Here is a 71,491-nt window from a genome sequence, read left to right as displayed (position 1 = left end):
AGGGGAAGCAGGAGACAAGAAATTCTTTAGAAAGGAAAGACTTTTCAAGCTGAACCTTGAGGTGTGAAATAAGATTTTCCCAGGCAAACAATAGTGGCGGTGTAGCGAATTTATGTAGCGAATTTATGGCTTCAAAACCCAAGCCAATCAAAAGTAGCTGTATTGATAGAGCTCACCAGCTTAAGAGAAACTGCTGGGTCTGTGAAACAGGAAGAATTTAATTCTCTTGTGTCCCCTGCATTGCCAGACAAGTTCTCTACCACTAGCACCACGTGGGAAGTCCAAAACTAATATGGATACTGCTCTTCCTGAAAGCCTAACCTGCTAACAGCAGGGACCATCGTAAGCCCCCAAAGGAGCCGTTTTCCCTGGCAGATCAGCCAGCCACATGGTGACTGATTGATTGCACTGGGCCCCTTTCATAAGGAAGGGGAGAATGTTTTGTTCCCAATGGAATAAATAGTATTCTGAATGTGGATTTGCCTTCTCCAGTCTTGACATATAGCACCATCACCATCTATGAATTTATAGGGTGCTTCATACACTTGGTGGATCCCATATAACCATACTTCTGACCAAGGAACTGATTTCAAGAAGTAAGAATGGACTCAAGCCCATGGACATCACTGTTCTTACCATGTGGCCCCCTGGGGCCTGAGTGATGGAAGAGAAGACTTAGATACAGTGCTAATTGGGATTAACAACCTGAAATGCCGAGGTCTCAGATTACAGGATGTAGACTGTGTTTTGAATCAGTAACTAAAACAGGTGCTGTTTTATCCCGCAGGTGGAACATAAGGTCTAGAAATCAAGGGATAGACTGGGAGTAGCTCCACTAATGTTTACACTTAACCCATTCACAGAATTTTTGCCTGCAGTTCTTGCATCTTTGGGATCTGTGTCTATAGAGGTCTTAGTTCCCAAGAGAGGAATGGTTCCACTGCGAGACTCCGTAATGATTCCATTGAACTGGAAGACAAGAGTGCCACTGCATACTGCATATGCATACTGCAGGCATGACTGACCCCAATTCCTGAGGAAATTTGGTTGCTGTCATTTCACTGGGTCAAAGAGGACTATGTCTAGAACCATCAGTGTTCTTTGGGGTGTCTCTTAGGACTTCCATGTCCAATGATAGAAGTTAATGTAAAAATACAGCCACTAAGAAAGGCAGGCCCACTGAGGATTCAGACTTCTCAGGAATGAAGGTTTGGGTCACAGTATCAAGTAAAGAATGCAAACAGTTAAGATAGTGGCTGAGGACCGATGGTACATGAAATGGGGAAGAAGGAGAAGAAAGTCATAAATACTCACTACAGCCTTGTGACTATTTGTAGAAATGAGAACAGTAAGAGTTATATATATTTCCCCTTATTTATTCACTCATTATCCACTGGTTTTTCCAGTAGTCATGTATGGATGTGAGAGTTGGGCCAAAGAGAAAGCTGAGTGCTGAAGAATTGATGTTTTTGAACTGTGGTGTTGGAGAAGACTCTTGAGATTTCCTTAGACTGCAAGGAGATCCAACCAGTCAATCCTAAAGGAAATCAGTCCTGAATATTCATTGGAAGGACTGATGCTGAAGCTGAAGCTCCAATACTTTGGCCACCTGATGTAAAGAACTGACTCACTGGAACAGACCCTAATGCTGGGAAAGATTGAAGGCAGGAGGAGAAGGGGACAATAGAGGATGAGATGGTTGGATAGCATTGCCAGCTTGATGGACATGCGCCTGAGCAAGCTCCAGGAGTTGGTGATGGACAGGGAGGCCTGGTGTGCTGCAGTCCGTGGGGTTGCAAAGAGCTGGACTGAACCGAACTGATCTACTCACAGTTAGTTTGGGGGTTCCCAGGCAGCTCAGCGGTAAAGAATCCACTTGCCAATTCAGGAGATGCAAAAGACACAGAAACGGCAGCCCACTCAAGTATTCTTGCCTGGAAAATTCTATGGACAGAGGAGCCTGGCAGGCTACAGTACATGCGGTCACAAAGAGTCAGACACGACTGAGCACACCTGCCACACACACAGTGCTGGTTCACTCATATATGGCATGCATGTGTACTGAATACTTTATTTTCTTTCCTCTTCTTTTCCCTTGATTATCTTATTGTTGTATCATCTTTTAGAACTGGTAGTTTGTGTTAAAGTGATCTGTTACGTGTCTGCCTCCCTGTTAGGCAGGATCCTTAAGAGAAGGGACTTTTTATCTGCATCTCAAATACAGACCCAGTCAGCTGGGCTGGTCCCAGGGCCATCTTCTGTGGCTTCTATGATTATCTGCCAACTATTTGGAATTCCCTGCATAGAAACAAAGGGCTAATTCAGCTTGGATTGTTACAGCCTGTTAGTAACAATTATCACTTGGCTCAGCAGGCTTGCCCTCCTGGGAAACTTCACAAGAGAGGAGTTAGGTACTGTTTGAGGAAGCTACTAAGATCCATGGAAAATAGTAGTCATTCCATATATGTTTATTTACTGACTACTTAGTAATAATAGCTATTAAGAACTAGTATTAACTGAGTATCCAGTGCTGGAGATACAGTGAAGACACAGTCCCAACTCTAGTGAAATGAACAAATAGGTCCTTGATTGCAGGACATGGGATATGCCAGAGGTTAGAAGGTGGCTTGAACAGCAAGGAGATCAAACCAGTCCATCATAAAGGAAATGAATCCTGAATATTCACTGGAAGGACTGATCCTGAAGCTGAAGTTCTAATACTTTGGCCATCTAACGTGAAGAGCTGACTCATTGGAAATGACCCTGATGCTGGGAAAGATTGAAGGTGGGAGAAAGGGACGATAGAGGATGAGATGGTTGGATGGCATCATCAGCTTGATGGACATGCACTTGAGCAAGCTCCAGGAGTTGGTGATGGACAGGGAGGCCTGGCATGCTGCAGTCTATGGGGTCGCAAAGAGTTGGACATGACTGAGCGACTGAACGACAACAAAGGGGGTGACTACAGGAACATAGCAGAGCGACACTTAACTTAGCCTGAGAGAGATCTGTGAGGAAGGCTTCTTGGAGGAGGTGGCCTTTGAGCTGAGTCTCCAAACAAGAGTAGGAGTTGACCTTCCCATTGAGGTAAGATTGTATTAGGCACATTTGGAGCAGGAAACAAGATCTTCTGCTAGGGAGCTCATGCTAACTGTAGCAGTGGGGTTTGTTGTAAAGACACACACAGGTAGGAATCGTCCACACAGAGGAATCCTAGGACAATTGGGCCTCCGGGTCTAAGGTCTTTAGCAGTGGTTGTAAGGTGCATCAGAATGATCTGAAGAGCTGGTGAAAACACAGATCACTGGGCCCCGCCTCCAGAGTTTTTGGTTTGGCTGGACTGGGGCTGGGCCAAGAACGTGCATTTCTAACAAGCTGGTCAGAGGAGGCTGATGTTGCTGGTCTGAGGACCACATTTCCTCACCCTCCTGTCTAAGGCAGGTCTGGCAACCTCAGGAGCAGCGTTCGTGGACCTTAGCCTCGTGTAGCCACTATTGTTGTGACTCAACTTTCTCTGTGTTTGATGCCTTCATCTTTCAAGGATTGTTCCCCACAATCTCCTGCTGCTCCGTGCATCTTTTCTTGATCTCATAGCTGGCTTCAGCCCCTCTGCCATTCCGACTCAGTGAATCTCTTTGGCTTCCCTCTTAGGCTCCTACTCAATTCTTTGGCATTTCCCAGGTCAGATGCTTAAAGGAGAGAGGCTTGATTGGTGAGGCTTGTTCCTGAATGGACATAGTTTGGAGTTCTAGGTTGCCAGCCCAGCAAGGGGTTTTGTTTGGCCCAGATCCCCCTGTGAAGCCCCAAGGAACCTCTCCTGCCTGCCCTCCCAGACACCTCTGTTTCTTCTTTCTCTCTTCCTCTTTTTCTGTTCTGCACTCACTGTGTCCCCTGAAGAGTTCTGTTTCCATAGCTCCATTGAAACCTCTTTCCCGAGGACTTTCCATGGCTACTGCTCTCCAAGCCTAAGGCCTCTTTTCAGTCCTTAACATTTACTTTCTTTTGCTTTATTTTCATGAATTTAGTTTTGAATAAAGTATTTATATGGTTTGAAATTCAAAAGGTTCAAAAAAAGCTACAGGGTAAAAAACAAACAAACAAAAACCCCCTGAAGGAGTCATGTCCACTCTGTCCTCTAGCCATTCAAATGTCCTTCTCAGAGGCAACTAATGTTTCTAGTTTGTTTCCTAAATCCTTCCAGAACTATTCTACAAATATATAAACAGGGGACTTCCCTAGTGGTCCCCTGGTTACGAATCTGCCTACCAATGCAGGGGACATGGATTTAGTCCCTGGTCTGGGAAGATTCCACAAGCCGAGAAGCAACTAAGCCTGACAGCCAGAACTACCGAGCCTGCGTGATGCAGCTCCTGAAGCCTCAGCACCCTGGAGCCTGTGCTCCACAACAAGAGAAGCCAGTGCAAGAAGCCCAGCATCACGACAAGAGAGTAGTTAGTGCCTGCTTGTCACAACTAGAGAAGACACTCACACGACAACAAAGACTCAGAGCAGACAAAAAGGGAAAATAAAATAAAATAAATTTTAAAAATAAATAAACAGGTACATGTTTTTTTTTTCTTTTTAAACAAAATGATAGCATACTTTGCACAGTCTTCTTTTTAAAAATCTATTTATTTTTATGGAAGGATAATTGCTTTACAGAATTTTGCTGTTTTCTGTCAAACCTCAACATGAATGCAAACTCTTGCTTTTTCACTTAAATTTATAAATTGAAGATTGCATCATATAATGACATAAAGTGCTTCCTTATTCTTTTATACAACTGCATATCATTCGACCATAGCCATGATTTATGGTTCTCTGTTGATGGATTTTACAATATGTTGCTGTTGGAAACATGTTGCAATCAATTATGCTGTGGGTAATGACTTTGTACAGCAAAATGAAGGATGCGTTTTTTGAAGTGGATAGGATAATTCCAAATATTGGCAGTTGTGATTGTCATAGGATGGATTCCCCAGAAAATGGACTCTGAAGCAGGATTTTGTGAGCAGGTAGCTTATTAGGGAAATGCTCTTGGGATCTTACCCGTGAGGGTCCAGGGAAGCAGGAGTAGGCAGAGGGAGGAGCTGGATTGTGATGCCATGGAGGTGTCACAGTCAGTTCTGCAGAGCTGTGTTGAACTGGGGCAAAGGGAGCCTGGCTTTGGTACTCCATATTTGACAGGACATTAAATATACAGGTTGCCCTGAAAGGGGCAAAGGGAACCTGGCTTTGGTACTCCATAGTTGACGCGACATTAAATATACAGGCTGCCCTGAAAGTACTCTTGCCTGGAGAATCCCAGGGACGGGGGAGCCTGGGGGGCTGCCGTCTATGGGGTCGCACAGAGTCGGACACGGCTGAAGTGACTTAGCAGCCGCAGCAGCAGCCCTGAAAGAAGAGAGAGTGACTTTGGGCAGGCAATTCCCTTAAGCCAAGAGTAACTCCCAGGGGGAGACTCAGTTACAAATCCTCACTAGTTGACACTCCCATCGTCTCTAGGGGGATGCCTGCCTTGGACCTGAAGGGGGCCTTTGGGTGATGAACCATGACATCCACTATGGTCTACCCTGGAGGGAGTTGGCTCCTTTTGGTTTACAGTGTAAATTCACCTCATTGGGAAACAACGTCTCTAGAATTCTAGTTGGTGTCTTCCTGGCAAGGAGAGCTTCATGGAGGAGGCGATTTCTGACTTAGATTTTTAAGGACAAATAAGAATTTGCTGAGTGGACAAGACGAAGGGTTTGGAAAGAGACCTCAGACAGCATTTTCCCAGTGGTTCTCGCTGAGGGTGTGGGTTAAAATCACTTAAGGACTTTTTGCAAGCTGGATCTCAGGTTGCTTTCCCCAGCCCCAAACTGTGTTTTCCAAACTGTGCTCACTCTGGTGCATTTCAAGAAGGGATAAAACATTCTTATTCATTTATTTATTTGGCTGCCTTAGGTCTTAGTTGCCGCATGCAGGATCTAGTTCCCTGACCAGGGCTTGAACCTGGGACTCCTGTATTGGTAGCATGGAACCGTAGATCCTAGACCACCAGGCAAGTCCCCAGAAGAGATAAAACATTCTTAACTGAAAGGGAATAACTGCCTTCTCTTGATTTGCAGCAAAAAAATTGATGTACACAATATTCTCAAATTCAAGTTTTTTCCCATAATTTAAAAAACTTTATTTTGGGCTAATTTTTACCTTACAGAAGAGCTGTGACAATAGTCCAGAGCCTTTCATATCCCTTATCCAGCTTCTCCTAATGTAGACATCCTATGTGAGCAGAGTACAATGATCAAAAGTAAGGGCTTGACACTGGTGCAACACTCTTAACCAAACTGCAGCCTTTATTTCAATCTTACCATTTTAAAAACCTTTATTTTGAACTTATTTTAGGCTTGCAGAAAAGTCATAATTTTTCTTAAAAAAGTTTTTGTGCTTCCTACTACTTGCGTGTTTCCAACAGATAAAAGACCACAAATAAGCAACAAAGGAGTAGTGATGGGAAAACTTGAAACTGGCCAATATTGCTTCTAAACCTGGGTTTTCATCTGTATCTGTACTTGTTTTTTCACTTTGTTTTACAGTGCCTAAACCTAATTAAAGCAACATTTTAAAGCAACACACTTATTAAATTAGCAGTTTTATGTGAGGTCATAGTTTATGTGATAGAATGAAATATTTTAAAATTTAATGCTCTTCAGCAAAAAGCATCAGGACTCCGAGGTGCTTTTTCATCTGAACACTGTCGCACTCAATGCATCCGTCTGTTTCGAGATGCAAGACAAGTACAGGTGCTTGTTGATTTAGGTGGGGAGAGATTCAAGCTCCTGGCTTTCCAGACCGTGCTCTTTCAGCTAGTCACTGCTGAAACTCTGGCAGACTTTAGACCTCTGTTACTATTATGTACTGGGATAAATACTGTGTCTTTCATTGGAATCACCCTTCCATCCCTAATATTTAGTTCCTTTCTAGAGTAGTAATGTAGTTTATTTATATTATTATATTTTAATTATTCATTTTATATGCATGCACATGGTGAAAAGTTCAAGCTGTATGGAAAAGCATAAAATAAAGAATTAAAGTCTTCCTTTATGCCTTCCAGTCAATCTACATCACTGGTTCTCCAAGAGGAGGGCCATCTCCTGGGGGATTTAGGAAAACTGCAGTGTTTAGGATTGTTTCAATGATTAGAAAGTATTACTGGAATTTGGTGGGGGAGGGGACCAAGAATGCTTATAATTCTACAAAAAAAATTGGTTATATCTAACACTAACTTAATCCTGGTGGATGTTCATATAAGTAAATAATACTATTTACAATGATCTAAGTCTAGACTACAGATGTTCTTAATGGTTGTGTGGGTTGTATATTGTCTAACTTAGCAGATACTATTCACGTCATAGAAATAATAGATTTTAATATTTATTAAGGTTTTTTTTTTGATGTGGATCATTTTTAAGGTTTTTATTGAATTTGTTACAATATTGTTCCTGTTTTATATTTTGTTTTTTTTTTACCTCGAGCCATGTGGGATCTTAACTCCTGACCAGAGGTCAAACTGGCATCCCATGCATTGGAAGTCGAAAACTTAATTACTGGACCACCAAGGAAGTTCCTGATTTTAACATTTATTTTGCCATTTTTCTGGCAGACAGCAATGAACTGTCTTGTCCTAACAAAATTAGCAAGGTTATAGTTCTTCCCAAAAGTAAAGTATCTTGAGGAAGGAAATCTTTTTTCTAATATGCATGAAAGTGGCATATTAAATTGTCTATTTTGGATAAAATTTTATTAAAAATCTAGAAAATGAGTTCTTGTATATAATGCTTTGTGACTCAGCTTAAATTATCTCTTTAAAATTAATTAATGCACTTATCTGTGGTTGTACTAGGTCTTCATGACTGCACTTGAGCTTCTCTAGTTGTGATCAGGGACTTCCCTTCGTGGCGGTGCACGGGTCTCACACTGCGGTGGTTTCTCTTGTTGCAGAGCAAGGGTTCTAGGTACACGGGCTTCAGTAGTTGCGGCTTGTAGTTGCAATACGCAGTAGTTACAATACACAGAATTTACAATACACAGTAGTTGCTTCACTGTAGCGGCTTGCAGGCCCTACAGTGGGGCTCAGTAATTGGGCACAAGCTTTAGTTGCTCTTGGCATGCAGAATCTTCCCAGACCAGAGATCAAACCTGTGTCCCCTGCATTGGCAGACAGATCCGTATCCACTGTACCACCAAGGAAATCCTTAAATTGCCTTTTGAGTTTGTCTGAAGACTTTTTTTTTTTTTTCAAGCTGCAGACAGGTTTTTACTTTATTTTACTTATTTATTTTTGACATTAAAAAAATCAAAGAATAGTTGATTTGTGCTAACTTCTGCTGTACAGTGAAGTGACTCAGTTTATACACATATACACATTTTTAAAATATTCTCTTTCATTATGGTTTGTCCCAGGAGATTGGATATAGTTCCCTGTGCTATCCAGTAGGACTTTGTTGTTTATCCATTCTAAATGTAATGGTTTGCATCTACTAACCCCAAGCTCCTGCTCATCCCTCTCGCTCTCCCCCTCCCTCTTGGTAACCACAGTCTGGTTCTTTACAGTCTGTGAGTCTGTTTCTGTTGTGTAGATAAGTTTGTTTTGAGTTTGAGTTTGTTTGAAGTCTTTTTTTAAAAATTTTCTGTACTCAAGATTATTATGTTTTTCTTTTATCTATCATGCTTATATGCTACTTAACGAACCCTTCCCTGTGGCATTGGAAGAGTAGAGATTTTTGCACAGTAATTATGTAATCACCCTTGTTACTGGATTATCTTATTTTTAATTTTTTCAAACATCTGTTGAAGTAACTTTTTTTGTCTACCTTTGATGTATAAATGTGGTGAATTATAGATTTCCTTGCATTTATGTTTATGGATTTCCTTGAATTGAGCCATATTTACATTGAATGTACCTCAGTTGATCATGATATATTTTCCTTTTAATGCACAGTTGAGTTTTATTTGGCAATATTTACTGAAAATATTTGAACTGAGATTGGTTTCTAGTTTCCTTTCTTTTGCATTGCAGTCTTTGTCAGATTTGGTATCAATATTACTCTGACTTTGTAGAAAACATGTTGAAGCTTTTATTTTTCTATCTGGCTCTGAAAAAGTTTAAAAAGCTTCAGAATTTGTTAATGCATTTATTCAACAAGTATTTGTTAAGTTCTGGAACTGGGAATATAGAAATTGTTACAATACACAAAAATTCCTTTCATCCTAGTGGGATGTAAACAAGTAAGTAGCTAAGATATATAATATGTCAGATGGTGGGAAGTGTTATGGAGAAAAATAGCAGAGGGAAAAAAAGCAGGGGAAGGAGACATGCTGGGAAGAGCTTTGAATTTTTAAGTGGGTGTCAGGGAAGCCTCAGTGACATGTGAACAAATGTCTGAAGGAGGTGGGAGGGTGAGCCCTGACAATATCTGGGGATCAGAAGGGGTAAGAGCAAAAACAGAAGCTCTGAGGTGGGAATATGCCCAGTGTGTTGAAAGAACAGTCAGAATGCCAGGATGAGGAGAGGGTGAGCTGGGGGAGTAGTCTGCATTACTCTCCAAGAGGTCAAGAGGAGAACTTGCAGAAACTGACACATTACTATATGAATTAATCTTTTTTTTTTTTTAAGCCATGCCACAAGGCATGCAGGATTTTAGTTCTCTGACTAGGGATTGAATCTGCCCTCTCTGCAGTGGAAGTATGGAGTTCCAATCATTGAGCCGCCAGGGAAGTCCCTGTAAGAACTAATCTTTACAGTGAATGAATTGAGGCATCATAGGAGTGTATTCGGAGAAGGCAATGGCACCCCACTCCAGTACTATTTTGCCTGGAAAATCCCATGGACGGAGGAGCCTGGTGGGCTGCAGTCCATGAGGTCGCTAAGAGTCGGATACGACCAAGCGACTTCCCTTTCACTTTTCACTTTCATGCATTGGAGAAGGAAATGGCAACCCACTCCAGTGTTCTTGCCTGGAGAATCGCAGGGACGGGGGAGCCTGGTGGGCTGCTGTCTATGCGGTCGCACAGAGTCGAGACGACTGAAGCAACTTAGCAGCAGCAGCAGCAGCAGGAGTATATTACAGGTGGTTTATTTCTAGTGACAGATGATGATGGTTTGAACCACAGTGGGAGCAATGGTGATGGTAAGTGGTGGTCAGATTCAGGATGAATCTTTTTTATTTTGCCTCTATTTTTTTCATTTAAATAAATATATATATTTTAAAATTTTGCAATGTTGTGTTGGTTTCTGCCATATAACAATGCAAATCAGCCATAATTACACATACATCTCCTCCCTCACTAGCTTCCCTCCCTCCCCCCATCCCATCCTTCCTGGTCATCACAGAACGCCAGATTGCTCCCTGTGCTGCACGGCAGCTTCTCATTCTCACCAGCCACAGAGGAATCCGGAAGGTGCAGTCACGGGAGTCTGTTGGATATTGATTGTGGAGTAAGGAAAAAGGGAGCAAAGCTGACTCTAGTTTTTGACCTGAGTGACTGGAAGGATTAGTTTGCCATTTACTGAGATTTGGAAGACAGAGGCAAGGGTAGGTTTGGGGGGAAGATCAGAGATTCAGTTCTCAACATGGTAGGTTTGAGATGCCTTTTAGGCCTATAAGTTGATAAACAAATTTGAAGTTCAGAGAGGAGGTTCGGGCTAGAAGAATATACTGGTGAATCATGTGTGGATGGCTTTAAAGGTATGAAAGCAGATGAGATTATCAAGGGAGTGATTTTTAGATATGAAACAGGGGAGGTCCATAGACGAACCTGGGGTATCTCCAAGTCAGTCAACAAAGGAGACTGAGGAAGAGGGACCAGTGAGTGAGGAGGAAAACCAGATGAGTTCAAGAGGAGGGCATGACCGTGATGGAGGCAGTGGAGAACCGAGGATCCACCTGGCTGGGCGGGGCGACCTTGGAGAGAGGTGTTCTGGGGAAGAGGTGGAACTCAAGAGGGAGTGGGAGGAGAGGGCCTGGAACCAGGGAGTCCAAAGAAATGTTGCCATAAAGGACAGCAGAGAAATAGGGTGACTCTGGAGAGGGAAACGGAGTCCCTGGAATGTTTTAAGATGGAGAAATTGTAACCTGTGTTTGTATGCTGATGGAAATGATCCAATAGAGGGAGGAATTGTTGGAGTGTTGTCCTTGTGTAAGTGAGAAGGGATGGAATCTAGTGTGTGAATATGTGTGTGTGTGTGTGAGCGTGTGTGTGTGTAACACACCCCCGGGAGGGGGTTACTTAGAAGCACAGACTTTGGAAACTGGAAGTGAGGTTGAGGACGTGGGTACAGGTGCAAATAGGTGGGTATGCAGCAGCGGGGGCTTGTGGATGTACTTTTGAGATTGATTTTGTTTTTCTAGTAAAGTGGGAAGCCAGGTCATCTGCTGAGACTAAGGACGCAAAAGATGTTGGGGGTTTGAGGGGAAAGCAGGTGTGAGAGCACCGTTTAGGAGGAGGAGTAGGGAGAATCTAGCACATATGGCTAATTGGTAGGCAGAATTTAAAGGCCACTTGAGCTTAGTCATTATTAATTGATTTAACAAGCTTGTGAGTATGTGTTAATAGGTATAGGTACAGAAATAGGTTAAAAATGAGATGCAACCAAGGGTTGATAGTTTAAGGAAATTTGCCTGGGGAATCACATCCATCTGGCATCTTGGGAGTCTATATGGATAAGCTTATTGGTCTCTTCCAATCTTTTCATGTGGTTATTGGTCTATTTAGATATCCTGAGGTCAGTTCTTTGTAAACATATTTTGTTAGAAAATGGACATTTTGGAGTCAGTCATTTAAAAGTTTTTGTTCTTGTCCCCCCCCCCCCACCCTCCCCCCAAGAACTTTGGACAGGCCCAGAGCATTTAAAAATGAACTAAGTTTGGTGATCCAGTTGTCGTCTGGAAACACTTTAAAAGCTTCTCAGTTTGGCAATGAGCCGCTCTGCCTTGACTCTTGCTCTCTCTGTTCCGCTGTGTGGAAGTGATGGGCGAGGGAAAAGGTAGGGCAGGTGGAACAGTGGGGTTTGCTCAGCTGGCTTACCCCGCCCATGGCCGCCTGCGGTCCTCTGGTCCTTTCCCTGGGTGGTGCTCGTCTCCAGGCTGCTCAAAATCCCCAGTCTCTTAACTGATCCCTTAGTGGCCATTTAGCTTTTGTATGCAGGGCTAGTTGCAGAAGACATTTTTTTTTTAATTATTAAAAAATATTTTGCAAACGTTTGCATTTAATGTATGCATTTTTTTAAAAAATTGACATAGATAGACTACCCTTGTGTAAAATAGATAGCTAGTGGGGAGCCGTTGTACACAGGAGGCTCAATTCTGTGCTCTGGGATGACCTAGATGAGTGGGATGGGGGTGGGGTGGGAGGGAGGCTCCAGAGGGTACACACACGGCTGACTCACACTGTTGTACAACAGAAGCCAGCACAGCACTGTAAAACAACTGTACCCCAGAAGGCATGTTTTAACGCTGAGAGTTAAAATAACATGTGAGCTGAAACACCTTGGTTGTTTTTTTAAGGAGGTATGAGTATCCGACTTAACCATCTTTTCTTGGGCCTCAACCTCTGAGTCAATTGATCACATAGCCCCTTATCATGCTCTCTTTTCCAAAAAAAAATGAGTGAAGCCTGACATGGTTCTTAGGTAAATTCCTTTAAACTACCCAAATTCCTAATTAAACTCAACATTTCACCCGCTCTATACTTGTATAGATGCAGGAGAGAAACATACAATCATACATAAGCTGTGTATGAATTTGCATGAAATTTTCTTTGTTAAGGAGAATTATTCTGCTTCCTTTCGATCAGTGATTCCTAACTTTTTTTGGCACCATGGACTGTTTTTATGGAAGAACATTTTTCCACAGACCGAGGATGGGGAGTTGGGGGAAGGTTTTGGGATGATTCAAGCACATTACGTTTATTATGCACTTTATTTCTGCTATTATTAAATCAGTTCCACCTCAGACCATCAGGCAGTAGATCCACGAAGCTGGGGACCCCTGATTTAGTTGTCTCCTAAGTGGAAGAATTCAAGGGCTTGAAGCTTGTGATTTGTAGAGAAAAGAAACAAAACAAACCAGAGATACCTTCAGAACATAGAAGAGCTGAGGTCCTATTGAAGATGAGATTTAAACTGGGGCTCAATTAACTCTCTCTGTAGTTACAGCCCCCAATCCAGCGCTTCTCAAACTGTATTCCTGGGGAATTCTGATCCTTCACTAAACCATTTATGGGGTGAGGGTTCTGTGGTTAATTTAGCAAAAGTTGAATACTTTATCCCTTTCTTGGAGATTCACCTCACACTTCATTTACATAATCATTCAACAAATATTTAATGAGTCTTCTATGCACCAAGCTTAATGCTAGGCTCTGGGAGAAAGAATAACAACAGAAACAAATCCAGCTGCTGCTTTCATGGGACTTAATACACTACAGGAAGAGGGACATGAATCAAATAGCCAAACAAATAATGTCTAATTAAAGACCTGGGTAAGTTCTATAAAAGAAAAGAGCATTATTACAGGAAATCTACACCAGGGATCTGAAGAAGGGACCCAAGCAGATATCTGAAATCTGATAAGAGTTAGCATTAAATAGGTCAAAGGTCAAATGTTGATGCTTTAGAATGTTCTGCTGCTGCTGCTAAGTCGCTTCAGTCGTGTCCGACTCTGTGCCACCCCATAGACAGCAGCCCACCAGGCTCCCCCGTCCCTGCGATTCTCCAGGCAAGAACACTGGAGTGGGTTGCCATTTCCTTCTCCAATGCATGAAAGTAAAAAGTGAAAGTGAAGTCGCTCAGTGGTGTCTGACTCTTAGCGACCCCATGGGCTGCAGCCCACCAGGCTCCTCCACCCATGGGATTTTTCAGGCAAGAGTACTGGAGTGGGTTGCCATTGCCTTCTCTGTTAGAACATTCACTAGAAATAAAATGTGAGCCACATATGGAATGAAAAATTCTCCAGCAATCACTGAAAAAGTAAAAAGAAAAGGATGAAATTAATTTTATTATTACATTTTACCCAACTCAATGTATCTATAATATTGTCATTTCAACATTTACTCAACATAAAAAATTATGGGGGGACTTTCCTGATGGTCCAATGTTTAGGAATCTGCTTTGTCAGTGCAGGGGGCGTGCGTTCGATCCCTGGTCCGGGAAGGTGCCACAGGCTGCGGAGAAACCACTGAGCCAGAGAGCCAAGACTAGAGGGTCCTTGTGCTGCAGCGAGGTCCCTACATGTTGCAACTAAGACCTGAGGCAGGCAAATAAAACAAATATTAAAAAAAGAGAAAGCTTTCAATAGAAAATTATAGGGACTTCCTTGGTGGTCCAGTAGTTAAGATTTCGAGCTTCCACTGCAGGGGGCTCATGTTCAATCTCTGGCCAAGGAACTAAGATCCTACATGAGTTGCAGTGAGGTCACACACACACACAAAAGAATGAAATTTTAAAATATGTATATATATTTTTGTTCAAGTCTTCACAATCTGGTATGCATTTTACACTTACATCTCAGTTTAGACTTGCCACATTTCAAGTGCTCAAGAGCCCGTGGGTATTGGATTGGACAGACCAGACAGAGGAGCTAAGACAAGGCCAGGATCGCCAGAAGGCAGGGAGAGAAGAGGAGGGTGGTAAAGACAGAGTGGTGTCCCTCAGTGGGCTAATCCATGGAGGGTGTTGGAGGCCATTTGAAGGGTCTTAATCTCAAACCTGAAGCTACTGAAGAGTTAAAGTATAGTAAAAGTTCTGAGAAGTCCTGCAGTGAACAAGCCTGTTTTAACTTGTTTAACTCAGTGTTGCCATACTTATTCCCTGGGGCACCTGTTAACATCACAGACCCACATAGGGAAATGCTCCTCTAGCTTATTCCTTTTGGAGGAAGTGTTGCTTCTGAGAAATACAAGCTTCAGGAGTTGGAGACTTCAGGCCTTTGAATTTACCAAGAGTCAGGTTACTTTAACGCCTGTGTGCTGCCCAGAGCTAAGAACCAAGTAAGCAGAGGATGTTACCTCCTTGGTGGAGATTTGGCACTCTCTTTCCAAACTTTGTGGTCAACATCACTCAGGGGGATCCAAGTGCCAGCCAGGAGTTGGCGCTTAAAGCTTTTTCATTCTTTAAAGTCATCTTAAGTCCCATCTCAGCCTAATAGTCTTTTCTATTTTCTATTTCATTCTCTGACCTTGGAAAGTAGAGTTTGAGTAAGCTGTGCATTGAACTATATTTTCCATTTCTTTTCTTAGTTTCAGATGTATAGCAAAGTGATATTATACATACACACACACAGGATTCTCAGGTGGCTCAGTGGTAAAGAACCTGCCTGTCAGTGGAGGAGATGCAGGAGACATGGGTTTGATCCCTGGGTCGGGAAGATCCCCTGGAGGAGGAAATGGCACCCACTCCAATATTCTTGCTTGGAAAATCCCCAGGGACAGAGGAGCCTGGTGGTCTGCAGGTGGTGGTCTTTCATTTTTATTCTGTTACAAATGCTTTCTAATTTTCCTTGGTATGGCTTCTTAAATATAAGCACCCTTTAAAAGTGGACATTTAATTTCCAAATACATGGAGTTTTAAAAATATCTTTGATATTAATTTCTCACTTAAATGCTTTCTTCTCTGCAGTCACCCTCTGTGTTTTATTCAGTCTAACTTTACTGAGATCTTCAATGGCTAAGTCAAAGTTTTCTCTTGGTAAATGTCACATTTCACTTGAAAATATGTGGGTTATTTTCAAATATCTTTTGATACTGGTTACTAACACAATTCCACAGTGATACGAGAACAGACTCTGTATGATTTCAATACTTTTAGACCATGAAATTTTTGCACCTTACTTTATTTGTATTCCTGAATATGTTCCAGTGTCTTTTGGTTTATAGTCTATGGGAACTTGAATAAAATTTGTATCCTGCTGTTGTGTGAAAACTGTTTAAATCTTTATGCTGAATTGGTTCATAGTGCTTTTCAGGTCTACTATATCTTTCTACTTTTCAGACTGTTCATTCTGTTAATTTTTGAGAGCTTGATACTGAAACTCCAACTAAAAATCTTAATTTATCTATTTAAAATAATTGTAATATATAGTGGAACTATTAAAAAAACATATTTTTTAATAGTAATCAGAATTACTGCAATCAGAGTATCAGAATATCTGCAGGGCAAAAGAACCAGGCTTGGAAAGTATACTCAGGCAGACTGCATTGCCCAAGTCCCACTGCAGGCTGGTCTGGGGATGATGCCACCATCCCACCCTCTCCTCCCACCCTGACCCAAAGCAGAACTGGCTCCTGCTGCCCTGTTGGCAGAGTGGAGTGGCTGTGTGCTTCTAGACTCACTGGCTTTCACCTTAGAGTTTGATTGGCTGAGTTTAAACCGGGAACTCTAGCTGCAAGGGAGGCTGGCAAGGTGTGTGTTTGCTTTTCAGCTTCTGAAGTGGAAAGTGGACTCCTCTTATGAAAGGGAGGTTCATTCCTCTAACCTAGGAAGGTGTCTTCAGATGATAGACTGCCTAGAAAAATGCTCAGAACCTTTGCTAGGGTAACCTGAGACCCCGATACAAAGTTTCTGCTGAAACTCCCCAGGCAGGGTCTTCCTCCACACAGGAGGTTCCCAAGCCCTCCTTGAGATTCTTCTAGAAAATATTTTGCATATTTTATACATATGTTATGCTTTGCATAAGAGAGTTGATGTTATACTTCACTCTAATGCTGTGATTATAGCTTGATTATGTCCTTTGAAAGTTCTCACATGATGTTTTAATATAGAGACACAGGAGGGCACTCTAACCAACCAGTAATAAAATCTAAATGGTTTCATAGCCTTGGCAGTTAAAAAGAAGAGTATTGATCTTGTTCAATCTTTTTTCCAGGTAGGATAACCAGCTTTGCAAGAGTACCTAGCTCTCCTAGGGAATACTTGTGACAGGGGTCCCCAAGACACACCCTCCACATTGTCCACTTAAAGTTCTAGGGGCTATGATTTGAGTAACTCAGAATAGAGAAGGGGATTTTTGACTCACAGGTTGCCTACTGACTCAACCAGACAAGAGATGGAGACTTGGCTCCCAAACGTTCCTATTTAGAGGCCAACTGGCTAAATCAAACTAAGAGCAGAAGAGAAAGATCTGGTTATCAGAGATTTGCTTCAGAGCTACAGCCTGTTCCTCTGACTCAGTTTTCCCATCTGTAGAATGGAGATGACACCTGACTTATGTCTGTATAGTTTGCCAGTGGAGAAGGAGAGCGTTAAGAATGGGGGGGGGGGTAATTTCTGGGGGTACCATGTACTCATGACCAGTGAGTTTCACACTGAAAAAATAGAGCTGGCCTGCCTCTTGTTAATGAATTCTAGTGCAGGACGGACGAAGCGCGCTTCGGCGCTGGCAACTGGAGTGACAAAAGAAACGAGGATAGGTCGGAACAGGACCGGCTGCTCCAGCCTGGTTTCCCCACACAGATCTCCCAGGCTGGGGCGCAGACACCGGCGAGGAAAGGGCGCGGGGCTGCTCCGGCGGTTTTCCTCTCCGCCGGCAGGAGCGGGACTGGTTCCAGGCCCCCGCGGGGTTACTTGCGGTCAAAGGTGCAGTCTGGCTGGAAGAAGGCGGATGGCGGTGCGCAGCCGGCCGCGGCGCTTTCTCTCTCCTGCCTCCTCGGCGCTCCCGAGGGCTGTGGAGGCGTAGCCGCTCCGGAATCTTCCTGGCCGCCGGCTGCCGAGGGCCCCGGGCTCAGCCCCCGACCCCTGCTCCAGATGCAGGCTCCGGGAGGGGGTGGGGGGCGCGGGGAGGCGGTCGCCGCCTTCTGTCCCGGGGTTCCGGGCGCGGAGCTGGAGCCGGCACCCGCCGGAGGAGCAAGGATGCACGCAATGAAGGGAAGAAGAGGAGGGCAAAAAGGGGACGGAGAGGAAGAAGCTGCCTCATTCCCCTCGATAGGGGTGGCGCGCCTCCGCCCCGACAACTGGCACTGGTTGAGAGGCTGAGATCCCCAAGCCTGGCTCATTGTTTCCTTAGGGGAGTGTCGCCTGGTGTCCCTCTAGTCCTCCAGCCCCAGGTATGAGAGCGCCTGCCACGCGGCAGGCCCCGCGCGCAGCGCTGTGTGTATTATCCTGTTTGTGTGTGTTGCTCAGTGTGTCCAACTCTTTGCGACCCCATGCGCTGTAGCCCACCAGGCTCCTCCGTCCATGGGATTCTCCAGGCAAGAATACTGGAGTGGTTTGCCATGCCCTTTTCCAGGGGATCTTTCCTAACCCAGGGATCGAACCCCGGTCTCCCACATTGCGGGCTCAGATGGTATTATCCTGGATCTTTTAATTTCCTCAACATCCCTAAGCGACAGGAACTGTTACCACCGGTGTACTGGGGAGGAAGGAACGGCTTTGGGGGAGTTGCGTGGCTTGCTCTGAGTTCTGTAGCTAGTGGCGAACGAGCACTCCGAGAAGGGTCAGAGCGATCCTGACACCCAGGCTACAGTCCGCAGCCTCTTAGCTCTGCCGGGTTATTGTCGGATCACGCCGTCTGCACCTGTCACGGGCCTCGCTCGCAGCAGGAAAGGGAGTAAAGAAGGACCACAGGGTGACCACGTGTCTTTTCTCCATTCGGACCGTTGGCCCGGGGCGAGGAGAGAGCGTTGCGCGCGCGCGGATGGCTTTGCGTCTTGGAGAAGGCAACCTTCCTTCTCCAGGGATCGCGATCGCAGAGGGAGCAGGGCTATGGGGCAACGACTCCCCTGGGGCTGCAGGGGGTGGCAGAGGATCTTGGGTCCGGGAGTGGACACTGGGAAAAATAGGGTGGTGAGAGCGCGGCTGCCTCCGGAGCCGGCTGGGGAGGAAACAAGCCTGCGCTTGCGGAGCGTCCACGCGGTGGGTGTGCGGCGCTTTCATTCAAACTTTGGGGAGTCTGGTTCTGGCGTCAGCGAAGGTGTGACCAATCAGAGTCCGGGGACGGGAATAAATTATGCAAATCACCATCTGGCGATGGATCAGATGACTCCCAATACTTTTAAAAAGTACCTCGCCGGGAGCTCGCTGGGTGACAGTGGCGAGCCCTGGCTTCCTGGGCTGGCGCACGAGAGAGGGCAGATCTGGTTCTGGTTCAAGCCCCTTCACATTCCCCCCACCATCTGGCGGCTGAGTTTAGCCGAGTTTTCATCTTACCCCTTCTCCACCTTCAGCTGTCTAAGGCCACCGCGCTCTCTGCTGGAGAGAGGGCTGTCCACTTGGGGTCTTACAGGCTTGGCCCGCTGGAAACTTCGAGAGGTGTTTTTGTCTTCTTTTTCTTTTTTTTAGTCTTTTTAAAAGTCCCATTTTGGAGAAGGGGGTGCGGGGAGGGGGCGGTGAGGATGAGAAACACCGTTCTTCAGTTCTGCCTGTGGAGTGCCTATTGTTGCTTTGCCACGGGAGACCCCGCACCCCGTGGTCCGGAGGGACGGCTGCAAGGTAACGTGCACTTATTTTTATTACCACCCCCACAATTTCTTTTCTGGCCCAGGTGCCTTCTGTCTTGCCCACCCTTCTTCCTCGATGCTGCAGCATCCTCCTTGCTTTCCGCCTGCGCTGTCCATTCGCTCCTCCTAATTAGTCTTGCAGTTCACTTGTTCCTCGGTGCTTCTGACCAGGGCATCCCAGAGCCGGCCGGCTGCCGGCTGCTGGGTGCGCTCGCCCGCGCTCGGTCCGGCTCCACCCCTTTGCCGTTAATATGCACCCTTATCGATGCTGTCCAGTCAGCAGAGTTGGCTGCCAGCAGCTCTTTAACTTTGCCCTCCTCTTTGAACCTGCGGGTTTTCGGGGCAAGAAGGTTGTTAGAAAGAACTCTGTCATCTGGTGCTCTTCTTTTTAATCTCGGCTAGATGCTTTGAAAGTTAAGGTGTCCGGGTAGCTGGTTCTGGTTTAAGGAGCGCTTTTGGGGAGGATTTGGTGGGTAATTTGTGCAGAGAACCCCAGGCTGCCAGCCTCCTCCTTCTCCCCAACAGTCTTTCCAGCCTCTGCTCTTCCTCTTGCTACCTCTCTTCCTTCCAGCTGCCAGCCTTTCTTTTTCAGTCTCTTCTATTGGAGGAAGCATGCCCTGGTGGAGCAAGGGTAGGGTCACCCTGCAGGAGTACCAGGTCACTTGGTTAAGCAGAGGAGAGTGGGGAACCCCTGAACCATATCCTATTAGCTCATCTTCTACTATCCTGTTGTTCAGCTCAGTTCAGTTCAGTCGCTTAGTCGTGTCTAACTCTTTGCGACCCCATGAACTGCAGATTGGGTCAAATGATATTGGTCCAAGTTGCTAGTGTATGAGCAGGAGGGTTAATCAGAATGAATGGAAAAATTACTTAACATGTTCCCAACTCTAGTATAGTTGAACCAGAGTAAGTTGCGTCTCTAGTTCCTCTCCTGTAAAATGCTAACATTCCTTTCAACTTCTATGTTCTGTGATTCTAAGTATTTGGGGTTTTTTCCCTTCATTCAAAGAAATCTTTATTTGCCAGGAACGCTTCTGTGAGTGGGGCTTCCCAGGTGGCACAGTGGTAAAGAATCTCCCTGCCAACGCAGGAGCCACAGGCAACATGGGTTCCATCCTGGGTCAGGAAGATCCCCTGGAGGAGGAAATGACAATCCACTCCAATATTCTTGCCTGGAAAACCCCATGGACAGAGGAGCCTGGTGGGCTACAGTCCATGGGATCCCAAAGAGTTGGACATAACTGGGCAACTGAGCACGCAGGCTTTTAGGAGGATACAGCAGTGAACCAAACAGGTGTAAACCCGTACCCCCAGGGATCTTGCATTTCAGTGGTGAGAAGAAGTCAGCTACTTAAAACATAGAAATAATGCTCAGTATTATGGAGCAAAATAAAGGAGAGAAGGAAGGTACAGATGGCTGGAGGGAGAAGGTGGTGTAGCGTTAGTCTGTAACCAGACTTCCCACACTGAGGAGCTGACTTCTGAGCGAGGAACTGGAGGAGAGGAGAGGATGAGCTTGGGGACATCTGGATGAAGGATGACTATGAAATCCCAGAGGCTGAAGTGACGTGGGCTGGAATTAGTAGAAATGAGCTAGAGAACTGTGTGGTCAGAGACAGCCAAGTGCTAAAGTGAACCTTTTATGTTCACCTTATGTGGGTTTATCCACAAGTCAGTGCTGGGAAGCCAGCAGACCCTCTCCGCCTTTTCCCTAGACTTTCCATCTGGTCTCTATGAGTGGCTATCTGGGTGGAAACTGGGAGATTTTGAACAAATTATGTCCACGGTTCAAATTTCTGCCAGTTGGGGCTTTTGTGCATTACTTTAATGACAGAGTTCTGCTCATGTGTATTTAGTTGCATTTTCTGGAACCTTATCCTTTTTACATCACCACCAACCCCTCTACCACTCTAGTCTCTCTTTCCATGACTCCATTTGTTTGTTTGTTTTTCTTTCTTTTTAACTCTGGGATAATTAAGCTCCTGATATGGTCATTTGGTCCATTTTCCCTTGGTTTCTGGGTGACTGGACAGTTTGATTGTCTAATTTCCTAGCCTGTTATCAGGGGTGGTATCCTGGATGATTAGAACAGGGCGGCTGCCGCTGCTGCTAAGTGGCTTCAGTCGTGTCCGACTCTGTGTGACCCTATAGACGGCAGCCCACCAGGCTCCTCTGTCCCTGGGATTCTCCAGGCAAGAATACTGGAGTGGGTTGCTCCTCCAAGGGATCTTCCTAACCCCGGGATCAAACCCTTATTTTCTACAATGGCTGGTGAGCTCTTTACCATTAGTGCCCAGTGGGAAGCCCTGATGATGACAATACCTAGTGTTAAAAGGTCTTGGGACCATCAGTAACATATGCTGTGTTTTGAAGTAGGGCCATCTTCTAGATAGTGCTGTGTGTGTGTGTGTGTGCACGGTGGAACTGAAAGGAGAGGTTTTGCTGCTCTTACGAGCTTCTCTATGGCCTCAATAATTTATTTAATAAGGTAAAAAAGTGTCTGGCACCTGTCTGGTACTGCAAGAAGCACTGAGAGTGCATGAGGTGTTTGGGGTAAGTGCCAGAATTGACATGGGAGCAGCAGGAAAGCCCAGTGTTTAAAAGGCCAAAGTTCCTTACCTCCATTTACAAAATCTTTCAAAACTGAAAAATTTGACTGGCAACTTGTTTAGCAGCAAGACCTGGCCTTACCTAACCTGAATTCTTACACATTTGGCATCCAAAACTGACCTGAACCAAGATGGTCTTTAAAATCTTTTTCTTTTTTCTTTTTTTGCCCTTTACTATGAGTAGTCATATATTTCCTTACAGAAATGTTATTGGTGTGTTTGATGAATGAGGAATGCTCCAAACCCTATATATATATATATATATATATATATATATATATATATATATATAGTCTTGCTATATATATACATCATAATACCTGTTTAAAATCTGAACATTTCTGAATTCTAAAATGCAAGTCTGTGTGAAAGTGTAGTTGCCCAGTAGTGTCTGACTCTTTGAGATCCTATGGACTGTAGCCCACCAGGCTCCTCTGTCCATGGGATTTTCCAGGCAAGAATACTGGAGTGGGTTGCCATTTCCTTCTCCAGCAATGCAAGTGGTCCCAAGCATTTCAAGAGAAGGATTGAGGACCCGTTCTCTGAAATTAGTAACTTGAGGGAAGGAAAGAGAGCTCATTTGGATTAGAAAGAAGGAAGAAATGTAAGGGAGACTTATTTACTTCAGATTCACAGTCACTGATGTGTGTGTTTGTGTGTGTTAGTCACTTAGTTGAATCTGACTCTTTATGACCCCATGGACTGTAGCCCACCAGGCTCCTCGTCCATGGGATTCCCCAGGCAAGAATACTGGAGTGGGTTGCCATGCCCTCCTCCAGAGGCTTTTCTCAACCCAGGGATGGAACCCTGGTCTCCTGCATTGTGGAGACTCTCTGGACCACAGTAGGAAGCCCTACAGTAGTTGATACTAGTGACTAGTTAACACTCTTAAATATTGGTGAGGTGTGCCTTTTATAACATCTTTGCAACTCTTCTGTCAGATGAGATGGAAACATTCAGCAGATGTAAACGCTGAAACCCAGAAGGGTTAAGTAATTAGTTCAAGAGTGATCTAGAACTGGACCCCAGAGCTCTCACCACCCGGGGCCTGCTAGTTACCCGTACGCTCTGTTCTTTCTCCCCAGATGAGTTCGACAAATCCAGGGTGGTACCAACTGCCTCCAAACCCCCTGTGAGATTTAACCTCCGCACCTCGGAGGACCCAGAGCATGAAGGATGCGATCTCTCCCTTGGCCACAGCCAGCCCTTAGAGGACTGTGGCTTCAACGTGACAGCCAAGACCTTTTTCATCATTCACGGATGGACGGTGAGCCCCGGGGGGAAGTAGCTCTCCGGCTCTACACGGGATTTGGTCTCCTTTGTTTTGGTCAATTAAAAAGCACACTGGTGCTTCCAGATTCCGCTCTTTCTCCCCCTCTTTTCTTGTGGGCTGCTTGTATTTCAGACAGCTGTGAAGAATGTAACGGGCACTTCGCTGAGGGGGCAATCTGGACTCCAGCAGGGTGGCATTTAATGCTGGCACGCAGCAGGCTTTCAGAAAGTGGCTCTCCTGAGGGCAGTAGCCCAGCTCCACTGGCTCTTAAGGGGCCCTCTAATTACACTTAATTACATTGGTCAACCGCTGCCTCATGGGGGCCATCCCTTTGCGAGAGCCCAGCTGAACTGAAGCAACTTGACTGGCTCAGACAGTCTGTGAGGAGCCAGCTGGCCTGGCTGACTGGCCCTGGTTGGCACAGTGCCCTCCTGTTTGCCTAGAGATGGTTCCATTTAAAGGCACTGGAGTCTTTCTATGCCCTCACTGAGCCATTCACATCGAAAAGCCCATAACAAACTTCAACAAAAAGAGGGCTTTAATGCTCGGCCTCAGAAGCTTTGGACCAGCGAGGGATTTATCCATTCATCTAATGACAGTCTGTAGGAAAATGGCACTGTTAAGTGAGCAGGTTTCTGCCAGGGCTAATTGGGAGGGAATGTTCCTCCCCTTAATGATGAGAAATTCATATCCGTTACATGCTTGCTGGGTCTTTAGGTCTATCACCAACTGTTGGTGTCAGGCCTGGCTAGGGGCTGTTATGTAGGCACCTATGTACTAAATGCAATCGAAGGGATCGTTAAGGGCCTGTCTGTTCATCCTCACCTCACAGCCTATGATTAGAATCACGCATTTAGATCTTTTAAAGGCCCCCCTGTCAAAATGCAAATACAGACTGCCTGCAACTGACAAACGCATTCCAGAAAGTTCTTTTGTAATCTGTTTGGAACTTGGAACAGCAGTTTCCCATAGAAGCAAGATTGTAAATGGCCTTTGGGTTCCCAGGCCAAGCACAGGAAATCTATTTATCTAATAATGCACTCATGGATAGGTTTACAACTGGACCTAGTCACCATTTACACTTTGTTTCTGTGGGGAAATGTGCTCTGAGTTCTAATTTGGGATTCCAGCAACAGATCTTCCCTCCTCTGGGGTCAAGAGGGATGGCAGAGATGGGTTGTGGGAAGGGGTCATTTGTTAACTTGGCATTTGCCTAAGAGACAGGATCTCCTTGCATCTCTGAGAAAGTAACTGATTCTCCAGGGCAACTCTTCTCAGCTGCTTTTGAATGCTGGACCAGGTCACTTACTTGCCTGACTGCGACAGGGCTAACCTCAGGTCGGCACGGCTGCCAGCATGTATCTCATAGCAGCCCTCTTGGTCAGTGGGGCAGCAACACAGGACAGCAGCTTGGACATTTTCGATGGGGAAAACTGGAGACGTCATCAAGGGCAATGGAAGACAGTCGCTCACCTAGCAATCCTGACTGTGGCTGGCCCCGCTCATGGGCAAGCGTTGGTGCCTGGGGGACCAATGAGACTGTTCCATGGCTGGGGAGAGGGTCATGAAACTGAATTCCATGTTCGTTTGCATTTTTCAAATCCAGAAAAAGAATTTTTTAAAAAAACTCCTGTTTTCTCTGCAGATGAGCGGCATGTTTGAAAACTGGCTGTACAAACTGGTGTCAGCCCTGCAGACGAGAGAGAAAGGATCCAACGTTGTGGTGGTGGACTGGCTCCCGCTGGCTCACCAGCTTTACGTAGATGCGGTCAATAACACAAGGCATGTGGGACTCAGCATCGCCAAGATGCTCGACTGGCTGCAGGTAACAATGGGACTGAAGGGAATCATCTCCTTTTCTGAGAAGGATCTTGAGTCTGAACCCTTTTAGGAAACACAGATCAGACTATTACAGTGAGCCAAGACTATCTTTGAGATTCAAATTTTTACTGAGTTAAGTATCGCTTGAAATATTTTGGAAGCTGGAACTTTTAGAAAGCTTTCTAATTATTGACTCATTTCTGTATTTTTCCTATTGCTTTACTTGAAGGAAGAAAATTTGCCTTCTGGGTCGTTACTTGCTGATGCCTTTCAGAAGCTTGTAATCTTTAAAACATTTTTTGATTAGTTAATTTCGGCTGTGCTGGGTCTTCATGGCTGCACGCGCTTTGTCTAGTTGCGGCGAGCCGGGGCTGCTCTCCAGGGGCGCTGCTCAGGCCTCTCATTGCCGTGGCTTCTCCTGTGGAGGCTTCCCTTGTGGTTCAGTGGTAATGAATCTGCCTGCAAGGCCGCAGACGTGGATTAGATCCCTGGGTGGGGAAGATCCCTTGGAGGAAGAAATGACTACCCACTCCAATTTTATCGCCTGGGAAATCCCATGGACAGAGGAGCTTGTTGGGTTTCAGTTGTTGGCGCGTATGGGCTCAGTAGTTGCGGTTCCCAGGCTCTAGAGCACAGGCTCAATTGTTGTGGCACATGGGCTTCGTGGCTCCATGGCATGTGGGATCTTCCCAGATCAGGGATGGAACCTGTGTCTCCTGCCTTGGCAGGTGGTTTCTTTAGCATTGAGCCACCAGGGAAGCCCAGAAGCTTGTAATCTTAACTACCTACTGAGGTCTGCTCTTATTCTGAGGGGTGACTGGGCTGAGGGTGGGAGGGTTGGTCCAAACAAATGCAGTCTAATACCTTGCATAAAATATATGCGGGAAACAGACCTTGAGGTCTTACATTTGCTTTTATAGGTTAATGATTTGCTTGGGCTCAGTGGACTTAATGGGAGGCAGGAGTATTCTGGTAGAGTAACTCAATCGTCTGGGCAATTTCAACCTGGCCTTCCTTTAGAAGCCCATAAATCTGATGAATTGCGGCAAAATTCTGGTCAGAATTCTCAAAGAGTCTTCAATCCTCTGCCTAGGTTGTTTAGTCGAGCTTGGTTCCTGAGCCATGGGTCAAATCCCTCCTCACCCCCATCACCGAGTACCTTCCCTGTCAAGGTCTGATGCTTCGGCTCTGGGATCCCAGCAGGCTGGTGACGAGGAGGTGGGCAGCTCCTGGGCCTAAGAGAATGGGCAGGGAGCGCCCTGCTGCAGACTGTGTCTGGCACTTAGTCTCCGGTGCATCTGGCGGGTTTTGACCTCCACACTGTCACCCCTCCCCTCCTTAGACACAGCTGGAAACATGTAGAGAAAGGACCCTCATCGCTCAGTTGGTAAAGAATCTGCCTGCAGTGCAGAAGACCCCAGTTCGATTCCTGGGTTGGGAAGATCTGATGGAGAAGCAATAGGCTACCCACTCCAGTATTCTTGGGCTTCCCTTGTGGCTCAGCTGTTAAAGAATCCGCCTGCCATGGGTTTGATCCCTGGGTTGGGAAGATCCCCTAGAGAAGGGAAAGGATACCCACTCCAGTATTCTGGCCTGGAGAATTCCGTGGACTGTATAGTCCATTGGGTCGCAAAGAGTCTGACACGACTGAGAGACTTTCACTTTCAGGTATGCAGCCGCTAGTCACCACCTGCACCCCGTCCCTGGTGTGTGATGACTGAAGTGCCCCCAAGTCCTCTCCAGCTCCCCTTACCTGGCTGTGTCCCATCTGCGTTGCCCTGCCGGCACTACCAGCCACCTCTGGGCTCCCTGTCCCCTCCCCGACGTGACTGACTGGTTGAATTGCTGGCGACCTATGGGCTCAGGACCACCTTCCTCACCCCTACCCTTCTGTGACTTTCTGCAGGGGAAGGAGGACTTTTCTCTCGGGAATGTTCACTTGATCGGCTACAGCCTCGGAGCTCATGTGGCCGGGTACGCGGGCAACTTCGTGGAAGGCACGGTGGGCAGAATCACGGGTAAGTGCGGCCCCCTCACTCGGGGCTGCTCCCGGGGCTCCCTCCCAGAGCCCTTGGAAAACTGAACTTGTGCGGGATTCCAATATATGAAGCAGATAGAAGGGATGTTCTGGTCAAAGCTGGGTATGTGTGGGTAGTGTTAACTTTGTTATTTGAGCCTTCCGCTTCTCTGGAGGAAGCTCTGGTTCCCCGAGCACCAGGGAGCATGCTTGGAAAACCACTGGTTTAGTGCAAAAGGTGAGGAAGCACTCAGACAGCTAAAGAGACTCAAGGGCATCCCTGGGGTGAAGCCTGGCCTGCAAGTTCCGGCGCTCACTTTTAGTCTCTGCTGTGATGCGCCAGGAGCTCAAGGGAAAGGAATGAGTAGTGAGTTGTGGTTTGAATTCTGCCTCTGATTTCTATTTCATTCACCAACAGCATCTTTCCAGTGTTTGACTGGCATTATTTATTAGTGATAGTGACCTCTTTAGAATGTGTGGTTAAACTTTGTCCTTAAAGAGACCTTTCTGATAGTGGTACCCAGGTTGGCAATTGAAAGTTGAATTTTCCATCTTAGTGAGTTTTTTTTTTTCTAAGTGAAAGTGAGTTTATTTAGAGAGATACACATTCCATAGGCAGAATTGGTGACCTTCTGCTGTGAGAGTTTGATTTAAATATTTACATCATCTAGTGATTGGGAAAAGTGGGAAGGACTCTCCCATTTGGGGGCCCCTGAAACACATAACGCAGAGCTTCCTCTAGGAGAAAATCAGAGACAAATCTGTTGCCCTGAATTTTTGTCCTCCTGCCTGCATTCTTTTTTTGTTTTCCCTCCCTGCTTTCACCACACCTCCAACACATTAAGGGCCCAACTGGTCACCCAGAAGGAAATAGTTAATCATTTCCTTCCTGGCAATGTGTATTCATTTTGAAACAGGACTCAGGTAGAAGGGAGTCCTTAGCTAAAGAATGATTTAGTAAAGGTAGAGTTTCAATAAGCCAGCAGGGTAGATTTGAAATTATATAGAGGGACTTCCCTAGTGGTCCAGTGGCTAAGACTCTGTGTTCCCCTTGCAGGGGGCACGGGTTTGATCCCTGGTCAGGGAACTAGATCCTGCACGCAGTCACATTTGCGAGGTATAGTAGCCCTCCTCAAATCATCGTCCCCGGGCTTAAGTCTAACGAGCACATACATGCATACGCACGCGCGCGTGCGCACACACACACACACACACACACACACTCCTTTAGATCCAACTGTTTGATCCAGCATAACTTGAGAGCTTCACTTTTGATTATCAAGTCAGCGGGGCCTGAACTGTTCAATGGGCAGTGTGGCCACACATGACTGCTCAGTAACGCAGGACTGGAGCAATGCTCATGGGCCTTGAGCGCCTCTGGGTTCTATTGTCTGCGCGCCTCCTCCTCGCCCCCAGGAGAGGCCTGGTGTTGCGGAGCCGGGCTGGCTGTGCGCAAAGGCAGCACACACAGCCCCCGCCAGGGCGCCGGGGCCAGTGTCCTTGGCAACGGAGACAGACGGCAGATCTTCCCTCTCCCTGTCTCTGAATCTGAAGTGGGATGGGGCTTGTCGGAGCATTCCGGTTCCTTCCCCTGCCTGTCTGGGTGGGAGCTGCTGAGATGCGGGCTTCTCGGGCAGAATGCTGATCAGTGTTCTGGGCCGTCCGCGGGGAGTGTGGGGGCCAGCTTGTCCGGAGCGCGGCCCCTTCTCTGCAGCCTCTCTCTGAGGAGCGGGGCACCGGGGCGAACATGACAAGGAGTGGCCTCTGTCCAGTTGCCAGGCAGCACCTCAGGGGGCATTTGGCTGACCTGACGCATGTTGCCGTGCATGTCTGATGGGGGAGGCCTGTGCCCCCTCCTCACCCCTCAGACTTTCCATGGGCCTGGGAACTGGGCGGTCCTGACAGGCAAGAGGACCAGAGACGGCAGCTTGTGTGGAGTCCAGAGGCCAGGGAGGCCGCTGTGCAGAGGCAAGTAGGAGTCCTTCGCCTGGGCCTGCAGGGGATACCTGAACCCCAGTCTTGCTTGGATAGGAGAACTGTGGACTTGGGGTCTGTTGGAGTTTCACCCTCTTAGGCTTCTGAGGGAATTCCGTGATCCACTAGGGAAGAGGTCATACATTTCTAATTGTACTCACATCTTGTTACTTATAAAGAAAGAAGCAAGCAGATTTGTTCATTCATTCAAGAGATATGAACTAAGTGTCCACCCTGCATGCTGTGGGCTAGATACGACCTAATGTCAAGTACTCAGGGTAACCGATATTTTGTGCCATCTGTAAGCCATATAGCATCGAAGCCAAAGAATTCTCCGGGCTTCACTTACAGATGGGGAAACTAGGGCTCTGTGCTTAAATAACGGGCCCAGCACTTAACACCTTGATGGCAGAGCTGGGATTCGGACCCAGGCCATCGGACCTGCCCTGCACAACTGGGCCATGCTGCCGGTCTCCTGCTGGGAGGGAAGCAGTAGTTGTGACAGTTTCCTGCCAGGCGGGAGGCAGAGGTTTTCCTGGGCATTATGTGTGAGCACAAGAGTATGTGTGCACATGCATGCAGGCGTGTGTTCCATTTGCTGGACAGGGCACCTTTGGGGGAGTCTGACTGAATGGAAGGAGGGGTGCTTCTCCATCTTCTCTTTTTTGGACTGGATGCATTCACCCTCCCATTCCTAGTTAAATAAATTGTGCAAATGTCCTGCAGGGTTTGTGGGCCTTGGCTACGTGTCAGGCAGGGTCAGTCTGGGGAGGCGAAGGCTCAGCCTGCCAGCCAGCCGGCCTTTCGAGAAGCCCCATCAGCCAGCGGCATTCCCCTGGCCCAGCTTGGTTTCCATGGTGCTGACTGTCTGGTGGAGACTTTTGTTCACTAATGCAAAAGCCCCCCTCTTATTGGCTGCAAAGCAAAATGTTTCTCTTCTTTCTTTCTGTCTTTTTTTCCTCCAGGGCACATGGTGAGAGGCAGGGAGAGGCCGCCTGTGTCAGTACTGGGTCCGTTCAGTTGCTAAAAAGAGTCATCGAGGCCTTCTCAGGGAGGCCGCTGCTTTTGTGCCGTCTTTCTTTTAGGTCCTGGGCTAGAGAGGAGCCCCCAGGCAGCCTGGGCTCTCTTTCTGCCTCTGTCATTCATACATTTTTCTAAACTTCTCTTGGAAACTATTTAGAGTTTCAGTTATTACCAGTTCCCATGAGTAGTAAGTCCCACAGGTTTGCTATCCACTCTGAACCACAGCTCTGCCTTTCGTTTCTCCTAAAATCGCCCTCCACAAGCCTCACTACGTGCTTCCTGGTTCCAGTGCTCTGGGGTCTGGGGAACAGGGTTCTATCACCCATCTCCTGCTTTCACAGCTCTATTCTCGGTCATTCTCCTCCCTAGCTTGGTGTTATTCTAGATCCAGGCTTCTCAGCCTCAGCACTATTCACACGTGGGGCCAGACAGTGCTGGTGTGGGAGCTGACCTGTGCCTTGTAGGATGTGTATCGGCATCCTTGGCCTCTCCTCACTAGATGCCAGCAGCTTCTTCTCTCCTTTTCCTCAATTGTGACAAAGAAAGATGCCTCCTGACACGGCCAGGGATCCCCTGGGAGCAAAACCCTTCCCAGCTGAGAACCACTGTTCTAGACTAAACAAACCTTCCCCAGTGGCGCACAATCTTCTCTTTGCTTTCTCCAGGTCCTTTTCTCTCTCTCTCTCTCACTCTCGCTCTCTTTCTGTGTATAGGGCAAACAAAGAACTTTCTAGGCTAGGATGAATTCAGCTCCCATAATTACTTGGTAATAGTAGCTAGTATTTACATTGACAAGCACTTACTCTCTTAATATCACACACGAACTATATGAATTAAGACATTAAGATTTCATTTTCTAGATGGTACTGAAGCATGGGAGAAGTTTTTTTCCCAAAATCTGGTCCACAGAACGCTTAGTTTTAAGATCACCTGGGGAATAAACCTCTCTTTCTGGGTTCTACACTAGACCTACCAATCAGAATCTCTTGGAGGTCAGGGAATCTGCATTTTATGCTTTGCTAATTCTATTTTGGAATAGTTTTACATTCATGTGCATGTGTGATAAGTCACCTCAATCATGTCTGATTGCAAGCATATAGACTTGGCCCGCCAGGCTCCTCTGTTGTTGGCACTCTCCAGGCAAGAATACTGGAGTGGGTTGCTGTGCCATCCTCCAGGAGATATTCCCAACCCAGGGATCAAACCCACATCTCTTACATCTCCTGCATTGGCAGGCAGTTCTTTATTACTGCCTGCCAGGAATAAAGGGTTTCCCATCTGGGAAAACCCTTTATAGTCATGTGGTCCCAGATACTATAAAAGATGGTGAAATTGTCTCTATTGTTGCCACTATCTTCATGGTTACCTGCCCTACCCTCTCCCCCAACACACATACACACCGGAAATCTGGGACTTGTGTGTTCTTCCAGAGTTTATCATAGTTACACAGTAGAACCTGAATTTGTAAGAAGCTCCCCGCAGATATTTGTGCTGATTAAAATGTGAGAACAGGGCTCTCTGCAGTGCTGCTTGTTTGTTTGATACAGAAGGGTTGCAGGCAAAGGGTTTTCTGCTTGTGCCTGCAGAAGGGAGGGATTCTGGACGCCTGAAATACGGATGCTCAGTGTGTTTCTGGTGCACCTGACTCATAACTAACAGAAGAGGAAGAGGAAGTCCAGATGCAGATAGCTCAGTCTGGGGAGACTGAGTCTTCCCTCTCGGAGATGTAGGTAGCTCAGTTATTCTGTCAAACTTTTGCTAAGACCAGGGTTGTGGAAGGCTCCTGGTGGCAGAATAAGTGGGAGGAATGACTTGGTTTCAGCCAGCCCGAGTTCTTTCTAGAACTGCTTCGGTTCTGACGGTGTGTGATTCTTTGGATCCACATGTTGGTTGAACCTCGTGACCAGTTTATTGAGTCAGGTAGAGTCTTGATAAGAAAGCCAGGATTCCTATATGGCAGGCACCATACCGTGCAGGATTCCCAGGGTGCGGACGTCTTCATTTTGCGCTCGCAGACTCAGCGCACCTGACACATCCCATCTTGGCTCCCCTTCTGCCGTAGGTTTGGATCCTGCTGGGCCCTTGTTTGAAGGGGCGGACATCCACAAGAGGCTGTCTCCTGACGACGCAGACTTCGTGGATGTCCTGCATACCTACACGCGTTCATTTGGCTTGAGCATCGGCATTCAGATGCCTGTAGGTCATATCGACATCTACCCCAATGGGGGTGACTTCCAGCCGGGCTGTGGACTCAACGATGTCTTGGGGTCGATTGCATATGGAAGTGAGTTCCTTAATTTTTCTTTTGACTCAATTATTGCATCTCTTCCTGGATCAGCCCGAGCTATTATTGTTCCTGACAACATTCATTTCGTCATTCCCTCTTCTCCCTGCAGTGGCCCTTCAACACTGTTTATCCTACAGTTCATCATCCTGCAAGCCTATTCACAGTCTTCCCATGGTCTCTGGTCTGCTGTCTTATGCTTTGAGGTCATAGTTATTATTGTTATTCTTCTTATAACAAAAGGAATACATATTTGTTGGGAAAAAAATCAAGCATTATAGAATTGCCTAAAGCAAGATGTAAAAATACCCCCTCATCTCCCACACCCACTCTTATTTTTATTATCCAGAGGTAGCCAATATAGATATTTTGTGTGTATCCTTCCAGGCTTTTTGCTTTGCAAATTTATTTGTGTGTGTGTGTGTGTGTGTGTGTGTGTGTGTGTGTGTGTGTGCATGTGGTACTTTTCAAAATCACGTTGTCCTGCAGCTTTGCTTTTTCAGACTTAACATACATTATGGACATTCTTAGACATCAGAATACATAGATCTATTTACTTTTTTTCTTTCTAAAGGCTGTATAATATTCTTTAGCATGGATGCACCATAATTTAATTTTTTTGTAACTTTTTAAAGAAGTAAAATCAAGAGGCTTCCTCACTCACTAACAAGTCTGTCTTCCTGAATGCCTAAGCCTATTCCCAGCAGTCTTGGGTGGAACTTAATTTGCAGCTGAAACTGATGGGCTAGGTTTCTCATTTGCTCACTGCCTTGCATCCTGTCTTTTTGGATTTCTGTCTTGGCACCAGTTGACTCTTTGCTCTGATGCTCTGCTCTTTGTATGTCCCACTCTGTCACTCGGTCTTAGGGTGACCTCTCCCAGGGTGTTCTGTAACATTCAAGGAGGCCCTGTGGGGCTTGGGGGTTTATGCAAGGGGAGTGTAGCCCTGCCTCAAGTGATTAGGCATTTTTTAAGTCTGGTAATGTTAATGAGGAAGGAAAGGGGAAGCTTTGCCAAATGTTTCTGAAGGTCCCAGAATTTACTAGAACTATCAGCTTTAGCCTCTGGTTGCAAGAAATAATGATTACTCTGGGTCAGAAAAATTCAAATTATGCTCCTAACTTTGTAACCAGTTGGCTCTGTGACCCTGAGCAAATGACTTCAGCTTTAAGGGCCTCATCATCTGTAATTGAAAGAACTGGACTAGAATGAGGTTGCCAAACATTTTCTTAGAGAGTCAGTTAGTAAATATCTTCAGCTTTGCAAGCCATGCAGTCTCTTGGTTTCAAAACTCTGCCCTGCTCCCGTAGCGTGGAAGCAGCCAGAGACAACAGGCAAATGAACGAGTGTGGCTGTGTTCCAATAAAACTGTACAAAAAATGGGACCAACCTGCAAGGTGTAGTTTGCTGAGCCCTGGACTAGATGATGTTTAGCATCGGATCCATTTCCAGTATTTTGTGACCACACAACTCCATCAGGACTTAGTGATTCCTCCTGCACAAGTGGTATCCATCATCCTGTATAAGGCTTGTCCTATGTATTCCTTTGCTCTTTATTCCTTTGTGTGTATCGGTGCAGTCTTCCTACCTGGAGGGCAAGCAGTTCAGTGGCAGGACTAGCCTTCAGTTCTAAAGAGAGCACAATGTGTGTTAAGAATGACACAAAGAAGCATATGAATAGCAGCATGAAAAGTAGTGATAACTGACGCGTGAGTCCTAACTGATGGAGCAGGCAGATCACCAAGGAGCAGCTCAGTCCTGACAGTCTCCATCTCCCTCTTTCCCAGCGATCGCAGAGGTGCTGAAATGTGAGCACGAGCGGGCAGTACACCTTTTTGTCGACTCTCTGGTGAATCAGGACAAGCCAAGCTTTGCATTCCAGTGCACGGACTCCAACCGCTTCAAAAAGGGAATCTGTCTCAGTTGCCGGAAGAACCGTTGTAATAGCATTGGCTACAATGCCAAGAAAACAAGGAACAAGAGGAACAGCAAAATGTACCTAAAAACCCGGGCAGGCATGCCTTTCAGAGGTAACCTTCATCCCTGCCCTCATTGCCCTGGGAAAGGACCTTTTCCCTCCTTCCAAATACCATGCTGTGTAACAGGCACATTCCTGCACTTTGATCACATCATTGCAAACCAGATTATATTGTGCATGTCCTAGGAAAGTTAAATCTTTAAAAGTAAATAATGGGGGCTCCTTTGGTGTTGTGAATTATCACTCTATGATAGCAATATCAATAACTTAAAAATTCTATCTTGCATTTAGCTTTTCATATTTGTTTTCTCATTTGATTATCAAAATGATCAGAGATAGGCCCAACAGGGAATTGAAATGATATCTTACATTTTTATAACATGTTATACAACTAAAAGGTTTTGAGGGTATTATATTCCATATGAGAAAATTGAGGTTCAAGAGGTTAATACCTTGTTCCTTAATTCAAGGTCACACAGCTCGAAAGTATCTAGGTCAGAGTCCCCCAAAGTTCTCTTAAACCCCAAGCTCAGGGCTCCTTCTTCCTTTTATTAAAATTTTTAATTGGAGAGATAATTGCTTTATCATATTGTGTTAGTAAATCAGCTATATATATATATACTTGAATATCCTAGTCAAGGCAGGATATACTTAGATATCTCCCTCTTAAACCTCCCTCCCGCCCCCTCCATCCCACCTCTCCAGGTCATCAAAGAGGGCTCCTTCTTCTATACTGCAGTGACCTCTTAGGCCATTGGAGAGAATGAGATCAGAGGGAGTTTAGAGGTTGGGCTGGACCTAAAGGATGTCAATCCCTAAAAACTGACTGTGGTGGGTGACTCACACTTTGGGTCAGGGTGTCCTAAGATGACAAGCGAGGCTCACAAATGTCTTTGTTCTGCTATCTCTGCAGTTTATCATTATCAGATGAAAATCCATGTCTTCAGCTACAAGAACTCGGGAGAAATGGAACCCACCTTTTATGTCACCCTTTATGGCACCAATGCCGAATCCCAGGTTCTGCCTTTGGAAATGTAAGCCATGGGTTTTCTTTGCTGGGTGCAGGACAGAGAACAAGTGGGAGAGAGTGCGCAGGGGCATGTGAGCACTTGCAGGGAAGCGAGTCTGCGTGCCGGGGAGGCGCTGGGTGGTTCCTCCCTCCTGCTTCACTCTCTCGCCAGAGCCGTGGGCTCACATTTCTGGGAGGGAAGCTCCTGGGATGAATCAGCAGCGTGAGAATCTGCTGGATCAGCTGGGCAGAAACTGCTGTTTCATTCAGACAACACCTGATTCCCGAGCTTTAGGAGATTTGGAACCTAATACATGTCATCCGTGGCCCGTTTCCCATTATCTGTGGGAGGGGCACATGGTAATCAGTGTAGACCTGTTGAACACTTGTAAGGTGCAAAGCGCCTTGCTGAGTAATGCTGGAATTGCCAAGGAATGCAATCAGAGTACTTGCTCTCAGGGCTGAGGGCTGAGCCAGGGGGACCAGACTTGTGTGCACAAACTCATGCACACAGATGGGGAGAGGCAGGCTTCCCTCGGTGCTGAGTGAGAGGGACAGACAGGAGGAGCTGGGAGTTCCTAGGGGAGATGGATGCCCATGGGCTGAGGGGATGAGACGTCACTGAATGGGGATGTGACTTCTTTGCACTTTTCTTATTTCTGTTCTTTCCTGGTCCTGTTGTTCCCCACCCTCCCACCCTCCACCCCAGGAAGTTGCCTACATGATGAGTTGCTCAGATTCTTGAGCATTGGATAGGAAGCTGGGGTGCCATGGGTGGTGTTAGCTCTCTGTTAGTATGGGGCACAACTGAGCTTCCATGCTGGTCCTGCTGCCAGGACGTGGAGGGTGTGGCAAGGGGGCCTCTTGCACATTTCTCTCCCATCCATGAGGGGCAAGGGCTGTCACTGTGTCACCCCGCATAGCGCCACAGTCTCCAGGTGGTAGGGGACGGAGACCAGCTTTCCTGTCCCCTTGCAGGGTGGAGCAGATCGGGCTGAATGCCACCAACACCTTCCTGGTCTACACCGAGGAGGACTTGGGAGACCTCCTGAAGATCAAACTTACGTGGGAGGGCAAGTCTCAGTCCTGGTACAACCTGTGGAAGGAGCTTCGCAGCTACCTGACTCAGCCTCGCAGTTCCAAGCAGGAGCTGCATATCAGACGCATCCGGGTGAAGTCTGGGGAAACGCAGCGGAGGTAAGTTTCTCATGAGCCTCTTCCTGTCCCAGGTCCATGGTCAGCAGAGGGTGTGTGCCACTGCAGAGTTCTTTTCTTGGCTGAGTGAGTGTGCTAAGGGCGTGTTAAGCCGCTTCAGTCGTGTCTGACCCTTTGCGACCCTATGGGCCGTAGCCTACCAGGCTCCTTTGTGCATGGCATTCTCTGAGCAAGAACACTGGAGTGGGTTGTCATTTCCTCCTGCAGGTGTGCACCTTCCATCTTTTCCTATCCAAAGCACGTGGGCAAAACCACAAACGCTTTGCAAGGAAGACTGAATTCCAGATCAATTTGTGCCGCTTGTGCCCTGGTTACAGGCCCTGGGCTGAGACAGGTGGGCAAGTGGAGGCTGGAACCCAGCCCTTGTTCCATTTGCCAAGCCCTGTGCTGGCCTGGAGGAAGGGGGCTTCTCCTGGACAGGGCGCTTTATAGAGCTCCCTTGTTTTGTTTTAATATTGTTTAATATGCCATAGTTCAAGTACTTTTTTTTTGGCTGCACTATGTGGGTAGCATGTGGGATCTTAGTTCCCCAACTAGGGATCAAACCCGTGCCTCTTGCAGTGGAAGCACAGATTCTTAATCACTGGACCAGAAGTGCTGCCTTGTCAATCTGTTTGCTCTGGGGTCTGTACAACCAGAACTTGCATGAGGTCTGTGGGGGTCCCGGCTTCCCTGACATCCTGTCTTCAGATGATTCTATCCCTCCTTGGGAGGCTCTGATTCCAGGACGTGGGTGGGGCCTTAACATCAAAGAACAGAGATTCCTCTGTGCTATGCCAGCTGGCAGTTTCCCCATGTCTGTTAACCCAAGCCTAACATGAAAAATCCACACCTAAATCAGCCCCTGAAACGTGCCTTGACTTTCTGAGCAGCTTCTGGCTAAGTGGGAGCCAGGAAGCCTGGAAGACATTTGTTAAGAAAGGAGGGTTTCCTTGGCCAGATCCTTCAGCCAGCCTCTGGGAGGTCATTGCCAGCCTTGGGTTGATGGGAAGCAGGTTCCACTCTACTTCTTCTGGCATTTTCTCTACTACAGTTCTTCAAGTGTCTCATTTCTGTCCATCACCTACAGGGCATCTTGGCCATGCAGGGGTGGAGGCTTGGGTCGCTCATCTGAGTGATTCTGGTCTAGAGACCTGGGCACTGGGGCGTGGTGGGGGTGGGTGCCTGCCGAGGGGAACTATTAGCACAAAGGCTATGGCCTAGATAATCGTGTGTATTTCTCCTTCTCTTGATGCTTGAAAGTGCAGCCTGTGCCGATGTGTGGCAGCTGAAAGGTGATCATTTTTTATTTTTGGTACTTTCCTTTTTGGCCACATTGCCCAGCATACGGGATGTTAATTCCCCCACCAAGGATCGAACCTGTGCCCCATGCAGTGGAAACGTGGAGACTTAACCCCTGGACCATCAGGGAAGTCCTGAAAGATGGAAGCAAATTTAATAAACCACCGAGATTTAACAAATGTGAACCATTTTCCATATTGGTTTCAGATATGAGATTTTAAAAAGTAAAACATTACAGATGGAACAGAAGCCCCTCTGCTGCCTGACTCCTGCCCTTTCAAGCCAATTGTACTCATCTTCCAACATTAACACATGTTAGTGTTTCCCTCTTCATGATGTTTATACCTTCACTACCTCTGTTTGTATCTGTGTGCAACCTGTAGAATTGTTTTGGTTCCTTCTGAAGTTTACATGAGTGGACATATTCCTTTCAAAGTTGCTTTTCTCCATTCAACATAGTTTATGAAATTTATCCAACACATATCGATCCCATCTATTCATGTTTAGGCTTTCCAGGTGGCTCAGTGGTAAAGAATCTGCCTGTCAAGGCAGGAGCTGCAGGAGACATGGGTTTGATCCCTGGGTTGGGAAGATCCCCTAGAGAAGGAAAGGGTAACCTATTATGGTATTCTTGCCTAAAAAATCTCGTGGACAGAGGATCCTGGCAAGCTACGGTCCATGGGGTCGCCAAGAGTCAAACATGACTGAAGGACTGAGCATCATTCATGTTTAACTCCTGAATGCAAGCCATCATTGCACAAACAATAGTTTCACTGTTGTCCTGCTGCATATTTACGTTGTTACTTTCTTGCCGCCCTAAGCAGTGCTGAGATAGCCATCCTGGGGTGTTTTCCTTGTGCACATGTGTCAGGGCTTCCTGTGCTGTCTTGTGCTTAGTCACTCAGTCATGTCTGACTCTGCGACCCTGTGGACTGTAGCCCTCCAGGCTCCTCTGTCCATGGGGATTCTTCAGGCAAGAATACTAGAGTGGATAGCCTTTCCCCTCTCCAGGGGATCTTCCCAACCCAGGGATCAAACCCAGCTGTCCCGCATTGCAGGCAGATTCTTAACTGTCTAAGCCACCAGGGAAGCCCCAGAATACTGGAGAGGGTAGCCTATCCCTCCTCCAGGGGATCTTCCCGGCCCAGGAATCGAACCTGGGTCTCCTGCATCGTAGGCAGATTCTTTACAGGCTGAGCTACCCGGGAAGCCCACGGGCTTCTTGGGGGCATGTTAAATCACTGGGTTATAGTATACGTATTTACCAACTGGACTGGATATTAATCCCTTTCCAAAGTGTTTGGACTAATTTTTCATCTCAGCCAATGAGAAAAAGTCCTCTTTTTCCCCCTCCTTTGGTGGATATTCTTGCCATTTCATTGGGTGTGACTTGGTCACCTACTGCTGTTTTCATCTGTATGTAATGGGTGTTTATGGACTGTTTGGGTTTCTTGGTAAAGGTTCAGAAGACTATTCAGAATGTGACTTTTGTCCTACTGGTAAGCATCATGGTCAGATTTACAGGCCATGGGGTCACACTGACCACACATCACCAAGGCTGGTGGGCTGGAAGTTGGGTTGTATGTTATAGTTGAAATAGTTTTAAGACTACTGATTCTTCCTGTGATCTTTGTTGTCTACTTCCTGAATCTTTTCTATTGACTCACAACTGAGTTCCAGTTATGCTTGTCAGTGGGTATTTCTGGACACCATGCTGGAGGGACCTTGAGTTCCTTCACTCAAGGAGTTTATAGTCCACTACAGATATAGGAATCCACAGCTATTCAAGGCAGGATATAATGTGCTAAAACGAGATAATGCCTTCGCTATTAACTCTGTGCCATAAGAAGTAACGACAGTAACAAAAACAACATTTATACAAGGGATGTGCCAATTCATTAAATTGGGAAGTCAACAGAGGGTTAGCTTAGTAAGGTCTCAAGCAGTCAGGGAGGCTTCAGAGAGGTTATGCCTTGGAAGGCAGGTGTCCGTTTGGACAGACAGAGGGAAGAAGATGGAAGGGGTGTGATTAAAGGCTGCATGAGCCGAATCATGGGAGATATCCAAGTGAGACCCTTTCGGTGTGCTTGTCGCAGTGGTCGGGAATTCTGAAGGGTCTAGAGTCAGGATGGGCGATATGAAAACTTCTCTTTTCTTCTTACTCCATCTGCCTTGGATCTAGAAAGTACCGTATGGCTGATGCACAGCCGTGTCCCCACCTCTGGAGCTTTGGCTACATCAGTGGTTTCTTTTTCCTTCTAGATTGACTTTTTGTGCAGAAGATCTTGAGAACACTCTTATATCGCCTGGCCAAGAGCTCTGGTTTCACAAGTGTCGGGATGGCTGGAGAATGAAAAATGAAACCAGGTAAGCAGGATGTTCTCAGAGGTTCATGCAGTGCTTGTTGACAGGTCCCTAGGCGTAGGCTGGATGTGCGTCTGGGCACTTGGGACATAGAAGCCAACAAAAGCCAAGGAAGGTCCCTTCCTTTATGAGGCCAACCTTCTGCTGGAAGGAAATAGATGAATCAGTGCGACAAGAAGTTGGATGCTGTGAATGTCTCTTTGCCTCTTGTTCTGCTTCACGCTGTGGGTGTCACAGCCGTGGTCCTGCTGGAATGAGGTCTTTCAGTGACCAAGTCCCCAAGCTTGGTACCCAGGTTGCCATCTTAGATTGAACTTCTGTGTAGAGACCAGGGCCACGGGAAGTTCCAGGGCTCCTGGTTGCCTTCTGGGCACCTGGGTGGAGTGGGGTGTTGGGGGGAGTAAGGGAAAAGCACAAGGCTTGCTCCCCTTTTAAGATTTTCTGGGACCCAGGTTGGTGTGAGTGGATATAAGTAGGCAACTCTCTCCGTTTCTCTTTTCTGACCGTGAGGCATATGGGAATCTTAGTTTCCCAACCAGGGATCAAGCCTGTGACCCCTGCATTGGAGGCGTGGAGTCCTAATCACTGGGCCACCAGGGAAGTCCAACTTTCTCCCTTCCTGAAAAGCAGGAACGCTCACTGTGCACGTCGCTGAATCAGACAAAGGGGTCCTCTTGCTTCGGTGTCCCTCTTGCCCCGAGCTGGAGTCTCATTATTTCAGAATTGAGGAAGGCTGATTCTGTGGTATGAGGCAGTGGGTCCATTCAGAGGGGGCCTCAGTCATACACCCTCTGAGCCTAAATGCCTGCTGAGCAGGAGGGAGACGCCCCCCGCCCCCCACTCAGGTCCCAACTCCTGGCCCACTCAGTGGTACTAAATTACAACACTGCCCAGCATGTAGACGTGCCCACCCTGCGTTCATGCTTCCATACAGCATCTCATCTACTTTGATCAAGTCCACAATGCTGGTGCTGTTAACCTTGTGGACAGTTGGGGGACCTGAGACTCAGGGAGGTTAGGTCACTCTTTCCAGGTCCCCCAGTTGGTGACAACTGAGTGAGGATTTGAAGCTGTTGGTTCACTCAAAATCCTGTGTTCTTTCTTGAGCATGGAGGTTCCACTTGCTCAGATGAGTCACTTCGCCTCGATCTGGGTATCAGTTATCAAGCAGCTGCACCCATGCTGGGGTCCCCCTGTGATTAGCTGTCTGCCAACCCTGAGGGTTGAGCTACATCCTGGCTGCTCTCTCTTCTGTTCAGGAGCATCAGTGTGACTACAAACTTGGAGCTCACAGGACTTGTGGCATCCTGAAAACTGCTCATTTAATTAAGAGACTCAGTCTAGAGTAGGCTTGTAAGACTTTCTGCTATGATAATAATTTTAATTCTTCATGTCTGTATTTAAATTTATACCTTTCCAAGTGCTTCCACACATTTTAACTTCACCGATTCTTGGAACGGCCATGTAAATTGCACACTCGGGAAGGATTACTATTCTGATTGCTATTCTGACATACTTTTTTTTTTCCCACTCCAGAACTTCCTAACAGTTGAGAATGCCCTAATTCTCTTAAAATATCTCCTTGAGAAAACAAGTTGTCGTTTCCTTTGCCCTCAATAGAATAGAAAACCACAGGATCCCCAGTAATAAATTAACGCCAGGAAGTGGTGACATCTCTGGACTTGTCTTACACCTTCAGTAGTCTCTCTCTGGCTACGAATGCTGTTCATCTGTTCACAAAGAAGGAGACTGAGACTCCATAGTGCGTTAGTGTAGCTGAGACCTAGAACCAAGATCTCTCGACTCTGCCCCTTTCCTATCATACTGCAGGCTCTCCTGTGTTTTTAGAGCAAAGCAGAGAGGACTTGGCCATTCTCCTTGCGGTTGCATGTGTGTGTGTGTGTGTGTGTGCACACACATGTATATGCATGCTGAAGGTGATTATTCTGCTAAATATGCAGGTGTCAGCACTGAGGTGTAGGGAGCGAGGAACCCAGAGTGGGCTCTGATGTGGTGTTTCTCAAATTGGCTCTGTGGCTTCTTGGGGGAGGGGGAGGAAGGAGCACTCAGGTTTGTTCTGAAAGGGAAGAAGGTAAAACAGGCGGAGAAGAGTGGAAGAAAGCTTGGTCTTGTGGTAAGCGGAGGTGCATAGCTGCGAAGCCAGCTAACAACTCCGCACCCACGTGGTTCCTTCCAGTCCAACTGTGGAGCATCTCTGAGGGCCCGCCACCCACCCGACTTCCAAGCACGTGGAGGGATGTTATAGCAGAAGAGCCGCCTGATGGTAGGACCCGGCTTGGCCCTGTCCCTGGAGCCCTGGGAGGAGCCCGCTCGCGGGGCCAGCTCTGTGCCTCCCGGGAAGGCTGGGACTCCTCACTGGAGGGGACCGCACACCGCCCTGTCTGCTGGCCCCACTGCTGCTCTTGGACTGCTCTCTCTCCAGGTCTGTGAGCAGAGGGCCGGTGCCCCAACCTCTGCGCCCACCAGGCTGGTTTCTCAGTGACTGCATGAGCCTGTGTTTCGCCTGATGAGGGTCACGGGCTCTGAGCATGTCTGTGTGGAAGGCTGTCCGCTGCCTGACCTCAACCTGACTTGAGTGAGAGGTCTTTCTGCTGGAAGCTGGCTGGTGTCAGGACCTGGGACCTTGTTCGCTGAGGGAGGGGAGAGTAGGTCTGGGAGCTGCAGAGCCTCTCACTCTTGGGGTTTGATGGGTAACTAGTCATATGCCCCAGTTATATTTTATTCCGTCCTGCTCCCCAGCTTCCTTCCTAAAGCACACATCATTGGCATTCTTATTTTTTCCATTGCTCATTTTTTTTTTTTCATTGCTCATTTTTTAACTGGACAAATATTTGCTAAGCACTGATAGTTAGCAGGTGGCAATAGACACCTTAGTAAATTTCTGCAGAGCCTCTCCTCATTTGAAGCCTAATGGGTTTGGGGTGTCTAGACTTCCTTCCAGTTTAGATGATCCATGACTATGCACGAGGGGCACTGAGGGTTTATAGGATCTAAGAGTTGGGGACCCTGAGGCTTCAAGTGGTTTCTACCTATTTCTTCTTCATGGACATGAATCCTCCTTTAGAGTGACATCTTTGGTCACCAGCAGAGTGTCACCATGTGTCTTGGGGACAGAATGGTGACCAATTGCTGGATATGATTGGCAAAATCTCTTCTGTGTAGGAAGATGGGAAGGGATTACACATGTCTGTTCATATGCAGACCAGCACACAGCAGATGCCAAGATGTGATTAATGCCATCCTTGTTCCTTCTTGAATTATCTGGTCCAAACACCAAGTTCGGCCCTTTCTGTGCCGAACTTCTTCGAAAAGCCCCCACTTCTAGATCTTGATCTTAATGAATATACATGATATCTGAGGAACCCTTTTGTAATTTTCAAAAGATTTAAACATGCATGACTTAATTACAGACTCATAACAGAAGGTGAGCAGGGCAGCTACTATTATCTCTATGTTACAAAACCAAGGCTTAGCGAGGTTCAGCCACGGGCCTAGAATTATATATCAGGTTGATAGTGGAGCCCGGTGAAGACCCAGACTTCCTGGAGCCAAAGCCTGTGGTATGCACATCTCTACAACTTCACCAGTTTTCCTACAGCCATTTCCTACCAACATGCCCCAGACATGACAAGGAAGGTTTTTCAGAGCCATCCATGAAACCCTAAACCCTTTTATTAATAGAGAACTGGGAGGACAACTGTGCCAAGCGGTTGGGATTTTTATGGATGAATATTATTTGGAAGGCGTTGTGATGGCAGGTGGGGTTGGGGGGAGAGCTATTTTCTCTGTACTTAGGTTTTTAAGTGTTAGTGTTAGTTGCTGAGTCGTGTCCGACTCTTTGTGACTCCATGGACTGTAGCCCGCCAGGCTCCTCTGTCCATGGGATTCTCCAGGCAAGAATACTGGAGTGGGTTGCCATGCCCTTCTCCAGGGGATCTCCCAACCCAGGGACTGAACCTGGATCTTCTGCTTTGCAGGCGGATTCTTTGCTCTCTGAGCCACCAGGGTCAAGAAGATCCCTGGAGAAGGGAATAGCTACCCACTCCAGTATTCTTGCCTGGAGAATTCCATGGACAGAGGAGCCTGGCGGGGCCACAGTCCATGGGGTCACAAAGAGCTGGACATGACTGAGGGACTAACACTACGTTTTTAAATGACATTGTTTTCACCTGTATTGTGCCAAAGTTGTATCATTGTTCAATGCCAAACTTCTGAAGACATAAGCAGTCAAAGACCTCAGTTCAAAGTATTTTCTCAATCCAGTTATGTGCTATTCCTGTTGCTTCTGTGACTGCTTTCTAGACAAAGTAAAGTTTGTGTTATGACTGTGCATCCTGGTCACTTTCTGCTCCTGCATTTGTAACGGAAGCCTTGGGAATGGAATCCTCAGTGGGTCCTGTATTTATACATTCGGCTAGAAGCCTTATTTGTATATAATGATGCTTTTTTAAATGCTTAGAATGCTATTTATTTCTCAAGTGTATATAATGTATAAAAACAAATGTATGGTTAGTTTTTACTTTATGATTAACCGTTTTTAAGATTAAAATTTTTAATAGTAAAATAAATAAAAATATACAAAATTCTTCATGGTCTAGCATCTCATTTCTTAAAATTTGAAGTAATTTTGGCTGCTTAAGCCTAGGGTTTAACAAAACAGTTACTTTAATGTAAAATATGTTCTCTGTTTGAATCTAATTGTTGGTAAGAAGTGGACAACAACTCCTTTCACTAAAGAACAAAAGAGAAATTATTTGACTTGCAGTAGAAAGTCCAGGTGGTTCAGTGGTAAAGAATCCAGCTGGCAATGCAGGAGACACAAGAGAGGCAGGTTTGATTCCTGGGTAGGGAAGGTCCCCTGGAGGAAGAAATGTCTACCCACTCCAGTATTCTTGCCTGGAAAATTCCATGGACAGAGAAGCCTGGAGGGCTGCTGTCCATAGGGTCACAAAGAGTCAGAAATGACTGAGCATGCATGCACAGATGCACAAAGTCCTGAAGGTGGATGTTTGGAAGAATGGGGAGGACCTAGGGGAATATCGGTGAGGATACAGGTTTGGTCTCATGAGATCTAGATGACAGTGACTTAAACCAGATAGAAGATGAATCCTATATTATGTTAAAGTCCCCAGGTGGTACTGAGGTTGTGTTCCCTAAAGCCAGGCTCTTAGTTTTTGCTGTGACATTCATAGGATGTTTCCCTCACCACACAGTCCGAAGTGTCCCCCATTAGGTCCACTTCTAATCCCTGGGAAGTCAGAAAGGGAGGACATGTTCCCTTTTAGTAGCATCATTGAGGAGTTGCCCACATTCTTTGGCTAGAAAACAGTCAGATGATCACACCAGAAGCTAGCAAATACTGTCCTCTTTTTTCTAAAGATTTATTTATTTGGCTGTGCCAGGTATTAGTTGCTGCATGTGGGATTTTCAATCTTCATTGTGGTGTGAAGCTTTTTAGTTGTGGCATGAGAACTCTAAGTTGCAGCAGGTGGGATCTAGTTCCCTGACCAAGGATCGAACCTGACTCCCCCGCATTAGGAGCACGGAATCTTAGCCACTGGACCACCAGAGAAGACCCAGGAAAATGATGTCTTTATTCAGGGTGCCTGGGGGCCTAGCTGAAAATGCAATTACTATTTATAAAAATGGAAATGGATATTGCCAACTGTTCATTGGGAATTCATTTTTATCCCCTTTAAGTCATCCTTTAAATTATTCCATCTTGTAGTCAATTTGTAGTCAACTAGACCTGATTTATCACTATGAAACTGATGGAGTACATACATTTGACTTTATTTCTAGTCTTAAATGTTAAAACATTTTAAAATGAGAAGACTCCCCCCTGCAAGGGGTCTTCATGATGGTGGGAGGTGTCTGCTCTTAACTTCCCCCCGAGACATTCTGAAATACTAGTCCTTAATCATGAATGCAGGGGAGGGATTGGCTCAGAGAGTAAGAAATATGTTCTTAGCCTTGTTCAGGGAACAGAAGAAAGGGCTGAAACCTTCTTTCTGGCCAACGAAAGGAATTTTTTGAAATTGCCCAAAGGTAGAGGTGTAGCCTGGGTGCCTCCCTTGTGTCTTGTCTGACTTGGGGGTTCAGTGCTGCCCCTCTGGAAACTGGAGTCAGGGAACTTTCAGGGGGCTTTCTTTGACTCTACAAATGGAAGCTCTGAACTCCTGGGAAAGATGGATGTCAAGTAGGTACTAGAATAGCCCTTGTTACCAATGTGGTTTTCTTAGTTTCCGCCTCTGTTTCCAGAGCTACGCTGGGCCCTTGGCCGTGTTATTTCTAAGTGGGCTGAGATTTTTACCTGGCTAGTTTGCTGTCGCCATCCTAGATCCTAGAATAGTGTCTAGAACATTTAAGGTGTTCAATAGGTATTTATATTAATGACTAAAATTAGGTACAAGAAATCAGCTGTTTAAATAGGCAGTAGGGGAATTGGGAAAAGACCAATCAATCTAGAGTCAGAAATACTGGGTTGCCACTGAGGATTATGTGAACTCTAGGCTAAACACAGTCTTTCTGAACCTCTATTTACTCATCAGAGACAAAGAGATAATAACTTGCAGGGTTGTTGTGATTATTAAATATATACAGTAAAAAGTTTTCTGTGTTTTGCAAACATTTGAATTGGGAAAGGACAAAGACAGAAAGAAAATTCTTTTTTATGTAAATGTGGAAATTTATGTATGATAAAGGGGCTCCATTAATCATTGGTGAGGGAATGGATGGTTCCCAGGATAGATGATGCCTGGGAAAGTAGACTCAACTAAAGGAGAGACATAAGATTAGATCCCTATCTCACATCATTTGCAAAGATTAATTCCATTTGGATGAAATCTATAAGTAGGAGAAGGGATTTCCCTGGTGGTCCAGTGGCCAAGACTCAGCACTCCCAGTGCAGGGGGCCCAGGTTTGATCCCTGGTCAGCAAACTAGATTCCCACATGCCACAGCTAAAGAGCCATCACGTGCAGCTAAGACCCAACACAGCCAAATAAATACATATTTTAAAAAACATAAAAGAAAGCCATGTTAATAGATGCTAAGAAAAATCAATTTGAAATTTGGGTAAAACCTGAGAAAAATTTTTAAGATGTCACAATTGGGACTATAAGAAGTAAACAATTTGAGTAGATCAACAAATATTAAAGAAATTGAAAAGCTAATAAAAGAGTCTCCTTTACCTCACATACTCAAAAAACTCCCTAGTCGTAGAGGTTTTACTGGGAAGTTCTGAGGTCATTTGGGTGGGTCCTAATTCAATATGGCTAGTGTCCTTATAAGACATCAGGGAGGCTTGCATATAGAGAAAAAGCCATGTGAGGACACAGACAGAGGGTAATCATCCGTAAGCCAAGGAGAGAGGCATCAGGAGACACCAAACCTGCCAACACCTTGATCTTAGACTTTCAGGCTCCAGAATTGTGAGAAAATAAATTGTTTAAGCAACGACCTAGAATGTCAATGTCAATGGCCTAGAATGATTTTAGGCATGAAAGAGCAATTTCCAACTTGCTGTTCAAACTGTTCCAATGTTTTTTTATTGTTTTCTCAAGGCAAGTTTCTTAGAAAGGTTGTCAGATTTGCAGGGCAGGGCAGGTCATGCAGAGGCTGAATGCAAGTGTCGCAGTTGCTGGAGAGAAATGAGAGGGCCCTGGAGGGGGTTGGGAATAAGGCCCCCCCTCCCCACCTCCAAGAGTAGATGGGGGGATGAGACAAAGCACACAATCTGGTCAACCCTGCCTTGTCTAAAAGAAGAGAGTCGTTATTAAAAGAACAATATAAATTGTGCTATATTGCACAATGCTATAAGGGTTATAATGGAGAAGGAAACGGCAACCCACTTCAATATTCTTGCCTGGAGAATCCCATGGGCAGAGGAGCCTGGCGGGCTATAGTCCATGGGGTTACAAAGAGTCAGACACAGTTTAGCGACTAAACAACAAGGGTTATAAGGGCTTCCTTGGTGACTGAGTGGTAAAGAATCCACAAGAGACTCGGGTTTGACCCTTGGGTCAGGAAGATCCCCTGGAGGAAGGAAATGGCTACCCACTCCAGTTTTCTTGCCTGGAAAATCCCATGGACAGAGCAGCCTGCTGGGCTACAGTCCTTGGGGTCACACAGAGTCAAGTGTGAATGAGCGTGAATATGAGCATAAAGTTTATACTTCTAGGCAGTCTGTAATTTATGAATAAACTTTCATTTTTAAATTGAATGTTGAGAATGTTCAAGCTGTCCTCCATAGAAACAGTGCTAGAAACTACAGCTATATTGCCAGTGTTGCTAGACCACAGGCCCCACCACTTGGGTTCTGAGTCAGGATTCGGGAAGGAGGGGGAAAACAAGACCAGCTCTTTCAAGGTAGACCCTAGTTCAGTATTGAACTAGATAAGTTTGTTAGGGAGTTGAAAGAGGAGATGACTGTAGCTCAGTCGGCAAAGAATCTCCCTGCAATGCAGGAGACCCGGCTTTGATTTCTGGGTCAGGAAGATCCCCTGGAGGAGGAAATGGCAACCCACTCCAGTATTCTTGCCTGGAGAATCCCATGGACACAGGAGCCTGGCAGGCTACAGTCCATGGGGTCATAAGAGTCGGACAGAACCTAGCGACTAAACCAGTCACCACTGAAGTTTGTCAGTCTCTGACATTTCTTTTTTATGTCTCGTGCTTTCTTCACTGTACATTGTGATAGGAGCATTTTTCTTGTTGCAATAAAGTTTACTGATCACTTTTTATTTTTTCTTTCATTTTGTTGATTTTTTTGAAACTTCGTTTATTTTTAGTTGGAGGATAATTGCTTTACAATATTGTGTTGGCTTCTGCCATGCGTCAACATGAAGCAGCTGTATGTCCTTCCCTCTGGAACCTCCCCCCTGCCCCCCACCCCCTACTCTGTCTCCTCTAGGTTGTCACAGAACACTGGATAGTGATCACATTTTAAATGACAAATTTCCATGTAATAGGTGGACCATCCTCCTTTACCTAGCAGTTTATTGCGGCTGAGGGTTCACATTCCTTTTCTGCCCTCTTTTCCCCTCCAGTGCCTTCTCTCCTGGCTCCTGTTACAAGTTCTCTGGTTGCTCCAAGCGCTTCCCCTCCCATACCCCTCAGACAATCCATTTTCCAAACTGACTTAACTTTCTACTTCTCCAGGCTCTGGTTTATTCAGAATAGCTGTCATCCACAAGGGCTTCATGGGAAGCTTTGAACTGAACTCAGTCCTGCTCATGTATATCAATGGCTAGTAGACCTCTAACCAGTACAGAGCTATTGCCATTGTTTAAAAAAAAAAAAAAAAGATGCTTGTTAGTTCAAATTAATCTTTGCATTGAAGCAGCTGAGAGCATCGAAAGGAAAGTTTCCTGTTAGGGTAGGAAACATTGAGTCAAGGTGGTCACCTTACAGATAAGGCTAGTCCTTAGGATTTTTTTCTCTAACCAACGCCCTAAACTACTGCTGGGTTTCCACAGCTGATTTCATTCCTCCACTCCTGATCCTGTAGATCCTCTGAGCACCAGTATTTCTTTTCTGCCCCCTTCCTTCCCAATGGTTTCCATGGTGGCAGTAGGTGCCTGGAGAGAAGAAAGGTGTCAAAGTTGTCTTTTCTAACTGTAGGTTTATCTAGAAATTGGGAATAGTCTCTCCTTAAAAAGAAGCTTAATAAGAAAATAAAAGGGATGATAGTAAAATAAATATAAACGAAGGTTCAAGTCATTCATTTTCCTAGATATCTGTGCTTAGTGATACTGTGTAACCTTGACTTTCCTTACGTCATATCAGTGTATGTATGTGCTGTGATGGGAAGGGGCTGCTGGAAGACTCTGGAATCGAGGACAGGTCTAAGCAGGCAGGGCTTTGGTCCAGCAAGGAGCAGAGTTATCTGGACCAGCATTAATTATCTCAGCCCAAAGGAATTCACACTTAACTTTGTTTATACTTTCCCAGGAGATGTATGATCCTAGTCAGATGCCACATAGGAACTCAAAAGCGTTGAGGCCAGGAGTAGAGGGTGGGGTAATCTCCCTGGAACAGAGAAGCTAAGAGTGCTCTTAAAAGTAAGCATGTCTTTGCTTCTGCCCTGGTTATTCTCCCGGACAACTTCAGTGGGATTAGTTTCGAGGCCAGCGCCTCAACCAGTCGCTGCGAAGGTGCGTATTCCATCATGACTTCAACTCGTTTTCTTTGTTCGATCAGAGCTATCAGCCTTCCTGGGGGTCCTGTGTCCTTTCTAGACAAGCACATCTGTTCTTTCTGACTAGGTTGCCCCAAACTCTTTACATGGGATTCTTTTTGGCTGATCAAAAGGCAACCCCATTTACACACCACTATAAATAAACTAGATAACTAATAAGGACCTGCTGTATAGCACAGGGAACTCTACTCAATGCCCTGTAATGGCCTCTATAGGAAAAGAATTTAAAAGGTGGATATACGTATATGCACAACTGATTCACTTTGCTGTCCAGTGGAAAATAGCACAACATTGTGAATCAACTATACTCAATAAAAATTAGTTAAGGAAAAGAAACCCTCAAGCAATGTGGCTTCACAAGCCCTGCAGCTCATTTTCTTGGTGACCCAACAGCACTGCTGCTATCTTTCCCTCCCTCAAGGCAAGCTTCTTTGTTATGTGAAGGAGAAATAGTGCCTGAACTAGCATACATAGGGTGGATAAACAACAAGTTCCTACTGTATAGAGCAGAGAACTATATTCAGTATCTGAGATATATACTATAATGGAAAATAAGTATGTATAACTGAGCCACTTTGGTGTTCAACAGAAATTAAACCCAACATTGGAAATCAACTACAAGTCAATACAATTGTTAAAAATCACATTGATTTAAACCAAAGAATTAAAGATTAATTAGAAGAATACAAGGAAAAAAAGTTGCCTGCCAGATCCGCAAAGGATGCTTCAGCCATCCAGCCAGTGGTGCACCCTGAGGAGCCTCACAATGGGAAATACAGGATAAGTAAGGAAACAGGATAATAAATACAGAATATCTAGGATATGAACCTAGATAAGTAAGATTCATATTGAAGGAATGATTTCAATGAGCCCAGATTCTTGCATCTTCTCATGAGCTAAATTCATTAACTTGAAATGTCTGGTGTTACTTTTGTTTTAATTTTAAAAAGTGATTTATTTATTTAGCTTTTGGTTGTCTGGTCTTTGTTGCTGTCTGCCGGCTTTCTCTAGTTGCAGTGCTCAGGCTTCTCATCGTGGTGACTTCTCCTGGCAAAGAGCACGGGCCCCAGAGTGTTCAGGCTTCAGTAGTTGTGGCGCACTGGGTTAGTTGCCCTGAGACATATGGAGTCTTTCTGGACCAGGGATCGGGCTTGTGTCCCCTGCACTGGCAGGGAGATTCTTAACCACTGGACCACCAGGGAAGTCCTAGCTTTCTTTAAATTAACAGTAATCTTTTGATGCTTGTTGCAGAACTCTTGTATATCCTGGCTCCTCTCTTGCCTCTTTGGAGCAGTCCCTCTGAAAAATCTAAGAAGCTGTCTACTGGCTTAAGTCCTCAGTTTTGTCCACCAAATAAGACATAATTCTCAACTTTTAGGTTGTGCATTTTTTAAAGTCAACTTTTAGTACATCTCCTTCCCAGCCTCCTCCTCCCACCCCTCGCCCTCCACCACTTCTTCATTAAACACTTTTACACAGTAAGTTTTAATGGACACACCAGACATGGAACTTGTGTAAATCACATAATTTGATGTTATTCTATGTGAAACCATCATGAAACTGTGACCTCATCACCACAATCAAGGTAATGAAGATGGCAATCCCTTCCAGAATCTTCCTCATGCCCCTTGACAATCCTTCCCCATGCCCTCTCTTCAGTCAATCACTGACTTGCTTTCTTTAGACTATCTTGTAGGTGGAATGTTGGTACAGTAAGCTCTCCTGTTCACCTTCTCTCATGCAGCATCATTATTTTGAGATACATCCATGTTTCTGTATGCATTAGTAGTCTCTTCCTTTTTATTTTTTTAAAAAACAGTTTTATTTAAAAAATAGCTTTAATAGAGCTACGATTTACATATAATAAAGTGTACCCTTTGAAGATCTACAATTAGATGGCTATTAATTGTACTAAGGGAGTTAAAAAGCTGGTTTATAACTCAACATTCAGAAAACTAAGATCATGGCATCTGGTCCCATCATTTCAGAGCAAATAGATGGGGAAACAATGGAAATAGTGACAGACTTTATTTTCTTGGGCTCCAAAATCACCTCAGATGGTGATGGCAGCTGTGAAATTAAAAGATGCTTGCTCCTTGGAAGAAAAGTTATGACAAACCTAGACAGCATATTAAAAAGTAGAGACATTACTTTGCTGACAAAAGTCCATCTAGTCAAAGCTATGATTTTTCCAGTAGTCATGTATGGATGTGAGAGTTGGACCATAAAGAAGGCTGAATGCCAAAGAATTGATGCTTTTGAACTGTGGTGTTTGAGAAGACTCTTGAGAGTCCCTTGAACAGCAAGGAGATCAAATTAGTCAATCCTAAAGGGAAGTCAATCCAAATATTCAGTGGAAGGACTGATGCTGAAGCTGAAGCTCCAATACTTTGGCCACCTGATGTGAAGGACCTACTCATTGGAAAAGACCCTGATGCTGGGAAAGATTGAAGGAGGCAGGAGAAGTGGACAACGGAGGACGCGATGGTTGGATGGCATTTCTGATTCAACTGACATGAATTCGAGCAGACTCTGGGAGATGGTGAAAGACAGGGAAGTCTGGTGTGCTGCAGTCCTTGGGGTTGCAAAGAGTCAGACATGACAGAGTAACTGAACAACAACAATAACAGCAAGGGAGTTATGCTCCCATCACCGTAACCTAATTTTAGAACATTTTCTTCAACCCTCGAAGAAATCTTGTACCCATTACTAGTCACTCCCCTTTTTCCACCCTCTCTGCACAACCCTGGGCATCCAGTAGTCTACTTTCTGTATCTATAGGCTGCCAATGTAAATGTCATAATGCAGATGTAGTATGTGGTCTTTGTGGCTGACTCTTTCACATAATGTCTTGAGGTTCACAGGTTATAGCATGTATCACTACTTCCTTCTAATGGCTAAATAAATGCCATTATTTTTTATCCATTCATCAATTGACAGACAATAGTTTATTTTAATGTTTGGGTCTATTACAAATAATGATGCTGTGAACATTCACAAAGAAGTTTCTGTATGGTTACAATTGACACTTGAACAAGGTGGAGGTTAATCCAAGTATAACTCATTGTCAGCCATCCCTATCCTCAGTTACTCTGAATCCAAGGACTTTACCAACCATGGAATAGTCCCTTCCTTTTTATTGCTGAGTAGTACCTCATTGTGTGGATGTGCCACCATCTGTGTGTATCCAGGCACCTTTTGATGGACTTGGAGCTGTCTCGAAGATAAAGCTGCCATGAACATTTGTGTACTGATATTTGGAAGGATATCTGCTTCCATTTTTCTTGGGTTTATATCTAGAAGTGAAATGACTGGATAATATGACAGATGCATGTTCAGCCTTTTAAGCAACTGCCAAACTGTTTTCCAAAGGAGTTGTAGCATTTTGCATTCCCAGCAGCAATGTATGAGAATTCTGTGTCCTCATCAATACTTATTATGATCAGAATTTTGATTTTCAGTCACTAACAAGAGTGTGGTGGAATCTCATGTTTTAATTTGCATTGGCTTAATGACTAATAATATTGACCATCTTTTCATATGGTCATTTGCTATTCAAATATCACCTATCTTCTTTTGCAAATTATCTGTTAAAATCTTTTCTCCATTTTGGGAGAGGTTGTTTGTTTTCTTATTACTGAGTTGGGTATTCTTTATGTATTTTGGATATAAAATACCAGAATATGATCTACAAATCTTTTCTCCCAGGCTATGGTTTGTCTTTTCATTTTCCTAACAGTGTTTTTGAAGAGCAGATGCTTAAAATTTTGATGAAATATAATTTGTCATTTTTTTAATGAACGTTAGTTTTAGTACCCTCTGTAAGAAATATTAACTAACCCAAGGTTACAAAGATTTCTCTTACGTCTTCTCTGGAAGTTTTATAATTTTAGGTTTTATATTTAGGTCTAGAGATATTTTAAATCATTATTTTGTACATAGTGTGAGTTATTGATCAAAGTTCTTTTTTCCCCACACAGATATTTAAGTTTTCCTTTAGGATTCATTGAAAAACTATCCTTTCTCCACAGAATTTCCTTAGCCCCTTTGTCAAAAATTTATTTTTTTATAACAAACGTGTGGCTTTTTCCCCCCTAGACTGTGTTTCACTGATCTATTGGTCTATTTTGATGTCAGTAACACTTTTCCTTGATTACTGTAGCTTTATGACAAGTCTTGAAACTGGGCATTGATATCATTCCAATTTTGATTCTTTCTGAAACTGTTTTAGTCATCCTAGGTCATTTGCATTTTCATATGAATGTCAATTTCTAAAAAAAATCTGCTGAGATAGGAACTGCATTGTATTTATATTAATAGACCTGTGTGAGGATAATTGATTTCTTAACATTGGATTTTTCAACCCATCTTCATTAGTTCTTCATTTAAATTGTAACCTTTTTATGTTAAATTAGGTATTTTACAGCTTAGTTTTCTGCTGACAAAATTACTTCTTCAGGGAGCTATGGCTTGCCCTTTCCAAATATATAAAACGTATTTTTGGATAGAACCATTTTAAGCAAACACAATTACTTACTTACAATGGCATTTTTATTTTTAAACTTAAAAATGTGAACATTAAAAAATACCACCCAGATGGTCTAGTGGAAGCCCACTAGGCCACCCAGAAGCCCTCTCTGGAACTGAGGCACTCATCCCACTGGCTGCTGAGGAATTTGGCAGTTGAGGATTCTCATTGGTGCCTCTCTCCAGGAATTACCCTCAGTCAACCAAGATACTTACGGTCACAGCCCTTCCCTAGAGGCAGTCTGCAAACTGGCCTCCTTGCCTAAGGACAGGCCCACTCTGGAGGAGCTACACAGTCCCTGGTGGGGTCAGCTGGGCTGTTGAAGACATCGTAGTACAACTCCTCCCCTGCCCAGTAGAAGTCTTGCCCTCAAACTTCCATCTCAGACGGTCTGTCTCCCAGGGAATCCAAGTGAAAACAAATGAGAATTTCCTAATCAGCTTGCAACTAATGCAAGAGCTTAAAGGAGTTGAAACACAGACGCAGGGTCAGCTCATGGGCCCAGAGGGGAGATGTGGTGAAAACAGGAAGCCAATGATCACTGGTCCCATATGACGGTTGGCTTAGGGTCAAAGTCATGTCCCTCAATCAGAGGGGTTTCCTCCTCACAGGTCACCTTGACTTTGGGAGGAGGAGAAAGCAACTGGCAGGCTTCTGCCTCCTCATTGTGGCAGGTACATGGATAACCCGTGGGAGAGAGACAGCCAGAAGACTCTGAAGTTCAAAGTCAGTGGCTGGTCCTGGGCCTCTCAGTAAGTGGATGCACTTGAACTTAAACTTAGGGCTACAGACACTAAAACCTGTGCTTTTTTCTTCCCTTAAAACAGCGCTAGAAGAACTTATCTTCCAGAAGATGCCTATGAGTCTGTTTGTTCTCTGTGTAAATCTGGATATTAACCTATTACGAGGTGGGGACCACCTGCTTTCTTTGAAGGCACATGCATTTCAAGACTTTCTCATAAAAGAACAAACAATGAAGTAACAAGCTCTGTGGTGTGCAGGTGAGGGGGAGATTGGCAGTCACCAAAATTTCCAAACTTGCCCAGCTGACTTGCTGTGGGATACCGGAAATACGCACATACCTAAAGGACATCCTGGAGATGTTTTATCAGCAGAATCACCTTGTGAGATGGGACAGGATGCTCCCCGAGGAGCGGAGTGGCCAGAAGACAGGAGCTGCTATGAAGGACAGGCTGCAAGGGAGCCCTGGACATTTCAGCTCTCACTCAGCGAGGCAGGTCCAGAAGGTTCTGGAAGAATAGAGGACCCAGTGTGAAATCAAACCCTTCACAGTCCCATTTCATTTAATCCTCACTCTGCTGCTATGAGATGAGTTTTTTCCTTTTTTGGCCGCACCATGCAGCATGTGAGATCTTGGTTCCCTGACCAGGAATTGAACCTGGGCCCTCTGCAGTGTAAGTGTGGAGTCTTAACCACTGGATTGCCAGGGAAGTCCCAGAGTTTTGCTTTCCTTCATGATGCTTTTGAACTGTGGTGTTGGGGAAGACTCTTGAGAGTCCCTTGGACTGCAAGGAGATCCAACCAGTCCATCCTAAAGGAAATCAGTCCTGAATGTTCATTGGAAGGACTGAGGTTGAAGCTGAAACTCCAATACTTTGGCCACCTGATGCGAAGAACTGACTCATTTGAAAAGACCCTGATGCTGGGAAAGATTGAAGGTGGGAGGAGAAGGGGACGACAGAGGATGAGATGGTTGGATGGCATCACAGACTCAATGGACAGGAGTGTGAGTGAACTCTGGGAGTTGGTGATGGACAGGGTGGCCTGGTGTGCTGCAGTCTATGGGGTCACAAAGAGTTGGACACGACTGAGTGAATGAACTGAAGTGATTTCAAATACGGAACCGGAGAAAGCAATGGCAACCCACTCCAGTACTCTTGCCTGGAAAACCCCTTGGACGGAGGAGCCTGGTAGGCTGTAGTCCATGGGATCGTGAAGAGTTGGACACGACTGAGCGACTTCACTTTCATGCATTGGAGAAGGAAATGGCAACCCACTCCAGTGTTCTTGCCTGGAGAATCCTAAGGACGGCAGAGCCTGGTGGGCTGCCGTCTATGGGGTTGCAAAGAGTTGGACACAACTGAAGTGACGCAGCAGCAGCAGCAGCAGCAAATACGAAACTCGAGGCTTAGAGAGGCTGAATTGTCACAGGTCAGAACAGTAAGTGGTTGGTTGGGATTTGAGCCCAGGTCTCTTTCCAAATCTGCTGTTTTAATCACTCGACTCTATTGAATATGGAGGTAGGGAAGATAATGAATTGCATTGCATATTGGAAACATTTCTCCAACACTGACTCAGTGGAAACGTTTGGGCCGGGAGGGACAGGTTGACAAGGGGGCAGCATCCAGTGTGACCAAGTCCCGTGTTAGCACCTCTTACCTCCTTATGAGGCATGGGCAGGGGGCAGCTCTAAGCTCACCTGAGCTCCCTTGAGTTGAGAGGTATGTCTTCCCCACGATAAGCAGTCCATCAGAGTATCCCTTACAAGAACAGTCAGTTCGGTCCCTGACGGGCGGCCTCATAAACAACGTTGCCAGGGGATGGCAGTGCTGACGGCCGAATCCCAGGCGCTGCCACTGTTTCCCATGTAGTTGGACCACAGACCACACCTGTGGACACTGTGGGGAAGTCTCACATTCTGTTTCCTGGCTTTATTCATTACCGCCTGCTTGCAGGCTCCGCTCAGGGCTGGCCTGTCTGGGAATGCTGGCCCTCCCCCGTGAGGCTCCTGTTCCCTGCAGGATGCAGGCACCCTCCTGCCTGACCCCCCACCTGCCTGGAGAGCAGTAGCTGAGGGGACCCGGTGACTGCTACCTTCTTGGGTGGCTTCCGCCCAGGAGACGTCTTGTCTCCTCTCAGAATGCCAACAGCCCCAGGAAATCAGAGGAACATTGCATCTGTCCACCGTGATCTGAAGGAAGTTTGGATTACAGGAAGACCATCTGCAAGGAACGGTGCGCTAGGATTTGCACAATATGGTAAATAGCCGACGGCCTATTCCCTCCATTTTATTTACTGTTTATAATTGTCTTTCAGATTTTATTGAGGCTGAAGTTCATGACAAGTGAAGTGAGGTAGCTCTGTCGTATCCAACTCTTTGCAACCCCATGGACTGTAGTTTACCAGGTTTCTCCATCAGTGGGATTTTCCAGGCAAGAGTACTGGAGTGGGTTACCATTTCCTTCCCCAGGGGATCTTCCTGACCCAGGGGTTCCCGCATTGCAGGCAGACGCTTTACCATCTGAGCCACCAAGGAAGCCCTGAAGTCCAGAGAATTTGGTTAAACAGGACTTGAATTGAATGTTCCTAATTTATTATTATTATTTATTTATTTGTTGCCTCACTGTGCAGCTTGCAGGATCTTAGTTCCCGACCAGGGACTGAATCCAGGCCCTCAGTAGTGAAAGCGCTGAGTCTTAACCACTGGACCTTCAGGGAATTTCCTGAACTGAATACATTTTTAAAAAAATGTATTTATTTATTTATTTGGCTGCACCAGTGCTTGGTTGGGTCTTAGTTGCAGCACGTGGGATCTTCAACTTAGGTTGTGGCGTGTGGGATCTAGTTCCTGGGCCCCCCACACTGTGCACCGGGAGTGCAGAGTCTTAGCTACCACCAGGGAAGTCCCTGAATACTTTTTAAAACTGCAATTTTATACAGTCATTCAGGTACTTTCTCGTGAAGTGATTATTACTCTACCAAGAATTCAGTCCACAATGGTACAAATCTTTCTGTTGTTGTTCAGTCACTAAGAAGTCGCCCGCCAAGAGTCGGACCCGAATGAAGACACTTGGCACACAGCATGCAAGTTCAAAGGTTGTGCACAAGTGAGTCTGGGCATGTGGGAATCAAAGAGAGAATGGGGAAAGATAACCAGTGGTGACTGGAGAGTAAGGCAGACTCAGGGAAAGCCTGGCCTGGGGAAGACTCTGGGGCAATGGGTCTGGTCACCATGGAGGCAGGAAGGAAGGTTTGGAACATCTGGCTATGAGTGGAACATCTGAATTCCATCATGATGTCAATTTTGAGGGGGTGAGGGGATGGTACAGGGTTTCTTTTTGAGGTGATGACTACACTATTTTTTTCTGGACTAAGTCATGCATAACAAGTTGATACTCTAATAATGACCTAATTCATGGTCTTCCAAGTCCCTTACTAAAGAGGAAATCCCCAAAAGGAGATATATGTAAACAGATAGCTGATTCACTTTGCTGTACTGCAGAAACTAACACAACTTTTTAAAGCAACTAGACTCCAATAAAAATTAATTAAAAAGGAAGTTAATCAATTAAAGTGGGAAAATGAAGGAAAGAAAAAGCAAGTGGATTAGTCAAAATCTCACAGCTCATTGGCACCTGAGGTTTTTGACTCTAGCAAATGGTCCAAAGGAATGTACCATGCTGCCTTCTCTCCTTGTATCAGCTGCTTTCCACCCAAAATTTTGGGGTGACCACCAGGACTGTTTTTCATTCTAGTTCTTTCAAAAAGTAAAGGGTAATGGTTTTTTGGTACATAAGTGCTCATAGTAGCCTTATTCATTATAGCCCAAAGTGGAAACAATCCAGATGTCAGTCAACTGAAGGATGGTTGAGCAAAAAAGGGAATACCTGTACAATGGAATATCATTCAGCCATAAATAGGAATTAAGGTCTGATACCTCCTACAATTAGGATGAATTTTGAAAACGTTATGCCAAGATAGATAAGTCAGTCCTAAAGCCCACATTTGTATGATTCCATCTAAGTGGAATAGAATAGAATCTATATGAAAATGTCTAGAATTGGCAAATCTACAGAAACAGAAAGTTGATTGTTAGTTATCTTTGGCTGAGGAACTTGGGGTGAGGGGATGTTATAGGTTTTCTTTTTGAGATGATGAAAATGTCCTAAAAATGACTCTGCTGATGGTTTTACAGCTCTGTGAATATACTAAAAACCATCGAATTGTATGCTTTCAACGGGTGAATTGCATGATATGTTAACTATCTCTCAATAAAATGGTTACAAACAGATAAGGAGAGACCACTAGTAAGATGAGAGGTGTTGATGGGAAGCCTCAGTTTTGTTTGCCCCTCTTGGCATAGTCCTGGGACCAGAACTCAGTGCCAGGCAAGGGGTGAAGGAGGGGCCTGGACTGGACACATCAGAGGCTGAAGCCAGTAGGCATTCAGTAACTGAATGAACAAATACTGAAATGCCTGACTCTCTGTTAAAGCCCAGTCAGTGAGAAGGAAGAGAAAAGTATTTAGCTTCAGTCTTAGGACTTGGAGCTGGGAAGGGCTTTTGAGGGTGGCCTGAAGCAATTTGCCATGAGGCTTTCATAGAACCAACACTATTGTCTATTCACACATCTCTCATTCCTCTTCTCGAACCTGGGAACTTGTCTGAGGTCTTGGTGCTGAGGGGTGGGGAGGGGGAGGCGCTCATTTGGTACCTAACATGGAAACTTGGGACAGCAAACCAGTTGCCCTGAGAAATGTCATTTCCCATTGTACTGCGGGCATTACAAGTTAAAGGAGAAGATTTCTCCAGCAGCAAAGCTCACAAAACACTGAAATGAATCATCTTTGGGAAGACGTGGAAAACTTTATGTATGAGGATATGTGGAAATTAGATGCGACCCATTTTGAGACTGGGATGTAGATTTTTTTGGCCTCTGGAAAGCCTGCAGTCAATGGAGGCTGTAATTTTACCTGTTGAGGGATCAAGTTCAAGTGTGCTCTAGTGGAATGAACACAGTTAAATGGGTCATTTCACTCAAGTTTTAAACCAACTTTTGTTATGTTCACTTACTGTGTTATGTCTGCACAAGACACTTGCCTCTGCAAATCTGGTATAAAATTGTGAGCAAGGACTGGTTTTGAAACATATGGTGAAACCATCCTCTGCTTTTGTCGTCAAACTGGACTTAAGCCTCAAGTGCCAATGTCACCTCAGTTTAGTCCCTTCCCCATCTCTTGGTAAGCTGACTGGAGAGAAGCTTCAAGAAGAGCATAGCTCAGGCTAAAACCTTAAGATAAACAAATTCACGCTAAGATATGTGTGACCAAGAATTAATTCATGTGCTGCAGTTTAAGAAAGGAAGTCAGTTACCTTAAGGAACAACGTAATGAACCTATACCTCATTGCAGTCGAATTTTTAAAAATTTTGTTTTATTTTAGGTGGGTGGGCTTTCAGGATGCTTCTTTTCTTTTTGTTAGGAAAAATTGCTCAATTTATTACTATGGAGCTGGAAATTAAAGTAACAATGAGATAATGACTTTATACCAATATGACAGGCAAAAACTGAAAAAGAATGTTATGTTATGTGAGTTACTCAGTCGTGCCCAACGCTTTTCCACCCCATGGACTATACAGTCCATGGAATTCTCCAGGCCAGAATACTGGAGTGGGTAGCCGTTCCCTTCTCCAGGGGATCTTCCCAACCCAGGAATCGAACCCAGGACTCCCAGGTTGCAGGCGGATTCTTTACTAGCTGAGCTGCCAGGGAAGCCCATGAAAAAGAATAATGCTTATTAATTGCTGTGATGTAAGGAAAAAGATGCTGTCACATATTGTTAATAGAAAATCGAAGTGTTACCTTAGAAGGAATTTGACAATATCTTTTTTTCCTTCTGGAAGTTTTCTAAGGACATCATTACTAATTTTTTTAAACTTGTTATTTTATATTGGAGTATAGCCAATTAACAATGTTGTGATAGTTTCAGGTGAACAATGGACTCAGCCATACACATACATGTATCCATTCTCCCCCAGACTCGCCTCCCATCTGGGCTTCCACGTAACATTGAGCAGAGTTCCCACGTGCCATACGGTAGGTCCTTGTTGATTGTCCATTTTAAATATAGCAGTGTGTGCTTGTCCATTCCAAGCTCACTAACCATCCCTTCACCCCACCCTTCCCCCTGGGCAACCGTAAGTTTGCTCTCTGAGTCTCTTTCTGATTTGTAAGTTCATTTGTATCATTTCTTTTTTGACTCTACACATAATGGATGTCTGTGTTATAGGTTAGATTCCACATACATGTAAGTGATATCACATGGTATTTGTCTTTCTCATTCCCACTTACTTCACGTAGTATGATAATCTGTGTTTGCCATCAATGTTGCTGCAAATGGCATTATTTTGTTCTTTTTTATGGCTGAGTAGTATTCCATTGTATGTCTGTGCCACATCTTCTTTATCCATTCCTCTGCTGATGGACGTTTAGGCTGTTTCCATGTCTTGGCTATTGTGGATAGTGCTGCCATGAACAAAAGGGCATCTTTGTTATTAAAAGGCTCCCTGGTGATGCCGATGCAGGTGGTCTGCCCCACACTTTGAGAAACACTGCTTTGGAGGAGGCATCTCAAAATTTATTGTGTAGAGGTCACCGGGGACCTTGTTGAACGGCAGCTCTGGTTCAGCATTTCTAGCCAGCTCTCAGTGATGTCAGGGATACTGATCTGCAGAACACAGTGAGTCACAAGGTTCCAGAGCTGTGGTTCTCAGAGGGGGTTCCCTGCACTGGCACCAGGATCACCTGGGAACTTGTTAGAAAGGCCAATTCTCAGGTTCGACCCCAGACCTGCAGAAACTATAGGTGACTGGTCTCAACAAGCCCTCGCTGTGAATCTGCTGCAGGCTGGAGTTGGAGAGACCCTGCGAGTGCTCTCACTGCCCGCCCCCCCTCAAAATCCTGGACCAGCACCCTGTGGAGTAGCTGTAAACTCACAGAGGTGCCTGTGGCCTCGGGGGTGCTGCTGATTCCTAGCGGAGGAAGCCGTGGAGAAGGAGGTGTTGGAATGGGGTGGGGGGCGCCCCCGGGTACTAGCGAGGTCTTGGGTCCAGGATGGTGGCAGAAGGAAAGGCCGGTCCAGAACCGGGCCGCTGGGCAACAGTCAGGGGCTGGGGGGGGGGGGGGTACACGTGCAGCAGGAGTGCATTTGTGGCCCGGGGCCCCTGACTTCTCTAATGTTTCCTCCACAGCTCAGGCACTTGCCTTGCCAGGTCCGCAGATCCTTTGGGTAAAGCGGCACACCTGCCCATTTATACAAAGGTCTTAGGAGCTTCTTGGGCTACTTCTTCCAGGGTCATTTGCATTTAAAAAGTAGCTTTCAGGAGAAAGCAATTTTTCTAAAGTGCCGTTTTAAGCTTTAGGGTGCCTGGATAGGAAGCTGCCTGGTCTTCAAAGCACACCTCTCAGGCTTTTCCTGGTGAAGCTGGCAGGGCCCCTCCTGTGCAGGCCAGGCCGCCTGAGTAAAGGAATGCCCCCGCCCGCACGGCTGCACGGGAATCTCTCACCGCCCCATCCTCTGTGAGAGAGAGGCAGCAATTAGCATAACTGGAACAGATCCCCTTTGTCTCCATTCCAGACTTCGGGATTCAGGCCTCCCCCAGAGACATGCTAATTACGTGGAAGGGACCCTGGGTGCTCATTGGCACCAATCTCTGCTCAACTGTTGCTGCTGCTGGAAAGAAACCAGGTGTGTGTGAAGCCAGAGCCGGGGCTTATTCATGGATTGTGAACTAACCTGCTTCCCACCCAGGAAACTTCCTGCTCCTCCAGCCCCCTAAACCCTCTCAGTATCTTCCTCCCCCAAGTTTCTGTGACTCTGTGACCAGGAGTCACAGAGGGCTGTGACTCCTGGTCACATAAGTATCTTCCATCCTGGCATGAGTATCTTTCATCACCTCACCCAAGAGGGGCTTTCTTTCCTATTTGGACTGCAGTTTCTTCACAGGGGACCTTGTTTTATTGATGAATTCACCTTTAATTGATGAATCAACTAAGCAATCAATCAATGCTGATTAAAGAAAGATTTTTTGTCAAGCACTGTGCAAAGATCAGTAAGTCATCATCTACAAAGAGGGTCATACAATTTAGTTAGGGGTGCAGGGGTATGTGACTGGGCAATCAGTTACATACCATCTGATGCTCTGATGCTCTGAGATTGAGGAGGAGGTACAGACATGTGCCTGGGCAGGAGTGAAGGGAGGAGTGATGGAGGGCTTCCTGGAGGAGGTGACATTTGAACATGTTTAAGGATGAGTAGGGTTAACCATGGGCGTCCCAGGTGGCACTACACTTTGTGACCCCATGGGCTATACACCCCGTGGAATTCTCCAGACCAGAATACTGGAGTGGGTAGCCTTTCCCTTCTCCAGGGGTCCTTCCCAACCCAGGGATTGAACCCAGGTCTCCCACATTGTGGGCACATTCTTTACCAGCTGAACCACAAGGGAAGCCCACTGGTAAAGAAACCACCTGCCAATGCAGAAGACATAGAGAATGGGTCTTTTATGGGTAGGAGGCTTGGCAACTGTCAGGCGAGTGTATACTCCTCGGTTCTGTCTTATCACAACAAAGATTTGGAGTGACGGACATTAAAGCCCTTGGCACGTCACAGCTCTCGGGTCTTGGACAGACTGTGTTATAGCTCTCAGGTCTCGAACGGACTGTGTTATAGCTCTTAGACAAATCAGTGTTACAGCTCTGTGTTACAGCTCTATTTTATTTAGATAATAACAGGAAAATCCATCCTCGAGGCGTGAGGGCATGTCGACCCTAAGATGCAAAGAGAAGAGCGCCCCCAGTGCGCAGGAGAGAGAGAGAGAGAGACCCCCAGTCCTTTGGCTCCTCTTTTTATATGTTTTTTCCCCTCCCTGGGCCTGCCCTATGTAAATTGGGCTAGCCAGGAGTATTGTTTGTCCTACCTGAGGTCCTCACTCTGGTCCTCGTACCTTCCTTTGTTCTATTTTTGCGGGCTTTTCTCTTCCTTATCTTTTAGCCACTGCCATTTTGGACTCCTTTTCCCCATTCTAACTACCTAACAGCAACCTACTCCAATATGCTTGTGTGGAAGATCCCATGGACAGAGGAACCTGGCAGGATACAGTCCACGGGGTCACAAAGAGTCAGACATGACTAAAGCAACTTCAAGGGCATGCACGCAGGGTTTACCATATAGGTCTTACAGAAGAAAAAGCACGTACAAAGTCACCTGATGGGAAAATTTTGGACTTTCCTGGGATCACGAGGTTGAGGTGACTGGGCCGTAGACGGCCTGGGAGAGAGGAAGAGACAAGGTGGGGAAGAAGGTGACTGGGTCCTAAAAAGTTTTTACCTTCCAAGCCAAAGAGTTCGGAGGTTGACTTGAGGGCACTGTGCCACCAGTGAAGGATTGGAATAAGATGATAGTGTGGTCAGAGTTGTGTTTTAAAAAGAGAAGTCCAAAGTGTGGAGGACAGATGGGGGAGATGACACGGAAGTGGGACGGTTAAGGAATGAGACTCGAGTGCAGAGGGTGGGGAGAGGAAGGAGGCAGTGAGGGAGGGTGTGTCTGGGACAATGCAGACCAGGGTCTGGGGTGGGAGCCCATGTACGTGATGGGAAGGAGACAGGGACGATGGAGAGGGCCAGGGCCTGCAGGGGGGCAAGGATCCAAGCTATCTTGAGGACACAGTAAGTTTGAGGCGTCCAGGGGTGGGCCTGCTCATGGGAAGATGAGTATAGGGGTCTGGATGAAGTGGAGGGAATTGATGAGAGACGGTCAGAGGTGGTGTAACCTGGGGACGCGGGAAGATGTTTAGACTCCAGCTGAATTTGATCCCTGGCTTCGATCCCTGGCACGAAGTAAGCTTCGTGCTTACTTGAGCAAGACAGTCTACAAGTGTGTTGGTTTCCACTTCTGTAAGAAAGGAATCTTAGTCCTGTCTTGCACAATTGTAGGAGGACAAGGAAGACAATACATGGGAGGTGCTATGCACAGTATCTGGGACACGCTAGGCACTTGGCAAATGTTTTATATCATCAGGCAGGTGGAAGCTGGAGCTGGATGTGAGTTAGGTGGCCCCAGGGAGAATGAGCAATGGGAAAGAAAGAGGAGAGTCGAAAAGAGAATTCCCGAGGAGCCCAGCAGGCAGCAAGGCAGGAGGGTGGGGTCAGGGAGACTGAGACTACAGGAGGGTGTGGCTGCGAGACCAGAGACCACGGGATTTAGGAGATGAAGGGTAGGCATGCTGGCTTGTCAATCAGGAGGTTACTGGTGATTTTAGAGCAATTTCAGTGGTGCAGGGAATGAGTGAAAGACACTTTCAAAAATCTTTGCTTTGAAGGGTGGGAGATGATAAAAAGAAACAAAAGGGGAGCTGGAGTTAGGAAGACTTCTTTTTAAGACAGATTTTGTATATATCTCTACCCTTTCACTTTCCCTATTTTACTGAAATCATCTCTGCAAGTGGACGCCTACCTCTCTGGCCACCCCAGCATCGCTGTGCGTTCCAGTCTGGGTTAGGGGCACTCCTCTCCTAGCACCCCAGCCCTGTTAAGAGCTGTGACAAAGCACCCACATGGTAAACGGAGTTGTCAGGTTCTTCTGCATCTTCGTCTTGACTGTGAGGAGCACAGGAACTGGGCCCACGTAGCTTGGGTTTCTCAGCCCCTATCCGGATGCCTGGCATAAAGTAGGTGCTCCAAAAATGTGCCCTGACGGTTCAGGCTTGTGTGAATGAGATGCAGGATGAGAGCTCCTGCTTCCAGCCCTGCCTACCTGGGGAGACCCAGGTGGAGTGAATTGCTAATTGTCCTGGTGTTTGGAGCCACAGCATGTCTGGTGATGCTTGTGTGAAGAGGCGCGGTTTCTCTCCTTGTCAACCCGGGACCAGTGCCTTGGGAAGACATGTTGAAGTGCAAGTTTAAGCACATTCATATGAGATATCTGGACCCAGAGTGGCTCACTTGTGTTCCCAGAAACGGTGTCGATGGGTGCCAAGTTCTTTATCCCTACTAGGTCACACAAAGTCTTCAAAGGGAGCAGAGCCATCAGCGAGGATTTTGTAAATGGAGACTGAAAGTGAAAGGCTCTGACCTCTCTCAGATGGTCTTCCTGGGAGGCTCTTGGTCTCTGAGTGTGAACTATACCTTTAAGGGCTGCCGTGATCAGTCTCCTTGCCTGGAGGGTCAAGGCATCATTCCAGCTCCAGCTGACTTGGATTCTGTTGAAGTTTTAAATCCCTTCTTGAGATTAGGTTTTGATAGGAAGAGCCTGCAGGGATGTCATGGATCTGAGAGGGAAGAAGGTCTTCTGTGGAGAGTAAAGGGCTGAGAAATGGGAGGTTATGGCTCTGGGAAACCAATCGCCCATCTCCCTGCCCTCATGTCACTTCCCATGCAGTTAAGGAGTCAAGATGACGACCACAGCCTAACCATCAAAGCACGTTCTTGGTGATGCAAGAACTTCACTTGAAGTCATATGCACTTCACGTGAAGTCATATACATGCACTCCAATGGGAAGCGGCAGTTAGGACCAGACCCATTCAGACCTGTCCTGAAAGTAACCAGAGACCCGTGAAGTGGTCTTAGAATTCCTGGGACCGCTCTTCTGGGGTCTGCTCACTGGATCTGCTCTGGACAGCCCCTGGTTCTGCCCTATGCTATAAGCAACCTCTCGAGGTAATCCAGGCAAGAGCAGACCCAGCCCCTTGGCAGGAAAGGCCACCTCCCTGGTCTACAGCCAAAGCACTGAAGGAACCCTATCTGCCCTTGACACCATGAAGACGTGACCCCACGAAGCCCTGGATGGAATCTCCATTGGTGGACAGAGCAAATATCCTGACACAGTTTTCCTCACCTTCTGGCTCTGATCAGGCAGCAAGTATGTGTTCTGACTTGGTCAAAGCTCAGGCCAAAGAGTGGTTCTTACATGTTAACTCTGAGGAGACTGTTTCTCATGCTTTGCTGCCAAGTGGCCTTGAGAAGATGAAGAAATTACAGCATCTTCAGAGTTTGCTTTTAACTTTCAATGCAATGACCACTCTCTAAAACAGGGAAAAAGCCATGAACAAGGAGTCAGAAGACCTGAGTGGTTCTGCCACTTAAGATCCAAGCATGCTTCACAACCTGGGTGTCAGTTTTCTAATCTCTAAAATGGGAATATTCGTGTTAAGTCACTTCAGTCGTGTCCAACTATTAGCAAACCCCATGGACTGTATAGCTTGCCAGGCTTCTCTGTCCATGGTATTCTCCAGGCAAGAATACTAGAGTGGGTTGTCATGTCCTCCTCCAGGATGTCTCCCCGATTCAGGGATCAAACCAGCTTCTCTTATGTCTGTTGCTTTGATATGCAGATTGTTTACCACTAGTGCCCCTTGGGAAGCCCCAAATGGGAATAGGAATACATATTTTAGATGTTCATGGGCTAGTTTTGAGGAGCAAATGAAACAAAAACATGAGTCTTTGAGGTAAGGGGTAGTAGATTTTTAAAAAAATTTCAGGCCATGTGGGGTCGTCATTGCTGCAGGGACCTTATTTGTGGTGTGTGGGCTTCTCACTGAAGTGGCTCCTCTTGTTGAGGAGCACGGGCTCTAGAGCGTGGACTCAGTAGCTGTGGTACTCAGACTTAGTTGCCCTGTGGCATATGGGATTTTCCCAGACTAGGGATTGAAACTGTGTCCCCTGCAGGCAGATTCCTAACCACTGGATCACCAGGGAAGCTCAGAAATGGTACTGTTGACTGCAAATCAGCTGGACTCCAGATATCTTCTGCAGATACTTCCTCCAGATATCTGCTAAATCAGACCACTTGGGCCTGCATGCTGTGGTCCACATGGGTACATGTGGCTGTGGGGCTCTTTCAGCCCAGTTCGGAGCCCTCTAACAGGCAGCACCATCTGCTGCCTCATCTCTCTTGCTGGTTTTGTCCTATAGAAGAGCCAGTGGGGGCTTCCAAGCAGGAAAGGTTTTCATGGTTTCACCCATGAGCAAACCAAACTTTCCTGGGCTGAACTCCGAGCCCCGCGTTGTTGGAGAGGATCGGAGACTGGCCTTTATCTCTGTGACAGATACAGCCTTTAGAGTCAGTCAGGCATTTTATTGTTTCCCCAGTGATGACATGGTTGGAATTCAGCCCATGTCTTTGTAGTATTCACTGCTGTTGAATTAATAAGGGAAAAAGCGAAGGAACTGCGTGCTGGACAATGAAAGCTGAGTTCTTGGGGCTTTACAAGCTCCCAGCAATTCTCTTTTGGTTGGAAAATAGCTGTGCTAGGAAGGGTTGAAGATCCTTTCTGATCTGGCTGCTGGGCGTGGGGCAGGGGTGGCATATAAGTCCCTGGACATCTCCTTGTTAAAGCTCTCTTATGTGAAGCAGCCCAGCACCAGAGGAGGGTCTTTCTGAGCCTCTCACCATCTCTGAGTGGTGGCTAAGCCAAATTGTTTGCATTAGGACTGTAATTCAGCCAAAAATGCATCAGTTTCACACTGAGAGCAATTTTGAGCGGGGAAGCAAGGATCAACAGCTTAGAATTCTGGCTCTCCAGGAGCTACAGGAAAGGATATTGAATGTAGCCACATGTGTTTATGACCTGGGTGGGGGACTGTGATGACCACTCTTGGGGAGGTACCCACACTGTGTGAAGGCAATTTAGAGCTTGATTGCAGTCTTAATTTGTGTCCCTAGAATTCCTATGTTGAAGCCGCATCCTCAGTGTGACGGTATTAGTGGATGAGACCTTCTGGAGGCGGCCCCTAATGCCTGTAGGGTGGAGCCCTCATGAAGGAGACCAGTGCCCTTGTCAAAGAGACTTCAGAGAGCTCCCCAGCCTCTTGCAATATGTGAAGATACAACCAGAAAACCAGAAAGGGGCCCTTACCCAACCATGCTGACATCCTGATTTGGAATTTCAGCCTTCAGAACTGGGAGAAATAAATGTCTACTGTTTATGAGCTTTCCAGTCTCTGGCACTGTGTCATAGCAGTCCAAGTGGACTAAGGCAGGTATTGTTGAGAGAGTCCCAGGGGTCTGATGGATGACGAGTGGCTACATGGGCCCAGGGCTGCCCAAGCACACCTATGGTCATGTGTCTCCAGTCTCACATTGTGGCCACCATGAGCTGGTAGCCTGAGAGCATCATTTTATCAGTCTGGGTTTCAGGCCAATCTCCATTTCATAGGCCATATCAGACGCATGCCTGGGATGGCCACCTGCCCTGGAAGACAGTCACCCAGGGACTCTAAGCCTGTCACCCTCCAGTGCCTCCTCTGGCTTGAACGAGCATGTGTCCCAAAGATGAGGGCACTCTTATTTAGAAAAAGAAGAGAAAAAAATAGAGATCATCAGAAGTAACCTTTTCCCTTCCTGGTCATCAAACCTTCTCTTTGTTTGTACCCTTTGATGTTCCTCTGGGTCACAGTGGAAGTTGTGTCCATACTCGCTCTCTCTTTTTTTGTTTTGTTTTGTTCTAAAGTGTCTTTCTTTCTTTCTTTTTTAGCCACACTGCATGGTTACCACACTGCATAGCCACACACATGCATCTCACTGCGTGAGATCCTCGTTCCCTGAAACACGGTGGAAGCAGTGGGAGCTCGGAGCCTCAACCACCGGATCTCCAGGGAAGTCCGTGTGATCTCGTCTCATCCACCCCCACACCGGCACCCCCAGTTTCACAGTGTGTTGATCCCCTTAAACATCTCCTCTCTCCCAGGTCTTTAGCCCTTTCTCCTGGGTTAGTTTGTTTTCCATCTGCATTTAACATATTCAAGTCTCATTCATTTAAAAACAAAAAAAGCCTCCCTCCTGCCTTCACGTGCCCTGCCTCTGTCCCTCCCACCTTCTGGAAGGCGGTTTCTGTGCCTGCCCTCCCCACCTCGTCGTTCTCACCTGGGCTCACATCCCTCTGGCTTGTCCATCAACCACGCGGCCAGCGCTGCTCTCATAGCAGCACCAAAGGCCCATCTGTAAGAGCCAGGGTGCCCATTCTCAGCAGACTTGATTCTTTTGACCTGTTTTTTTCCTACTGAAAGAAAAAAACCCCTACTCTTCCCTTAAATCACCTGGCACCACCCACACACGTTGCTGGTTTTCCTGGGTCCCCATTTACTTTTCTGCTCCATCTCCTCTCACCCACTTCTGTTCTTGCGTCCTGAGCTCTCTTCCCTCTCCTTCTCATGTTCACCTCAACTATTTCCTGTAGTTACACGAAGTAAAACCCACCGCCTGCCGCAGATTCCAGCCCGGACAGCTTGCCTGAGCTCCGCTTCCGTGTTCCTAGACTCCCGCGGGGAGCACGGGAGCTGGCTCCCTCTCTGGGCTGGGCCTCAGCCGACAGCATGGTTAGTAACTCTGTTCCTCAGAAACCTGACTTTGTGAGGAAAATGTGGGATGCCTGGTGAGCACGAGAACATTCCCCTTGAGCCCGCATTTTCTCCCTCCCCTTTCTCCTCTGTCTTTCCCTCACCTTCCCGCCATCTTCAGTGTGTCTCACACACACACACACACAATCACTCACACTCACGCTCTTCTTGTCTGGAATGTTCTCCTCAGAGCCTTGCCCCAACTTTTCCATTGTCAGGTTGCGCTGCCTGGGGCGGGTCCCATCCCCTCTCAGAATCTCAGTTTCCCCATCCGTAAAGCAGAGGAGTTGG

At 46.1% G+C, this 71,491-nt stretch overlaps 1 protein-coding gene across 1 annotated transcript; it reads left to right on the top strand.

Annotated features, from left to right (window-relative positions):
• The first annotated feature begins 19,000 nt into the window (after positions 1–19,000).
• Positions 19,001–44,925, top strand: LIPG (lipase G, endothelial type). Its single transcript, XM_020899777.2, has 10 exons — positions 19,001–19,462; positions 23,165–23,346; positions 24,998–25,177; positions 27,080–27,191; positions 32,250–32,471; positions 34,259–34,501; positions 35,363–35,483; positions 36,437–36,655; positions 40,217–40,321; positions 42,516–44,925. Exons 1-10 carry the CDS (start codon positions 19,366–19,368, stop codon positions 42,535–42,537), a joined length of 1,503 nt encoding a protein of 500 aa, XP_020755436.2. The 5' UTR covers positions 19,001–19,365; the 3' UTR covers positions 42,538–44,925.
• Positions 44,926–71,491: the final 26,566 nt, after the last annotated feature.

Source organism: Odocoileus virginianus, chromosome 22, assembly GCF_023699985.2.
Source record: "Odocoileus virginianus isolate 20LAN1187 ecotype Illinois chromosome 22, Ovbor_1.2, whole genome shotgun sequence".
Taxonomy (NCBI): Eukaryota; Metazoa; Chordata; class Mammalia; order Artiodactyla; family Cervidae; genus Odocoileus; species Odocoileus virginianus.
Note: the sequence above shows the minus strand (reverse complement) of the source record. Positions and strands in the feature narration are given on the sequence as shown.

Bases quoted from the DNA above. Each gene is read 5' to 3' on its own strand.
- LIPG (XM_020899777.2), top strand. From the start codon at position 19,366: ATGAGAAACACCGTTCTTCAGTTCTGCCTGTGGAGTGCCTATTGTTGC. The intron at 19,463-23,164 runs GTAACGTGCACT...CTTTCTCCCCAG, and splicing joins TCCGGAGGGACGGCTGCAAG to ATGAGTTCGACAAATCCAGG. The intron at 36,656-40,216 runs GTAAGTTTCTCA...TTTTCCTTCTAG, and splicing joins TCTGGGGAAACGCAGCGGAG to ATTGACTTTTTGTGCAGAAG.